This window comes from Humulus lupulus, chromosome 2 (genome assembly GCF_963169125.1).
Source record: "Humulus lupulus chromosome 2, drHumLupu1.1, whole genome shotgun sequence".
In the NCBI taxonomy this organism is placed as follows: Eukaryota; Viridiplantae; Streptophyta; class Magnoliopsida; order Rosales; family Cannabaceae; genus Humulus; species Humulus lupulus.
In genome coordinates, this window is record NC_084794.1 from 200,149,558 (window position 1) to 200,221,646 (window position 72,089).

The 72,089-nt window shown below is 36.8% G+C and overlaps 2 long non-coding RNA genes and 1 other non-coding gene across 5 annotated transcripts; 1 reads left to right on the forward strand and 2 right to left on the reverse strand.

Moving 5' to 3' along the window:
- The first annotated feature begins 25,140 nt into the window (after positions 1–25,140).
- On the forward strand, positions 25,141–25,248 carry LOC133820155 (small nucleolar RNA R71). Its single transcript, XR_009886584.1, has one exon. It is a non-coding gene; the product is annotated as a small nucleolar RNA R71 (small nucleolar RNA).
- A 3,881-nt stretch (positions 25,249–29,129) lies between these two features.
- Positions 29,130–32,141, reverse strand: LOC133818872 (uncharacterized). Of its 3 annotated transcripts, XR_009886141.1 has the most exons (3): positions 31,912–32,141; positions 31,635–31,685; positions 29,130–30,955 (listed from the first exon to the last, which is right to left on the reverse strand). It is a non-coding gene; the product is annotated as an uncharacterized LOC133818872 (long non-coding RNA). The 3 variants fall into 3 exon arrangements; XR_009886140.1 differs by having other exon boundaries at positions 29,130–31,685; XR_009886142.1 differs by having other exon boundaries at positions 29,130–31,685; positions 31,781–32,141.
- Positions 32,142–44,616: 12,475 nt separating this feature from the next.
- LOC133818873 (uncharacterized) lies at positions 44,617–49,245 on the reverse strand. The gene is made up of 5 exons (XR_009886143.1): positions 48,816–49,245; positions 48,560–48,608; positions 46,364–46,425; positions 46,118–46,193; positions 44,617–45,120 (listed from the first exon to the last, which is right to left on the reverse strand). It is a non-coding gene; the product is annotated as an uncharacterized LOC133818873 (long non-coding RNA).
- Between the last annotated feature and the right edge of the window lie 22,844 nt (positions 49,246–72,089).

A 72,089-nucleotide genomic window follows, 5' to 3' on the forward strand; every position in this document is an offset into this window, starting at 1 on the left:
CTATGGCGACCAGCTAGGACATGTGGTGACTAGTTGGGACCTGTGTAGTGCGATTGGCTAGGGTCCTTTCCTACTTGCAATTGGAAACAGCCTAGTCATCTAGGGATCATTTGACTTCGCGCAATGGGAGAAGTAGACGGGTGCTAGCGAGGTTCGCCTTCACCTAAGTGTCGTGATTAGTTAAATACATGCTAAAATTGGTTAGGCTTGAAGAGGTGCAAAAACCATAATGATTTAACTAAAGTCAACATATGAGAGTTGACTTTCAATATAGGCATTTATAAATTATATTTTGGGGTCCAAAGTGTTTCTTTGGAGTATATGAGAGTACCCAAGAGAATTGGGAGCATTTGGGGATGTTTTAAGACAAATTTTGGAGCGCCAAGTCAGAGCCTTCGGCGAAAGGCAATGCATTGCTTGCCTTTAAAAATAGCAATCAGGTGACGCATTGCCTGCAACTAGGCGATGCATTTCACGGCAAGCACCGCATCACTTGGTACCAGGTGACGCGTTGCCTGGGCCGTCTATACGGGGTCGTACAGTGATCTATTTTTGGCTCCAAAATTCAAATTAAAATGCTTTAATCTCATTGGTTTAGCCTAAAGTGGATCCTAAAATATTTAAAGAGTTCGTCTGAGTTAATTGGTGAAATCACTCACCTTTACCTCTCTCTAAAAAGAACCTCGTTCTCTCTTTCTCTCTAGCTTTCAAGATTACTAGTTTTCTCCAAGAGCTTCATCAAGAAAACTTGACTTGTATGAAGGATCAAGGCTTGTGAATCCCAATCTCATTTCATTATTGTAGCTTCAAGCAATCTCAAGGAGAAGGCTAGGAATAGATATTTTTGGACAAAAAATCTTCATTTGTGTCTAGCCTTGTTACATTTTATGGTTCACATTAAATCATAGACTTATGATTTTATGTATCAAAGTTCTTCACCAACAAAGGTCTGCTCTATACTTTGTTTATTTGTGCTTATGTACATTGTAATCTTCTTCCATTGAGATTAGATTAATCTTGTTTATTGTTTTGAGTTGTAATATACAAATCAAAGGTTGTTGCCTCTAACCCCCAACAATAAATAATCTCTATCTCTAAACCTAAGTTTTATATTTCTATCTCTAAGGTTTATCTACTAACCAAAGCTATGGAAGAAAGCTCCTCAATCTCAGCCTTCAAGTTCATGTCTCATGATCTAATGAGAGTAGATGGACTCGATGGCTCAAATTTTGTAAGATGGCAAGATAATATCAAGTTCATCCTCACAAATTTGAAGGTGCACTACATCCTTGGCAAATATTTGATGTGTTGTAGTGTCCAACGGATGATGATACACAAGAAATGGTCAAGGAAAGGAAGAAAAGGGAAGAGGATGAGCTCATATGTAGATACCACATTCTCAATACTCTATTAGATCGTCTCTATGATCTCTACACAAACACTACATCGGCAAAGGAGATTTGGGAAGCTCTTGAGAAGAAGTACAAAGCCGAAGAAGAAGATACCAGAAAATTCCTCATAACTCAATACATGCAATTTAAATTCTTTGATGATAAACCCTTACTCCCCTAAGTACATGAGCTTCAAGTGATTGTGAATAAGTTATCTACTCCTAAGATAACAAGTCTGGAACCCTTCATTGTGGGAGGGATTATAGCTAAGTTACCTCCATCTTGGAGAAGCTATAGAAATAAGATCCTCCATAAAAATGAAGATATATCTTTGGAAGAGATCTTGAAGACCTAAGGATTGAAGAGGAGTCTCGTTCTAGAGACAAGTGTATGGAAGAGTCCAATGTTGGGACATCCAAGGCTAATGCAATAGAGAAACCATCTCAATCCAAAGGGAAAACTTACAAGAAACCCCAATCAATGAAGGATACTTACCTAGCCCCCAATAAGAATGAAGGGAAATTCAAGGGTGTGAGAGGCCCTCACTTTGTTTATGGCAAGAGTGGTCACATGGCTAGGGAGAGCAAGTATTGAAAATCCCACAACCATGGATCCAAGGTCAACACAACCAAAGAGGAGTTGGTTGTTACCTTGAGTGAGGTGAATTCCATCTAAGAAAAAGTGCAAGGATGGTGGTATGATACTTGTTCCACCATTTATGTAATTTATGGTAGAGAGGTATTCAAAACCTTTGAAGAATCAAGAGATGGCCATGAGATCCAAATGGATAATGAGCATAGATCCAAGGTGTTGGGCAAGGGGAATGTTGATCTTTACTTCATATCTGAAAAGAAGGTTTTATTGACCAATGTGTTGTATGTTCTCGATATGAGTAGGAATTTTGTGAGCGGGCACTTGTTGAGCAAACTGGGCATCAAAGCGATGTTTGAGACCGACAAGCTAATTCTATCCAATGGGAAATACCTTGTGGGGAAAGGGTATATTTGTGATGAAATGATCAAATTGTGTACCAAAGACAATTGTTTTGATAATAATGCATGCTCTTCTTCCTCTTATATGCTTGGCCTTGATTCTATTACTTTTTGGCATAATAGACTTGCTCATATAGGATATAGTACAATTAAAAAAGTTATCAAATATGGTTTAATTGTATGCAATGATGTTGAGCATGATAAATGTAAATTATGTGTTAAATCTAAGATGGTAAAAAACTTTTTCCAAGTGTTGAAAGGAAAACTAATTTGTTAGATTTAATACATAGTGATTTATGTGAATTGAATGAAAAAAAAAAAAGATTAGAACATATGTTGAAATGACAAATGCTATGTTATTACATGAAAATTTAAGTTTTGTGTTATGGGGAGAAGCCTTGCTTACCCCTTGTCATACTCTAAACCGGATTCCTCTAAAGAAGAATCAAATTTCACCATATAAGATATGGAAAGGAAAGAGGCCCAACCTAGGGTATCTCAAAGTGTGGGGGTCTCTTTCTTATTACAAGAGCACGAAGCCTAAAAGAATCAAGTTGGGTCCAAGGGCCATCAAATGTCTATGTGTAGGCTATGCCTCAAATAGCAAGGCCTATAGGCTATTAGACTTGGATTCTAATGTGATAATTGAATCAAGAGAAGTTAAGTTCTTTGAGAATTTGTTGGATAGCGACAATAAGCCTCAAGAATTGATATTATTAGAAGGAACTCAAGAGGAGTTACATTCAAGGGTTGTATAATTCCTAGAAGAAGCCAAAGGCTTAAAGACAGTGGATCACAAAATAAAACCTCTCAAGTGGAGACTCTTTACCTAGTAGAGGGAAACCACAAGAGAGATACTTGGAAGTATACAATGTTACATCAAGTGGAGAATGATCCTAAAACATTCCAAGAAGTTATGTCCTGTTTAACACCCAAATTGTGACAACCACTAAGCGTTAGTTGTAGTAAAAGTCGGGCGGTCGATCCACAAGGAAGTAACCTAAAACCAAAAGATTAGTAGAAAACTAACACAAAAAGTTAGTAACATGAAATAAATAGAAATGGAAATAGATTTGAGATTTTGATGTTGTCTTTTTGATGAAATGATAAAATGAGACAAGTAAAATAAAAATATGGTGTAATCAAGAGTTAAAGAGTAGACAGGTTTCAAGAATCATCCATATGCTTGTTTGGTTACTTAGTTACTTGATTTACAAAAATACACAAGTAAATAGTTCACATCCCAATATTTAATTGGAAAATCTAACATTAAAGTCCATATTCTTTTCTAACAAAAGTCTATTTAAGTTATAAAGATCTTTACTTTAGGAGCACAATGTTAATCTTATGAAAAATCTAAAAATGACAAAATACCCAAGGGCAATAATGCAATAGAAGAATAGACATAAAATTATGTATCAATATTACTTTTACTAATTAGAAGCACATAGAAAGAGCATGACTAATCATATATACTATTAGTACAAGTAAATAACGATATCAAAATAAAGATGAAGATGAAAGAACATAAACAACTCAAATGCATTATATTAAGAACATAGTAAATCGAAGTACCAAACTAACATCACTATTATATGGAATCATCCCTAACCTTCCTAGAAAGATTAGGCCATATGCTCATGATTCTCACAAAATTCTAAGAAGAAAGTATGAGAATAAAGTGAGTAGAAATTTTGTTATAGTTTCTTTACTCTAAAAATTACATACCAAATGTGAAAAAAGAGTCACTGTTTATAGAAGAAGAAAATGACTAAAAAGAAATTAAATTACAAATTGGGTTTACAAAATAAATTTGAAATATTAATAGTAAAATATGATTTTGAAAAATCAAATCTTATTATTAATATTAACCTAGCTATTTTAGTGAATGGTCATCTTACCTTTTTTCTAAAACACCACAAAATGTGAGTTTTAAAGCTCAAAATGGAAGGTTCAAGGCCCAAAGTGCACACAAAGTGTGCTAGAAACACTATGGTAGCTAGTGGGTTTTGACCAAATCATAGCCAATGCTAGGGAGCCACGTGTCGCAGCTGGAGCAAGGGAACCAGGCAGCTGGCAAGCGGGTCACATGGGGCTGCTCGAGAGTCAGGAGGCGGGTCAAGCGGGCAGGGTCGCAAGTCGGGTCACGCAGGTTGTTGGGCTGAAGCTGGGATGCAAGGCGTAACAAGGGAGTGCCACTTGGTGTTGGGAAGAGAGGGAGGAGGCAGCAGGCTTGGGCATGAAATGGGCCTGTTGGTTCCAAAAATGCCACTTTTCACTTCTTTTTTTTTCAATTTTACTTATTTATTTCTCTTCTTGCTTTTTATTAATGCTCAAATGAAATTAATTCCTAAAAATCAAACACAAATTAAATTAAAATTAATATTTTCAATTATAAAATATATTACAATAACTCCATGAAAATATTAATTAAAAACTTAATTTACTTTACACTTTAAAACTAATAATTTGGCATTTTTGAGCATTATTCACAACCTACAACTAGCTTATTGCTAGTCCCTAGCAATTCAAGTGAAAAAAAAAACTATCAAGTTGAATAATCAAGTCAAACAAAACAAAGTCATCTAAGCATTTTTAAAGTATCAGCAAGAAGTTAGAGATTACTATTGAAGCTACTTCAATTGCAATTTCATAGTTATGTGTGTGTGCACCAAACCACATTCATTTTTATCGCAAGTCATAACACAAATAGTATCAAAAAATCTCAAAAGTATAAAGGTCTCAACTATAAATTTCTCACGGGCATTGGAAATATTTTAATGGGAATGATAATACTCTTGAAGTTGGAAATGTAACAGTTTTCGCTCAAATGAGAAAAGATAAATTTTTTAGGACAAACAATTTGAACAAGTATTGACCACAAGATAAACATATCAACTTATTGGAATTCAAATGACAAACAACCTTTGGAATTTACATGAGAGAACTTCAAAGAGTGAAATGACAACTAACTAGAAATGATAAATAAGAAAATGAAACTATTGATAATCATTTTTTTAATATAATTACACAAAACATAAAATAATAATAGAAATATTTTTTTTAACAACTATAAAATAATAAAGGAAAGTGCTGCTCTTGATCTCTCTTTTTTTTTTCTTTTTTTTCATCATTTTTTTCTCTGTTTTTCTTTTTCCCTTTTTTTTGTATTTATTGTTTTTTCATTTATATTTTTCTTCTTTTTTTTTTTTTGACAAGAGGCAACACAAAAATAAAAGGGAATTACAAACAAAATAAAATAAATAGAACAAAAATTTATTACAAAGACTCATTCTTATAAGAAAATCATCTCTCTAGTAAATGTTTGTTTTAAATTCCAAAGATATGACTTTACCAACTCAAATGATCAATAAAAGTTCAAAAAGTTGTTTTCTCAACTCTCACAACTCACCAAGAAATGAAAAACTTTAAACTTGAAATTTCTCTCAACTATTTGTGTTAACAACCAATTTATCACATGTTTGGAAAGTGCACAAAAGAACTCTGAAAATCACTTCTTAATAGATAAACACAGTAAAAACTAACTCAAACCAACAAGTTGTACTCATGCTTGGATAATTTTGAAAAAAATTTGACTTAAAAATTCAACAAGACAATAAGATTCTCAAAATGAATTTTCACCACCCCCAACCAAAAACCACAGAGTGTCATCAACGTCAAAATGAATACTCAATGAAAAAGATAGGGATAGAGAACACCTAGATGATGACCATGTCCATGAGGAGAAAGCATAAATATCCTGATAACAATACCCCAAAACAAACAAAATACAAGAACGAAAAAAAAAACAAAAATAAAAATAAAAAAACAAACAAACCATTCAGAATTTCAGAGTGTATAAACTGGGTCCTTAAAAGGACCTCTTCAACGTGACTCACGCTCTCTATGTAATGCTTCAGTCTTTGGCCATTGACTCAAAAAATTCTCCCATCGGTTGGGTCCTCAACCTCAACAGAACTATTAGGAAAAACTTGCTTCACTACAAATGGACCAGTCTATCGTGATCTCAGTTTACCGGGGTGCAAGTGCAAGAGAGAATCATACATATGCACTTTCTGATTGGGCTCAAAGTATTTTCGCAGGATCTTTTTATCATGAGATATTTTCAACTTCGCTTTTTAGATCCTGGAATTGCCATATGCATCGTTTCTCAACTCCTCAATTTTGGACAATTGGAATTTGCGATTGATACCTGCAGCATTCAGATCAAAGTTGAGGGTTTTAATAGCCCAATAAGCTTTATGCTCGAGCTCAACAAGTAAGTAACAGGCTTTTCCAAAGACAAACCGATAGGGAGACATCCGAATAGGGGATTTAAAAGCAGTGTGGTATGCCAAAAGAGCATCTAGAAGACGTGTAAACCAATCTTTGCGGTCAGATTTACCATCTTTTCCAGAATGTGTTTTATCTCCCTATTGGCTAACTCAGCTTTCCCATTAGCCTATGGATGATAAGCATTTGTAACTTTATGAAGTACACCATACTTGCGCATAAGAGTCTCAAAAGATATGTTGCGAAAATGAGTGTCTTGATCACTGATGATAGCGCGAGGAGTATTGAACATTGATAACACATTTTCTTTCAAGAATTTGACAACCATAGTGTTATCATTGGTTCGACAGGGTACGACCTCGACCCATTTTGAAACATAATCCATAGCGAGAAGAATGTAGAGGTATCCAAAAGAAGGTGGAAATGGTCCCATAAAGTTTATCCCCCAACAATCAAATATTTCGATAATGAGAATTGGGTTCAAGGGCATCATGTGTCGACGAGACAAGGAACCTAACTTTTGGCACCTTATACAAGAACGACAAAAATCATTGGTGTCTTTAAACAAGGTGGGCCAGTAAAGACCGCATTGTAAGATTTTTGCAGCGGTTTTCTTCACTAAAAAGTGACCACCACAAGCATCATTGTAGCCAAAATTCAGCACACTAGACACCTCATCATTGTGGATGCATCTTCGCATGATTTGGTCGGGGCAATACTTGAATAAGTATGAGTCATACCAAAAGAAATTTTGCACCTCAACCAGAAATTTGCGTTTGTCTTGTGAACTCCATTCAGATGGGAGTTCACCTGTTACTAAGTAGTTCACAATGTGAGCATACCACGGTAACTTAGTAACGGAAAGCAACTTTTCATCAGGGAAATCATCATGAATAGGTGGACCATTAGCGGGATCGCTGAATTCAAGTCGGGACAAGTGGTTCGCGATGACATTTCAACACCTTTCTTGTCTTTGATCGTTATATCAAATTCTTGCAAGAGAAGGATCCACCATATTAATCGCGCCTTAGCATTCTTGGAAAGGAGATACTTAAGGGAGGAGTGATCTGTGAAGATTGTAATAGGTGATCCAATCAAATAAGATTGGAATTTGTCAAGGGCAAAGACGGCGAAAAGCACCTCTTTTTCAGTAGTGGAATAGTTCATTTGAGCACTATTGAGATTTCGACTTGCATAATAGACAACAAAGGGTTTCTCCTCCCTTCGTTGTCCTAACACAGCTCCCACAGCAAAGTTTTTGGCGTCACACATGATCTTGAAAGGAAGACTCCAATCGGTTGACTGAATGATGGGAGCAAAAGTGAGTGAATTTACAAGCGTTCAGAATGATTCCTCACACTTAGGTGTCCACTCAAAAGTAACATATTTGGCTAGGAGGTTGCTTAGAAGATGAGCAATCATTGCATTTCTTTATATGAACCTCCTATAGAAACCAGCATGACCAAGGAATGACCTAACATCTTTGACTGTCTTAGGAGTAGGTAGGTTGGAGATAGGTCGACTTTTGATTGATCAACCTCAATTCCTCTGTAACATCCTACTACCCAGGGACCGTTACGATGTGCATTTTAAACAGTGCTAAACTCGCTAACCGAGTCATTTGGCCATAATTGTGTAACTAAGTGTTATTAATGGAATAGGGTTAAAATTTTTGGTCAAAGATACAACGTTTCACTAAAACGTTTACTGTATACATTGGGATCCCAAAATATATTTTAAAGGTTAATTATAATAAAAGATTTACAACCAGCTGACCTAAGCGATAAAATAGGGTTTAACCCTAGTTCCTCTTTAAACCCTCGATCATGGTAGTCGAGCAGGCGTATATGTACACATTGTCGCCTAAGCTCTCCAACTCAAGGATGGTCCAGCGTTCTTTTGCCTTTACATGCACCACATAGCACCCGTGAACCGAGGCTCAGCAAGAAAACTTAAACATGCTCATAAGCAGATGATAACATGTCACCAAATCATAATAGGCATGCCTAGCAGTAATAACCCTATTCATGCATGCAAGCAAGTACAAATAAATGATTATGGGGTCCTGTGTCTTGAGTAAATGACTAATGAGTCTATCTTTGGGGACTTGCTTCCTGAATAGATGACTAATGAGTCAATCTCTAGGTAGGTGACTAATGAGTCACTCCATGGGTAGATAACTAATAAGTTTATCTTTGAATAGATGACTAATAAGTCTATCTCTATATAGATGACTAATAAGTCACTCTCTGGGTAAGTGACTAATGAGTCACACTCTGGATAGGTGACTAATGAGTCACACTCTAGATAGATGTTTAATGAGTCACTCTCTGGGGTTCTGCACCCTAAGCCATGTGACGTTTCAGTCACTTGAGCCTTTTGGCCCTGGCTCTAAGTAATTAGCCTTTAGACTAGACAAGCGCTTTAGTTTTCTTCGACCATGGAGTCGGTCAAGCATTTAATGCTCATGTTGAATAGATCTAATCATTTCAGCTTACGTTAAACACGCTAATACCGTTCTTGACTCATAAGCCAATACCATACAACCAGTGCTCAGTACTACTGCTAATCTTGACTGATAAGTCACAGCTTCACAATCAATACTGACACCAATGTTGATCCTTGACTAATAAGTCAGTGTTTCCTCAATGAGGTAATGCAAACTAACATATATCATACGTCAAATATGCAGATATAAGGCATTCAGCATGCTTAATCAGTAAGCGCAAGCATAATTATAATCATGCACAATTACAGAGACTCAAGCTCTGGCAAATTCCATATTTCACATTCATGCCATGCCATAATCACATGCATCACATACTGGGTGCAGTTTTCTTACCTTTGGTCCAAGCACAGGTTACCAATAAACGACCCTCAAGCACGATCCTATTTGCAATCCCCTAGCGATAACCTAGTCACAACCATAATATAGCATCCTGTCAAAAACGAGTAAACAAATACTTTTGGACCAAGTCCTAGCCTCTGGGACATCGAATCCTACCAAACCGGGTAGTAAGATCGATCTCGAGCCCTTAGGTTTAAGTTTCCATGACTAAAAACCCATTTTGGCCATTTCTACCCTTTTGGGTCGCGGCCCCAAAAACCCAGGTCGCGGCCTAATCAAGAACAGGGGTTAAACCCCTCTCTATCTGCATCGTGGGCCGCAGCCTGACAAAAAGGGGCAGCGGCCCAAAGTGCCCCCAACAGCCAAAAACCTCTTTTTTTTAAAGCTTGGGCCGCGACACACAATAAAAGTGTCGCAACCCAACCACGAACACAACCATGAAACTCCGTTTTTCCCATTTTAAATCCTTCCAAAAACCTATCCAAACATACCCAAATCTCATAAACAAAGTTCCCAATCATCTCAATGGCCCAAAACCATCAAAACCTAATTTTCAATTCATCTAAAAACTCCTCAAAACGAAAAATCCAATTTCAAAACTTAAGAAATTCCAGGAAACGAAAACTCATAAATTCAAAGCTTAAATTACCTCTTATTATGTCGTTTCTCGCTGAATCCTCCAGCTAATAAGCTTCTAATCTTTCCTAGAATCGCTATGCCTCGATCCTTGCTTGAATCCGAGTTCTAAAACTTGAGTTTCCTTCGAAAATGCGAACGGGTGTCAAAAATGGAACGGGAGGGAGAGACAACGTTTTGAACGTTCTTTTATAATTCTGACAAGTTACTTCAAGCTTAAGTAACCTCAAGCAAATCCTAATGCTCGGGATCCCAAAAACTCCCCTCAGAGTAAAATAGTCAAAATTCCCAGAATTTCCCCATGATCTCACTAACTCTCAATTTATCATCAAATATCTATTCTCATTACCCAATATCCCGGTAATGTGCTAAGTACCCATTAACTCACTCCGAGTCAAGTATGGATCCTGTTGTGACTTTCCCACTGACTTGCCTCCTAGGATCGTCTCGTGCTGAGTAACCCAAGCATAACCAAATAATAATGAATTACCACACACATACCACATATATGCCAAATATACCCATAACGGGCCAAATTATAAAAAATGCCCAATTAAACAGAAATGGGCCCACATGCATATTTAATACACCTAAACATGCATATCAAGTCATATTATAATATAACTCACGTAATCACATAATGATACACATATATATCATATAATCACATAATTCCACAATTTTCCATCCTGGCCCCCTAATCAAGGCCCTTAGTCTTATTAGGAAATTTGGGACGTTACATCCTCTTTCAGAAACAATGTGGCCTAAGACTATGCCAGAAGATACCATGAAGTGGCATTTCTCCCTATTGAGCATAATCCTTTCTCAATACATCATTTTAAAATAGCTTCATGATGAAGAAGACATGTGTCAAAGGAATTACCAAAAATGGTTAGGTCAACCATGAATACTTCCATTGAGTTTTCAATCATGTCACTATAGATACTCATCATGCATATTTGGAATGTAGCTGGTGCATTACACAAGCCAAATGGCATATGCCAGAAAGCAAAAGTTTCAAAGGGACAAGTGAAAGTGGTCTTATCTTGATCCTCTAATGCAATCTCAATTTAATAATAGCCAAAATAGCCATCAAGAAAGCAACAGAATGGATGACCAGCTACACGTTCAAGGATTTGATTAATGGATGAGAGTGGAAAGTGATCTTTGCGGGAGGTGGCATTTAATTTTTGATAATCAATGCACATGCGTCAGCCTATCATAGTTTTTGTTGGGACAAGGACCCCTTTTTCGTTTTGAACCACAGTGACACCAGATTTCATGGGCATGACTTGGGTTGGACTGACCCATTTTCTATTAGCTACTGGGTAAATAATACTAGTGTCTAGAAATTTCAAAACTTCATTTTTTACAACTTCTTTCATTGTGGGGTTTAGTCACCTTTGAGGATCTCTTCGAGGGATAGCCTTGTCCTCCAAATTGATTCGATGGGAGAAAATTAAAGGGTTAATATCTTTGATATCAGCAAGCGACCAACCTATCATAGATTTATGCATTCGTAGTAGCTCAAGTAACTACAATTCTTGAGAATTTTGAAGGTTGGACGAGATGATAACTGGAAAGGTTTCATCATCTCCCAAGAAGACATATTTCAGACCCTCGGGTAGTTGGCTCAATTGAGCAATTGGAACCTCTTCTTCTGAAGTTTTTGGTTGTGCTCTCTCACGAGGTAGCTCTTCAAGGTGAGGTTTCCAAAACTTAGTCTTTCTATTGCATGAGTTTATGTGATCTGATATTGCAAGAGTAACTCAATAGAATCAGGACTTTCATTGTCAGACAGGAGGAGGATCTCATCAAGATTATCAAAGTTTCTTCGCAATTGAACCTCCTCGGGAATTAAAGTGTCAATAATGAATGTTTGATAACATTCAGCATCTTCTCGGGGTTGTTTCCCGATGTGGAAGATATTGACTTCAAGAGTCATATTTCCAAACGATATCTTCATTAGGTCATTCCGATAATTCATTAAAACATTTTCAATAGCAAGGAATAGTCTTCCAAGGATAATAGGAATTTTTTACTCCATGTTTACCATGGATTGGGTATCAAAAATAAGAAAGTCCACGGGGTAATAGAATATTTCAATTTGAACTAAAACGTCCTCAACAATACCCCTAGGTTTTTTGGTGGAGCGATCAACAAGCTGTAGCACAACAGATGTTGGCTTCATTTCTCCAAGATCATGTTGCGAGTACATAGAGTAAGGCATGAGATTTACACTTGCGCCAAGATCAAGTAAAGCTTGGCTGACTTCGTGAGTCCCAATTTGGCAAGAAATGGTGGGACAACCGGTATCTTTGTATTTCAGTGGTGTCTTTTGTTCAATCACCGCACTCGCTTCCTCAGTCAAGAAAGAAATCTTCTTGACATGGTGCTCCTTTTTGCAGTGCATAGATCCTTGATGATTTTGGCATAAGCCGACACTTGCTTTATGATGTGAAGAAAAGGAAGATTAATCTGCACTTGTGTCAAGTGCTCAAGGATTTCAGCTTGGTTATCAGGAAGTTTCCCAACAGGTTTCAAAGCCTGAGGAAATGGTACTTTTGGAGAAGCATTGAGTGGTGAATTCTCGGGATTAACTTTTGGAATGTTGGGAGAAGTGCCTTTTATGGATGGGTCTTGCAAACTTGTACCACTTCTAGTTGTGGTGGCATTTACTTCCTTAACATTTTGATCATTTGAATTTGAGGATTGGGCCGTGTGTTGGCCTTGCACGTTGAATTTAGGTTGGGAAGGAAGTTTGCCTTTTTCTGGAATGGCCAAGGATTCAGTCAATTTTGAGACTTGACATTTCATTTCCTTGAATTCTTCCATCATTTGGCGATTAGTTTGGATTGTTCCTCTATGAATGCATAAAGGGTATTCTCGAGAGAATTTTTTTGTGGATGAGCATTGTATTGAGATCCAAAATACGCCTTTGATGGTTGAACTTGTTGCTCGTTTATCCATTGGCCTCTAGACGATTGGGCTTGGTTGGAATCTCTCCAAATAAAATTTGGGTGGTTTCTCCAACCAGGCTTGTACGTATGAGAGTGTTGACCCTGATTTTGGTCAACTGACACAGAGTCAGAATATGCTTGACGTGGATGAATGCGTTGAAAAGAACGTGATGACAAAAATAATAAGAACACGATATTTTATAGTGGTTCGGCCCCAGGATCTGGTAATAACCTACGTCCACTTAGATTGTTATTGATGTGAGAATCAAAGGAGTGATCAAAGAGCTAGGGTTCAATGAGTTTCACTAACCTCTGAAGAACAATACAATATCTCAAATAGAATTACTCTAGTCTCAAATAATTCGAAAGCCAAAAGTCCCTTCCTTGAGCTATCTTTCTCTATTTATAGGCTCAAGGGGGATTACATGAATCTGTTACAGATATTCTCTCCTAAATAATTGGATACTCAGGAGATTTTGGGAGTCAATTTCGGGATTTACAAAGATCTTTATAGAAACGTCATGAAGCATGCGGAACCTGTGACCAAGCTGGTCGCAAGTAAACTTCGGCTGCTTACTGCTTATAATTTATCTTCTGGTCGATACCCTAGCAGAGTTCCTTCAAGTGTCAGCCACGTGTCCGAGAATCACTTGCCACGTCATCTACGCCAGTTTTTTGGATAACATTTTCCCCCCAAGTTTATTTATTAAGAGCAATATATAAACTTTTGAGGAGACGACCCTTCGGTGACCCCGCCATACGTGTCTGAACCCTTCATGTGTTCTTGGAAAAAGCAACCTACTCTTATCTAATCATGACTTTTCGCTTCCCCAGTAATAACTAGACGGCTATCTCGCTTCCCCATGCTTCGAAAAAGGGGAAAATGATGATTAATCCCTTTTAATGCCACAGACCAAACTTATATATAACATCTCCGAAGTTCCCTTTTTCTTTTTACACACGCCATTACTCTTTCAAGAAACCCTAAAACCAGAGCTTCCATTTTCTTCTGGAGACCGTCCCTTCGCGTTCTCAAGACTCAGTCCGAGAGTTCCCCGACCTCCAAAAACTCTCACCAATCTTCATGACCGTCTTTCTGGTAAGTCGTTGAATCTTTATGTTTCATATTTTCGTAATGCATGTTTCTGTATGTTGACTGTTGAGTTTATCTACTTCTGGGTTGAGATGCTTGTCAGTAGAATCTCTTGTGGGTGAAAAAAATTACGAGTTAGTTTGATAGTAGAGATCATACTTTTTAGGACGTAAAACTGAAGTAAAAGTTTGATTTTTAGGCCAGCCGAGAAAAAGGTTTTTCCCGCCCTAAGGGGAGTTGAAAAAGCTTTTATGAAAAACTTTTTGCTTTCACCCTTTGATCTGTTTTTCAAACTGTTCGTGTGGAAAATTTTAGCTTTTTGTTAGAATGTTGTTGTATAAAAGCTTAACTTTTATACTCGACCAGCGTTATTCTAAAAAGCCTTAAACGATTTATTTGCAGACTTTAATGCCAGATTTGTGGGGAGGTGAACGGCCCATCGACGACGATCTTCTTGCCCAGCTGCTCGAAGGCGAAGAACAACCGACCGATAGAGTTCACGAGATCCCTTTTTCACGATCTTCACCTAGACCCCATCTATCTCCTCCTCAAATGGCCCGTTCTAAATCTTTAGGCAAGAAAAGACCTGACTCAGAAGATAGCCCAAACTCTCCTGCCCAGCCTGATTCACAGGCTAGGGCTCCTTCGACTAGTGGTTGAGAAAATCCCGCTCCCGACCCTAATATCTAAACTAGAGCCCGCTCTCGTCATCAGAATCTGCCTGATGTCGAGTGGTATCTCTCCCCGACCAGCCAAGTAACTCCTCGGATGCTTGCCAACTACCTCAGGAAGTATCCTCTCACAGGGGTCAATCTCAAAATTCCTACTGCAGACCAAAGGGCTAACCTTCCTGGAGGTGTATATAGTGCTTGGTCTAGGTATCACATAGAGGCGGGGGCTACCCTCCCTCTACATCCTTTTTATCAGGGGGTGGCCAACTATTTTGGTGTCACCCCCTTCCAAATCACTCCAAATGGATATAGAATGCTGGTCGCACTCTATATCCTGTACAAACTCAAAAAAATGGCCAGAACCTACCCCCCATGAGGTCAACTATCTCTTCGACCTCAAGTCCAACCCTCAATAGTATGGGACGGGCTTTTTCCATCTTTGTCACCAGGAGACAAACCGAACGTTCCTGAGTGACACTACACACATATCCAACGTGGGGCAGTACAGTAAGGAGTACTTCCTCACTACGGACATGACCAGCAACAACCTGGCCTTCGCTCGAGGAGGTAAGTGTGGTTTTTACTGGTCGATACTTTTCATCAGCGATTTTCCCTTCATTTTTCTTAAATTACACTTTGTTTTTCAGGCCCATGGTTACGTCCGACCCCAACACCAGACATGGTGTTGAGGTCCACCGCATTGGCCAGGATGACAGATGCAGAAAAAAGCGTCAAGTCCCTGGTCACTGATGAAAATCTGAGGCTGTCTGGCCTCCTGGCTCCTCGCCACGAAACAAGAGGACCTGTGGTAGCCGATGCCACTGCCGAGGGGGATCCCGAGCAGCAACCCCCTGCATCCCCTCCTCGAAGGAGGCCGATGGGGGTTACAATCAGGGAACCCACGGGCAATCCTTCCTCAGAAAGGCCTTCTGCACCCCAAGGAAAGGGGAAACAAAAGGCAAAAGAGCCTATTGTGGACTTGGGGGAATCCTCTGATGAAAACGGTACAGTTATTTCACTTTTAAATAGCTTGCCAATTCCCTGTCACTTGTTTGACGGGGAGGGCAACTTTACGTATACTCCAAATCTAGGGCCAGACTTCTTCGTGCCAGATAGTGAGTGTGTGACTAATAGAGTCAATAGTATAGCGACCAGTAGTTGTAGCTCGGGTATTTAACTTTGTGACCTCTTTCCTGTTTTATCAAGAGTTTTTATCTGCCTTTATCTTATCATTTGCATATGTGTTACTTGTATGCAGATATGGCCACTCCCAACGTCTTCGATTTATATCAGACTGAGGAGGAAGTAGAAGTCCCTCTGGTCCGGCGAAAGACATCCAGGAGGCATAACGGTGAATCGAGCCAAGGACCTCCTACCAAGAAGAGTCGAACAAAAGATCCTCCCAAGGACGTGCCAACTGGGCAAACTTCTGCCCCGCCTTCAGTTCCTGGTGAGAAGGAAACTCTGCCTGCTACGACGAACCCTCCCTCTGCAACCGCTAAAGAACAAACCCAGCGGATGAGGCTCTTGGGGCTAAACTTTCGAGCCGCGCCTTGCGAGCAGCCAAGGATCGCCTTGCACACATCGTGAAGTACGACCGTTGCAAGGATGCGATGGCTGAGGCAGAGAGAATGGGGGTTGACCAAATTCTGAACATGGCCCTAAACGAAATGGCTAGCGTAAGCATATCTTATCTCTTTGGCTTCCGTCTTTTATTCTTTGCAACAGACTCTAACTTTATCCTTTGTCCACAGGCTTTGCTGACTGCAACTGCTGCTCGTACCCGTGCCCAAGCTACCATCGACCAGGCTCGGTCAAAGGCCATCGAGAGGTACCAGGCGAAAGCTGCTGAGGAGCTTCAAGCTGCAGAAGCCAGGCATGCTGGGGAGTTGGAGGCGGTCACCCAGCAGAAGGATGCTGCGGTGGCAAAGCTGGCGGAGATCGAAGCCTCCAAAGCATCCTTGAGGAAGCAGAGGGAGGAGTACCAGGAGGCCAGCCGAGTCCAATATCGCGAATGCAAGAGACTCAATGAGGAGCTTCTTGCCAAGAACAAGGCCATGGCTGATCTTGAGAGCCAAATAAAGCAGCTGAAGCTTGCCAACGCCAAAGATTAGGAAAGGTACAAGAATGCGACGCTTCGGTGTTTCTACGACTTCTGGAAACACAACCAGGGTGCCAACTTTGATTACCTTTCAGAAGATATCAGGAATGCTGAGCTGGCCCGCTGCACTGCTCGATTGGCCAAAGAAGAGGAAAGAGCAAGGATCCCTGCTTCCCCAAGCATCCAGCCGGCCGCTAGCGCAAAGGGAGGAGTTGTTGAGGATGTGGCCAACCAGACTGCTGAGCAAGACCCTTCTGCTCCTACTGCTCCTTAAACTTATTCTCTTTTTATTTTTCTTCAATTACACGACCCACGGGTCGTGATGTAAAGACTATATCTTTTTTGAATTTGCTGCATGGGCAGCAAACTTTTCTTTTATTTGAACAGTTACATCCAAGCAGTGATGCTTGCGGTGTAAAAGACTGCATTATAATGTTATAATATTTTCATTTACTATAACATCTGTCCGTATGACCGAACTTAGCATAGTACTTTGGTTTGATTTAACAAAATTTAAATTTTGAAAAATACTCTAAGTACCTTAGCATGCTTTCACTTATTTTGTTCATGTGTTTACATACCTTTTGATATGCTTTGCTATCGGTGTGCCTTATATGCCCCCCAAGTGATCGAGGAGCTTTAGGTCATGGGTCACTTGCCTTGACCACGACCTGTTCGAACATTTCTGCTCGGTAGGAAACGTAATACTTGTAATACAGCAAAACAACACACGTTATGAACAAATACTTATAAACATAAATTTACAAAGGTTGGCAAGAATGACTGGCTGCGCACAGTCCCTTATAATCTCGTATTAAAAATGGACTAAACATGTCTTTATGAGTGATCCTAAAAAAGGATCTTACATATATAAGCGATTAGCCATACAACATGGCTAACCCGTTTTGTAAAACTTGTAAAAAGTAAAATTAAATACAAGCCAGTCCTTTAAAAAGGACTGTTCACTGATAATACTTGTGCAGGTGTTCTCCATTCCAATAGTGTGGAACGAGATCTCTGTTTAGGCGTGCAAGTTTGTAGATGCCCGGGTGAAGGACTTCTTCAATCTGGTAAGGTCCTTCCCAATTGGGTCCGAGTACTCCAGCAGTGGGGTCGCGGGTGTTCAAGAAAACTCGTCGTAGCACTAAATCACCGACGTTGAATTTCCTTTCTTTTACTTTTGTGTTAAAGTACCGGGCGACCTTTTGCTGGTATGCAGCAACTCGGAGTTGGGCTTTCTCCCGTATCTCATCAATTGAGTCTAGGGACTCCATCATCAGTTGGTTGTTATGTTCCTGGTCGTATGTTATGCGTCGATGTGAGGGGGGATCTAACTCGACAGGTAACATAGCCTCATATCCGTAGGCTAAGGAAAATGGGGCATGACCTGTCGTTGTTCGGTGAGACGTTCTATACAACCAGAGGACTTCAGGCAGCTGCTCTGGCCATGCTCCTTTAGCATCTTCAAGCCTCTTCTTCAGGGTGTCTTTAAGAGTTTTATTCACGGCCTCTACTTGCCCGTTTGCTTGTGGATGCGCAACTGAAGAAAAGCTTTTGATAATCCCGTTCCTTCCGCAGAAGTCGGTGAATAAGTCGCTGTCAAATTGGGTTCCATTGTCTGAAACGATCTTTCGGGGCAAACCATACCGGCAAACAATGTTCTTGATGACAAAGTCAAGAACTTTTTTGGTCGTTATGGTAGCGAGTGGTTCAACTTCGGCCCATTTGGTGAAGTAGTCGACTGCCACAACTACGTACTTCACTCCGCCTTTTCTCGTGGGCAGGGATCCAATCAAATATATCCCCCATACCGCAAAAGGCCACGGACTCTGCAACTGTTTCAACTCGTTTGGAGCTGCTCGTGGAATTTTGGAGAACCTTTGACATTTATCGCATCTTCGTACAAACTCCATTGAATCTTCATTCATAGTCGGCCAGAAGTAGCCTTGCCTTAGAATCTTTTTTGCCAAACTCTGCCCCCCAGCGTGATCTCCACAGAAGCCTTCATGCACCTCTTTCATTAGCTCCTTAGCTTTTTCTGGTGTAACGCATCTGAGTAGTGGCATTGAATACCCTCTCCTGTACATAACACCATCGACCAGTATGTATCTAGCAGCCTGTCTTTGTAGAGTTCTGGCTTTGTTTCTATCTGTTGGTAGTATACCTTTTGTCAGATACTCCAAGTAAGGCGCCATCCATGTATCTTCCATTTGGATTTCCATACTGGCTTCTATTGCTCGTATGCTTGGCTCGCTTAATCTTTCTACCGGCACAATGTTCAAAGTGTCAGCATCTTTCGCGCTCGCGAGTTTGGCTAAGGCATCTGCATTCGAATTCTGATCCCGCGGAATTTGCTGGAGGGTATACATTGTGAACTGGGCTAGCAGGTCTTTAGTTTTATTCAAGTAGGCCACCATTTTTAGGCCTCACGCTTGATATTCCCCTAGAACTTGATTTACTACCAGCTGTGAATCACTGTAAATATCAAGCGCCTTTATACCCATGTCTTTGGCCATTCTCAATCCAGCAAGGAGTGCTTCGTATTCGGCTTCATTATTTGATGCGGTGAAGTCGAACCTAATGGCGCAGTGAAATCGATGCCCTTCTGGCGTTATCAATATCACACCCGCTCCTGCATGGGATTCGTTTGACGACCCATCCGTGAATAACTTCCACGAAGGAGCTTTCTCTTGAGGCTCAGGCACGCTAGGCTTTTCACACTGCTTGCTGTCTGGGAGTTCGGTGAACTCTGCAATAAGATCAGCCAAGACTTGTCCTTTTACTGCTGCTCACGGTGAATATGTGATATCGAACTGCCCTAGTTCGACTGCCCACTTTAATAAGCGCCCAGCCGCCTCTGGTTTCTGGAGGACTTGCCGAAGGGGCTGGTCGGTTAAGACTGTAATAGGATGGGCTTGGAAGTAAGGGTGTAGCTTCCTTGAGGCCAGGATTAAACAGTATGCTAACCTTTCGATGCGTGGATATCTCAGTTCTGCTCCGATCAGCCTCTTGCTTACAAAGTAAATCGCTTTTTGTACGCCTTCTTCCTCTTGCACTAGTACCGCACTCGCAACAACTTCCGTGATCGCCAGGTAAATAAACAAAGTTTCCCCTTCTATCGGCTTTGATAAAATGGGAGGCTGTGCCATGTGGGCTTTCAAGGCCTGGAAAGCTTGCTCGCAGTCTCCTGTCCATTCGAACTTCTTATTTCCCCTAAGCAAATTGAAAAAAGGGATGCATTTGTCTGTTGATTTTGAAATAAATCTACTTAGGGCTGCAATCCTCCCAGTTAAACTTTGTACATCTTTGATCTTTTCTGGCGATTTCATGTCGATCAGGGCTTTTATCTTGTCGGGGTTGGCCTCGATTCCTCTTGAATTTACAATGAAACCCAAAAACTTCCCTGACCCAACTCCGAAGGAACATTTGAGAGGATTTAATTTCATCTCGTACTTGTTCAATACATCAAAACATTCTTGTAAATCCTTCACATGTCCTTCTGCCTTCTTAGACTTTACCAGCATGTCGTCCACGTACACCTCAATGTTTGTCCCGATCAGTTCTTTAAACATGTGGTTAACTAACCACTGGTAAGTCGCACCTTCGTTTTTCAGTCCAAAGGGAATTACTTTATAGCAGTATAAGCCTGTATCGGTCCGAAAGCTGGTGTGATCCTCGTCAGGGGGATGCATGCTAATCTGGTTGTAGCCCAAATATGCATCCATGAAGGAGAGGATCTCGTGTCCTGCAGTGGCATCGACCAACTAGTCGATTCTTGGGAATGGGAAGCAATCTTTTGGGCAGGCTTTATTGAGGTTTGTAAAATCTACGCAGGTTCGCCATTTGCCGTTAGGCTTGGGAACTAGCACTGGCTTGGAGACCCATGATGGATAAAACGCTACCCTGATGAACCCATTCTCCTTTAATCTTTCAACTTCTTCTTTTAAGCCTCTTGATCGATCTTTGTCGAGCAGCCTTCTTTTTTGTTGCACGGTGGAAAAGTTTTGTCTATATTCAGGACATGGCTAATAACTGCAGGATCTATCCCAGCCATGTCTTTGTGCGACCAGGCAAAGACCTCCTGGTTTTTTCGCAAAAATTCCACCAGTGCATGCTTCGTGGTTGGTTCTAGGTTTTTCCCGACCTTTACGACTCTGGTCGGGTCTTTTTCGTCGAGTTGGACCTCTTCCGGGTCCTCGACGGGTCCAACATTCTCTTCAAAATTCCCAAAGCGAGGATCTAGATCATTATCCTTACTTTGGGCAACACCCTATTTGGTGACTTCATCACCGGATTGGGCTTGCGCATCAGTTGCCATCTGCAACCTTTCTGAGGTAGTGCTCTTTGACATTCCCTTTTTCGCCTTCATGACTGAGGCGTTGTAGCACTCTCTGGCTTCCCTTTGGTTTCCCAATACGCGCCCTACTCCTGCGTCTGTCGGGAATTTCATGGCTAAGTGCCACATAGAGGTGACGGCCCGTAGATCAACCAGTATAGCTCTCCCAATGACGGCATTGTACGCCGAAGGACAATCAACTACTATAAAAGTAGCGAGTAATGTCCTGGTGGCAGGCATTGTACCTGTCATCACTGGTAGTCTGATTGATCTCGCGGGGGCAAGTCCCTCACCAGAGAAGCCATATATTGTCTGGTTGCAGGGCTCCAGGTCCTTAATGGACAACTTCATGCGTTCCAGCGAAGACTTATACATGATATTCACCGAACTTCCTGTATCGACCAGCACTCTCTTCACCATCATGTTGGCCATTTGGATATCTACGACCAGCGGATCGGAATGTGGGAACCAGACATGTTGGGCATCTCCATCAGAGAAGGTTATCTCACCCTCTTCTGATCGAGCCTTTTTTGGCGTGCGGTCCTCCACAGTCATCATCTTGATATCCTGGTCGTGGCGCAGAGTCTGAGCGTATCGTTCTCTGGCCTTTCTGCTATTTCCCGCGAGGTGCGGGCCTCCACAAATGGCTAACAGTGTGCCAGTCACGGGGGCAGGCTGCAAAGGTGGCGAGTGTTGACGCGTGGGCGCCTGCTCGTTGCCACCCGGAGCTTCTCGTTGGGAATTTCCCGAGGCCCGTACGTATCTTCTCAAGTGTCCTTGTCTAATAAGGAACTCGATTTCATCCTTCAGCTAGTTGCATTCGTTGGTGTCATGTCCGTAGTCGTTATGATAACAACAGAACTTGGTAGTGTCTCTTTTTGAAATATCCTTTCAAATGGGGGCAGGCTTCTTATAAGGCACACTGGAACTCGTGGCCTGATAAACCTCTCCCCGAGACTCAACAAGGGCAGTGTAGTTAGTGAACCGAGGTTCATAACGGTTACCCTTGGCTCGTTTATTGTCGAAGGTGGAAGGCTCATTGTGTGGCCGTTTTCCACCATTCTTGCCATTGTCATTACCGTTCCCGTTGCCTTTGCCGTTGCCGTTAGGTTTGGACCCATTGGCGGCTTTGGCGGGCTCGGCTGCTTTCTTATCCTTGCCTGAAGGCTTTCCATCGTCGACAATGGCATCTTTGAGCTTGATGTAATGATCAGCCCGGTCCAAGAATTCCTAGGTAGTTCTAACCCCATCTTTGCGGAGGCTCTTCCAGAGGGGGGAGCGACGCCTAACCCCTGCGGTTATGGCCATCATTTTGCCTTCGTCCCCCACTGTTTTCGCTCCAGCTGCTGCTCGCATAAAGCGCTGGATGTAGTCCTTCAGCGATTCTCCATCCTGCTGGCGAATTTCAACCAGCTGGTTTGCCTCGGTCGGATGCACACGACCTGCGTAGAACTGTCCATAAAAATTCCTTACAAACATCTCCCAGGAAACTATGCTTGCAGGAGGGAACTTAAAAAACCACTCCTGTACGGCATCAGAAAGTGTTGCAGGGAAGATCCTGCACCAAGCATCTTCGGACACTTTCTGAATGTCCATCTGTATCTCAAACTTATTGACGTGAGATATCGGGTCACCGTACCCATCAAAGTTCGGAAGCGTAGGCATTTTAAACTTGCTAGGAGTCTCTACCATAGCTATCCTCTGGACGAAAGGAGTGCCTTTTCTCCTGTCGTGGTCGATGTAAGATGTTCTTCCCCCGACCAGCTGTTGCACCGCCTGGTTGAGGGCATCTATCTGGGCCTGCACAGCGATAGGAATTGTTGTGGCCTCTGTTTCTAGGGGGATGTTCTCGCCATGTTGCTCACGGCGGTCATTGAGCACGTCTCTTAAATGCTCGTCTCTTCTTCGCTGCTCGCTACCTCCGAGCCGGTTGAAGACGTTATTTTGCCTGGATTTCCCCCCAGCGTCCCGCCTGCCGGGTTGGTCATCTTGAGGTGGCTGATTCCTGTTTCCACCTCTTTCGTCATTCCCCCGACCGGCGTTTCCTCTGCCGGAATCGGCTTCATCATAACCATTGCCATCTCTGAATCGCGATTGGCTATGACGGGATCGACTGTTCCCTCGATTTCCTTCCCAGGCTGAAACGTCCCGAGCGTTAGAGGGTGGCCTGCGTTGGTCGTTAGGTACCCGTGCATTATCATGCCGTGGGGGACCTCAGACCGCAGAGCCCAACTCTGAGTTCCTCCTGTTACCAGGAGGATGCTGTCCTCTGTTCAGAAGGTTCAACTCATCGCCCCTATGGCGTCTAGGACTATGAGGCTGCTGCCTGGTCCTATTCTGCCTCTGCCGCGGAGGATTGCCACGACCAGCTTGGGAAGGAGGCTGCGCTTCAGCGTCCCCTAGAGGGACATCTTCCTGAGGTGCTGGTGGCTGCTCGGGCCTTTGTGGGCTCGAGGGTTGGATAGGCGGACTAGGATTAGGACCCCTGTGGGGTGGTCCATTCGCGAGTTAATCAGGCTGCGAGGCAAGTGCAGCCTGATTTCTAGCCAATTGCAAGGCTGCCTCAAGGGCTGCCATGGCTTCGCTCTGGCGACGGTCCATCTCCGCCTGCCTCTCACTTAACTCCACGCGCTGCCGTTCAATCTCTTGCTGCTGCCGCGCCATGATTTCGGCAGCACTTTCCTGACTGGCCCTCAGATTGGCCAGCTCTTCATGCAACGCCCCCAGAGTACTCTTTAGCGTCGCGTCATCCATTTCTTCCTTTTCAAAGTCCAAATGTGGCTCATCCTCAGCCACGCTTGCAGGAGGAGGAGGAGGCAGGTTTGATGGTGCAGCGGCGGCCGCCTGTCCAGTTTTCCTTGCACTTTTCACCATTGGTTTTCTCAACGGTGATATATCAAGCTCTCAATGAAAGCACCAGAATGTTGACCCTGATTTTGGTCAACTGACACGGAGTCAGAATACGATTGACGTGGATGAATGCGTTGAAAAGAACGTGATGACGAAAATAATAAGAACACGATATTTTATAGTGGTTCGGCCCCAGGATCTAGTAATAACCTACGTCCACTTAGATTGTTATTGATGTGAGAATCATAGGAGTGATCAAAGAACTAGGGTTCAATGAGTTTCACTAACCTCTGAAGAACAATACAATATCTCAAATAGAATTACTCTAGTCTCAAATAATTTGAAAGCCAAAAGTCCCTTCCTTGAGCTATCTTTCTCTATTTATTGGCTCAAGGGGGATTACATGAATCTGTTACAGATATTCTCTCCTAAATAATTGGATACTCAGGAGATTTTGGGAGTCAATTTCGGGATTTACAAAGATCTTTATAGAAACGTCATGAAGCATGCGGAACCTGCAACCAAGCTGGTCGCAGGTAAACTTCGGCTGCTTACTGCTTATAATTTATCTTCTGGTCGATACCTTAGCAGAGTTCCTTCAAGTGTCAGCCACGTGTCCAAGAATCACTTGCCACGTCATCGTTCTTGTGGTTCTGCTTGGGTAATCATGTGTGGTTTTTGGCCATTTTTCGTCATTAAGACCTCAAACTGCTTTTTCAAAGTTTTTAGTTGGGCCTTAACACTATCATCTTCTCAAAGTTGATAGATCACAGATGTTTTATGTCGGTTGGTGCTATCAGTAGCTCTTGGACCAGTCCAGGTGTGAGATTTTTTGTGGTTTCTTCTAAATATTCAAGAGCATCATCTGGCTCTTTTTCGAAGATTTCACTATTGCATAGCATTTCTACAAATTGGCGCTCACAAATCGTGAAGCCTTCATAGAAGTAACTGACCAAACGCCAGTTCTCATAGCCATGGTGCGGGTACTGATTCAACAGATCCTTAAATCCTTCCCAGACTTGACAGAACGTTTCATTGTCCTTTTGGGAAAATGTGGAAATCTGTTGTTTTAAACTGTTGGTCTTATGGATAGGGTAGTGTTTGAGAAAGAAAGATTTGGTCATTTCCCCCCATGTTCCAATAGACCTAGGTCTCAAAGAGTATAACCATCTTTTGTCTTTGTCCTTCAAGGAGAAAGGGAAGAACTTCAATCGCACAGAATTGACATTTTCGGCTCGGTTATAGAATGTGGCTACTACCTCCTCGAATTCTCTAATATGCATGTATGGGCTTTCTTTTTCTATTCCATGAAACATGGGTAAGATTTGAATCATGCCAGGTTCAAAGTCTAATGCGGGCATATTAGGAAGGAAGATAATGCATGAAGGCGTGGAAGTGCAAGTAGGATGGAGGTAATCCTTGAGAGTTCTTGGTTGTATTTCATCATTGTGAGCCATTGCGAATGGATTATTATCAACTAAAGTTTGTGGAGAATCAGGAGTGGTGGAAGGAGTTCTGGAATGAGTGGTGGATGAATTGGAAGAGGTTTCACTAGAAGTTTCATGATGATTCATCCACTTTCGAAAATGAAAATTTGTTTTTAATTTGTTTTTATTTTTTTTATTTTTTTGTTAAACTTGTTCCCATATAGATTTGGAGATTTTAGGGTGATCTCCAACGCCTTACTAGAACTCCCTGAGGTTACTGAGTAAGTATGGTGGATTTCAAGTTAAACACTTTCGACCAAACAACCTTTAAGCAGAGTGAAATTACTTATTTTGACAGATCAAGCTTGATTTTCTTATAGTCAAAAGTTCAAAAATGTAATAGTGCAAATGTATATGCTCGAAATGTTCCCAGGTCGATTAGGAAGGTTTCTAAGGTACCGCTTGAGACCCACACTTGCCTAGACTGAACACCCTGGGGCTCCCAGGTAAGTGTAGGGATAACGCTATCACAAACCTTATTTAACAACCAATCTTTCTAGACAGAACAATATCAGATTTTACCATTTGTAATATTACACAATTGTTCTCAATACTAAATGTTTTATGATTGAAATTTTATGAACAATTTTATGCATTTTTATGTTTTTTTTTTCAAGGAAGAACTAAATTCTAAGGAAGACTAAGGGAAAAAAAAAAGAATGAAAGATCTAAACTAAGAACCTAAAGCAACAAAATAGTCAACACAAAAAAATAAAGAAAAGAGAATTAAAGTGAAGATAAAATAGCAAGCTTAATCTTTTTTTTTTAAAATATTTATTAAACTAAAAAAATAAAAATAAATTAAGGAAAAAAAGGAAAGAGAAATGAAATTAGAGTTAACTAAAAAGAAAAATATAAATTTTTTAAAATTTATTTATATAATGTTTTTTTTATGTAATCGAAAAGTAGAAGAAAAAAAATTAAGAAATAAATAAATATATATGTCTTTTTTTTATTTTTTTTTGTATATATATGTATATTTATATATTTATATATAATTTTCCTTTTTTTTGTTTTACTGAAAAAGAAAAGAAAGAAGAAAAAATATATATATAACTATTTTTTATTCTGTTTTTTTAATAATATGCAAATTAACTAAAATTAGAAAATAAAAAGAATACAACACACAAATGAAAAAAAAAACACTATACTAACACAATATTCATACCAACAAAAACGCAAATAATGTTACTAACATTTTGGTAAAAATTTCACTAACACTTTTGAAAACTACCTCCCCGGCAACGATGCTAAAATTTGTTTAACACCCAAATTGTGACAACCACCAAGCGGTAGTTGTAGTAAAATTCGGACGGTCGATCCACAAGGAGGTAACCTAAAACCAAAATATTAGTAGAAAACTAACACAAAAAAATAGTAACATGAAATAAATAGAAATGGAAATGAAAATAGATTTGAGATTTTGATGTTGTCTTTTTGATGAAATGATAAAATGAGACAAGTGAAATAAAAATAAGGTGTAATCAAGAGTTGAGAAGTATAAATGTTTCAAGAATCATCCAAATGGTTGTTTGGTTACTTAGTTACATGATTTACAAAAATACACAAGTAAATAGTTCACATCCCAACATTTACTTGGAAAATCTAACATTAAAGATCATATTCTTTTCTAACAAAAGTCCATTTGAATTATAAAGTTCTTTACTTTAGGAGCACAATGTTAATCTTATGAAAAATCTAAAAATGACAAAATACCCAAGGGCAATAATGCAATAGAAGATTAGGCATAAAATTATGTATCAATATTACTTTTACTAATTAGAAGCACGTAGAAAGAACATGACTAATCCTATATACTATTAGTACAAGTAAATAAAGATAACAAAATAAATATGAAGATGAAATAACATAAACAACTCAAATGCATTATATTAAGAACATAGTAAATCAAAGTCGCAAAATAACATCACTAGCATATGGAATCATCCCTAACCTTCCTAGGAAGATTAGGCCATTATGCTCATGATTCTCACAAAATTCTAAGAAGAAAGTGAGTATAAATTTTACTATAGTTTTTTTACTCTAAAAATTACATACAAAATGTGAAAGAAGAGTCAATATTTATAGAAGAAGAAAATGACTAAAAAGAAATTAAATTACAAATGAGGTTTACAAAATAAATCTGAATTATTAATAATAAAATATGATTTTGAAAAATTAAATCTTATTATTAATACTAACCTAGCTATTTTAGTGAATGGTCATTTTATCCTTTTTCTAAACACTACAAAATGTGAGCTTTAAAGCTCAAAATGGAAGGTTAAAAGCCCAAAGTGCACACAAAGTGGGCTGGAAACACTATGGCAGCTGGTGGGTTTTGACCAAATCACAGCCAATGCAAGGGAGCCATGTGTCGCGGCTGGAGCAAGGGAAGGTAGTTGGCAAGCGGGTCACGTGGGGCTGCTCGCGGGTCAGGGGGCGGGTCCCGCTGGCAGGGTCGCGAGTTTGCGGATCGGGTCACGCGGGTTGCTGGGCTGAAGCTGGGACACATGGCGCAACAAGGGTGCACCACTTAGCACTGGGAAGGGAGGGAGGAGGCAGCGGGCTTGGGCTTGAAATGGGCCTTTTGGTTCCAAAAATGTTACTTTTCACTTATATTATTCAACTTTACTTCTTTGTTTCTCTTCTTGTATTTTATTGATGCCCAAATAAAATTAATTCCTGAAAATTAAACACAAATTAAATTAAAATTAATATTTTCAATTATAAAATATATTACAATAACTCCATGAAAATATTAATTAAAACTTAATTTATTTTACACTTTAAAACTAATAATTTGGCATTTTTGAGCATCAATCATGTCCTCAAGGGACTCTACCAGATTGATTCAATTATGTCTAACATGTAACGCCCTGCATTTCGGGCACCTACTAGTAACCGGTTCACACCAATGAAAACTTTTATGGATATTATTTTGATTAATAATATAGGCTTTAGAAGCCAAAACCATGTTGTTCATGATAGACACACTACTACAAAAGCGGAATTTCCTGATAGTTTTTAACTGTCGCTATTGAGCAACGACGACAGTCAACTAACTTTCGTATTTGCCTATACAGGCATAGGGGTAGCTACGCCGACAGTTATTAGGTGTCGTCGTTGCGGGCTACGCCGACAGTTATTAGGTGTCGTCGTTACTGGCAACGCCGACAGTTATTAGGTGTCGTTGTTGCTGGCTACGCCGACAGTTATTAGGTGTCACCATTGCTGGCTATGCTAACAGTTATTAGGTGTCATTGTTGCTGGCTACACCGATAGTTATTAGGTGTCGCTGTTGCTGGCAATACCGACAGTTATTAGGTGTCGTCGTTGGTTGCAAAAAAATTATTTATTTTTATTTTAAATTAAAAATTATGATTTAAATGAAACATTTATCTTCAAATCTAAAAAATTATAGATTAAAATAACAAAACTTATACAAAGTATTTACAAATCTAATAAAACAAATTTAGGATAAATATAACACTACTACTTGACTCAAAAATCATATAGTCTTGTCTATAAACATAATCGTCTTGACCTTAAAAAATATATAACTAAATTTACAAAGTAAATAATTAACCACTCAAAAAAGAATAATTTACTCTAATAAAAATTACAAATAAAATAAAACACTAAATTCATTGTCAAACAACATATCTTTCTTCTTCTTGTCCTTGTACTCACCCTCGTCACCAATAGTCTTTCCAAAGTAAGAATTGGCTGCCATGAATTTCTTTCTAAAATCATCTCTAAAACATGAAAAGTCATATTATAATACACAAAACATGAAAAATTATAACTATATTTTTATTGTAGTGTAGATTTTTTTCAAAACAAATTGTTAGTTTTAACAGAACCTGTCAAATACTAACAACACTCTTGAAGAGATGCAATACTAACTAATTAGTGAAGCATTGTCTATTTTGGTTCACAATTTCTCACTGATGAAGAGATGAAATGGTAACTAATCAGTGAAGCTTTGTCTATTTTGGTTCACAACTTGGTAACTATTCAGTGAAGCATTGCCTATCTTGCTTGTCCTGTTAAAATGCCAAATACCATTTGACAAAACTACAAAACATCACTCCAATCTTCATCTAAACAGATACAACACAAAATTGTTCCAAATTGCATGCAAAGGTACGATATTTGCATGAGTAAAAAATATGGTTAAAGGTACAAAGGTACATTGCCTTGATGATCAAAATAAGCAAAACTTTATGAGCGCAAACTAAGATTCAACTTAAACCCACATCGAAATATATTTCAAGCAATAGTGTAATTGGTAACAACTTAAAAATCTGATTTCAACTATTTTCTTTTCCATTCCATCATAGGAGCAACACTACAAACTGAATAGCAAACAACCCAAACATGAAATGTAATTTAGCTTAGTAACTTTTCATTGATTAAATTCAAAATATGCAAAATTAATTTGATGTTCCCCTTTCACATCACTTATGCTCAATGCAAGGCACATATAAGAGTTAGTTTTAACTTTAACTTGAAATATGATAATAAAATACATACGTGAGTAGCTAGGATGCCGAGAGAGAGGGACCTAACGGGAGCACATAACAAACCCAAAAAATTTCCACTTTCATACAAAAAAAATAGAATAGAATGAATACAACAAAAAAAACATATATATATATATACAACCAGATTCATAGAGAGAGAAAACTAAAAGAGTGAGCTAACTAGCCTAACAAGATTTCTGTGTTGAAGTTTGGATATCAATATCATCTCATTCCTACATTCTTCATCGTCTTGTGATGAGTTGCAAGACAATATTTCTACTGCTACTTCTCATGTAATTGTCTGTGCAAATTTCCAAAGCATTATTTATTAACAAATAAGTTCACTCACATCTATCTCATTTTAATGCATATATTGGATTCTATTTTCTCTTGAAAACCAAATGACCTTATAAACAGGACTAAATATCCTCAAAGTCGTATTTTAATGCATATTAGTATATAAAACACTCAAAGTATCCTTACTTTATACATAAATAAGAATATAACTCTCAAAAACACCAATAATGTCTAAAAAGAAAAAATCAAAATCCAATTTCTTTTAACAAAAAGTCTTCAAAACTTTAAACTAAAGCAAATTATGATATAACAGAGCAGTACAAGCAAAGAATTGAGCATCAAACATAAAGACATTCCAGAAAATATATTTCATTATAGCCAAAGCCCAAACTTACAAGGTTAATCAATCTCCTTAAATAATGAAGGCACAATTTATGAAAACAATAAAGAATCATTCTTCAAAGTGATGAATTCCTGCACAAGCACAAATTATCATTTTGAACCAAAACTGTTAAAAGCAATATTCAAGGCAATTGTCCATAAGAGTAAACCAAAATATCATACATCAAGCATCAAACAAATTGAAATCATCAAACTTTACAAATAAAAAAATAAAATTAATAACTTATATCCATAATTTAGTTAAACTTTGAGAACTATTTGAAGCTATAAATACAATTGATGAAAACAAACACGAAACATGGTAAGACTAATTTATTCACACAAAAAAATTAAACAAAACATCCTGATTAGTAAAAAAAAGTATAGAACAATTATTATAAGCACAAACATTGTAAAAGATTATGTTGTCAAAATTAAGAGAAAGTGTCTAAAGTATCTAATGGCATCTTCTAAATACAAATTTTATACTTTAAATATTATATCTTATAAATACAAATAACCTAACATTATTTATATATATATATAAACAAAGATAAAAGGAAAAAATTGACTTGTTTCTATCAGAGAGAATCAGACATAGTACAATAGAGAGCACATGAAAACTGATAGCAAAACAGAAAAAAGAAACAATAATTGATGATTAAAAAAAACTCAAATACAAGCACGCATTTATGAATTTTTATTGTAACGTATATAACATAAAAATTGAATAGACTACACATTACCATAAATTATATAAATATAAACATACCTTAACTAGAGTAAGGGAGCTCTGGGGAGCTGAGTGAGAGTGAGACAGAAACTGAGAGATCCATATTCACCAAAACAAAAACAAAAAAGAATTAAAAAAAACAGAATAGCAATTATAAAAAAATAAAAAATAAAGAGTCTCCATACTTGAGAGAGTGAGACCGGAGTGAGAGAGGGAGGGCAGTGAGATTGAGAGATCCCCTTTCACCAAAACAAAAGAAAGAAAGAAAACAACAGAAAAGAAATTAAAATATAAAATAAAAAAGCAATCTCCATACCTGACTGACTGAGAGAGGGAATGGACTGAGAAAATGCCCAGCTCATGCGCCATCGAGCCCAGACCTGAGACCCCCCCACCCGCCGTCGAGCCCAGCCACCAATCGTTGCCGTCGAGCCCAACCCCGAGCCCCCTACCGCCGTACAACCCAACCCCGACCCCCTGCCGTCGTCGACCACCATCCCCCGACCCCCTGCCGTCGTACAACCTTCTCCTTTTCTTCTTCTTGTGGTTTTGTGCTGCTGAGAAAAAATAATGAAACCTAGGATTTTGTCTATTATAAAATTGGTTTTGGGGTCAAGGCAAAAAATAAAATTGGGACACCTATATAAATATTTTTATATTCATTAGTTGTTCAATAAAATTTGTTGGTGTAGTGTTAAAGAGTACTTAACTTGATTTGGAGGGTAGGGGTTCGAAACTGACTAACTCTCCATTATATATTGTTTTTTAAAAAATCAAAATTGTAAATATTATATGTGTACTATTTAATATCATTAAATAGTTTGACAAATTATTCAAATAAATTTTTTTAACTAAGACTTTAGTATTACAAATTAGTAATTAATATTTTTTTATAAAATTAAATTAAAGTATTGTTACTCTTACTATCATAATTAATTTAAAATTTTATATAAAAATTATTATAAATACAAAAGTTAATAAAATGAAAAATTTAGAAACTAAAAAAATCTAGTTTTAAAAGTTTTTAATAAATACATAATTTTAAAAAATACATATTTACATAATTCAGCTTATTTTTAAAATTTTATTATTCATTAATTATAATTTTTTATTTGAATTTTGGCGACATTTTAGGACTGTCGGCATTAGACTTTTATTAATTGTCGGCGTTGGGGTCAATAGCGATAACGTTTAACTGTCGGTATTGGTCTTGAATTAACTGCAGGCGTTGGGGTCAATAGCGATACCTTTTAACTTTCGGCATTGGTCTCAAATTAACTGTCGGAGTTAGGGTCAATAGCAATACATTTTAATTGTTGACATTGGTCTCGAATTAATTGTCAGCGTTGGGTTCAATAACGACACATTTTAACTATCAGCATTGGTCTCGAATTAACTATCGGCGTTGGGGTCAATAGCGACAGTCAAAAGCAACGGTGATAGTTATTAGTTGTCGGCGTTGGTCTCTATGCCTACAGGTTTTAACTATCGGCGTAAAGTCCCACTAAGCAATTACGACAGTCAATGGAGTTGACTGTCATGGTTGGGTGTCAGGAAAGCCCAGTTTTGTAGCAGTGCCATTAAGTGTGATGTGTGATTGCAGCCAAATTAGAAATTTCGATCTCGAACCGACAGAAAAACCTTAACCGGATAAAATATTGAATAAAATTATGTGGAATGATTATGGAAAAAAATAATACGGGCATAAAATTTATTGGAAATTTATATTAAAGTCAAATAGTTAGACTTTGTAAGAAAAAATCTCTAGATATGCATTTTTGTGAGAAATGCACATTTTAGGAAAAAATGAGATTTTGGTTAGTTGAATTATTTTTAGTGTGATGTCCCCTATTTTGAACACACATTAGTAGCCGGTTGGAGTCGGTGAAGAATTATGTGGAATATTATTTTGATAATTGTTATTATACGAATTTGTGAAAATTCGTGAATTTTTATAGTTGTTGTGATGATCCGGGAAATGATCTAGTTTTATGCAAAGAAAGATTAGTCTCAAACCAAGGAGTAAACTCTAATGGGAGAAAAATCTCTGATTAAATAAAATAGGAAATGCTATGGCATAAAATTTTTTTTTTTTTTTTTTTTTTGCAACTGGGAATTTATTGTTAAGCCAATAAATTTTAAGAGAATTGATTGAGGTTTGAATTCACATCAACCAGGTCTAAGAATGAAAATTTCTTGCTCGGGACTTTAAAGGCATTTTGGTCAATATGTGATAAATTGACAAAATTATTTGATATTGTGACAAATTTTATTTTTGGTCACAAATTAATTTATTTAATTATGCTTGGAGATTTAAAAACTATAGGTTAAAAATTAAGGGAAAATTTAGAGCACAAAATTCTCAAAGGGCCCTTGGGTTCCTTATATGTGAGGTAGAATAAGCAATGACATAAAAGTAATTTCAAAGGGAAGAGAGAAAGAGAGAGATAGAGGTGGGCGGCAAGGCTAGGGGTAGACCCTAGGGCTCTCATAAGCTAGGTTACATACCCCAAAAGCTAAGAAATGAGAAAAGTCTCTTACCTTTTTATACAAGCCAAAACCAATCATTTCTCAAAATGAAAAACACTCTCTCTTAAGCTCTCTCTCTCTCCAAAACCGAATACACTCTATTTTCTCCTCCATTGCTGCAAAAAAATTTAAATCCTAGAGAGAACTAGTACTCCTCTTCCCCATTGGAGAAGAAAAGGCTTCAAGAAGAGATTTCATTGTCTATTGTAAGTATAATGTTCCCTTGTACATTTTTTCTTCTCTTCTCCTTCAAACTTGAAACCTAGGGTTCTTTGTGCATGCATGTGATCTAAAAGTCATGCATGGCCTTGTTCTTGTGTTCTAGGGTTCAAAAGAAGCATTTACTAGTTGGATCTCAAAGTTGAACACTATTGTGATCAAATAAAACAAGGTAAAAGTTTTCTTGTAAGTTTGCATGTTCTTGTTGTCCCCCATCTAAGTTCTTCCTACCCTAATCCTTTCTTAAAAATCTGCATATGGGAATTGGGGCTTAGTTTTGAGAGTTTAGAGCACCAAGGAAAGCTTTTGAAGAGCTAAGGAATACATCTCCAAGCTAGGGCTTCAAAGGTAGAATCTATGGTTGCTTTCCTTAAGTTTTATGGTGATTCTTGTAGATGTGGTTGTATAGGGTATTTCAATGGTTTTGGAGCTTATTTTTATGCTTATGATTGAGGTTGTGTGATATGATGAATTGCATGCATGCATGTGGCTAGGGTTTATGCTAGAAATTCTTGTTGTGGTTAAGTGTGAGTAAAAATGCATGCTGCCAAAATTAGTGGTTTGGCTTCCAACAGGTAAGATTGCACCTTACTGCCCATATTTCTTTATCTTTTGAATGGGTTTTACTATTCTAAAAGCTATGAAATTTTGTAAGATGTTAGTTGATACATGTATAAGGGTCCTTGTAAAATTGTACAGGAAAATTTGTTATGGTTTAAAAGAAACAAATTTTTAAAGTTTGCCCTAAAATCTGAAAAAATAAAAATTAAAAAACAACTTTTGGGCAGCAAGCACTGCACATATTTCTTTAGTTATTTTAATGGGTTTTAATATCCCAAAAATTATGAAATTTTGAAGCAAGTTAGTTAATATATTTATCAGGACCCTGTAAAATTTAAGAGAAAAATGTGTCACAATTTAAGAGAAACAAATTTTCTAAGTTTGCCTTAAAATCTGAAAAGTAGTAATTTCGAACCATAACAAAAAATGGTTTTTGGGAGGTTAGTTCTCCTAGCCTAAGATGAGTTTTGACGCAAGGTTTTCACCAAGTTCTCTTCCTTATGACATAGAATAAGTGGACAAAATTTTAAGGGTTTTGGCTAAAAACTCAACATATGGCAAAGGTTTAAAAATAGACTTTTATCACTTTAAATAAAGAAGTAAAAGTAAAATGGTGGAAATTGGAAAATGATTCTTTTTATAAAAGTTTCTAAGGATTTGGATGTTAAACCAATCTAAAATCAGTTTGAGATAAATAAAATATGATTTTTTCCATTTTAATAAATTAAGAGTCCAATTACCCTTCTTTTTCAAAAATACCACAAAGAGGTTTTAGATTATCATTAAACTTGGTAAAAATAGAAATTTAGGTTAAAAATGATCTTTATAAACAAAGGGTGACTTTTCAAAAATAATAATAATTAAAGAGTCTAAAAGGAGTATTTTGTTATTATGAAAGGAAATGGTGAATTTCATAAAATGAAGAAAAATTATTGTATTTTTCTAAAGATGCGATTTTGTTAACTCTTTTTTCTAAACTGAAGTACCAAATGATCAAATAAGGTAATTCCTTCTTGAATATAACGTGAATATACTAGTGTGTGCTTGTAGAAGTAGATTACACTAGTTTTGTTTGGTTCGTTAAGACTAGGGTATGCTTAATACCTACTCTTGCAATGCGTTTGCATTCTGTGACTAAATGGTAAGTGTTATATTATTTTATAATATAATGTAATATTATATTATTTTATAATATAATATTTTAGATTAAATAAATGTGACATAGAGTGTCACATATTGTAACATATAATAGAGAGTTACATTATTTGGATATATGTGAAATATCCAAACATGAAACATATTTGGTGTTACAAATTCATCACAAATTTGTAACTCCTAAATATCACCCATTATTGTGTAGATTTGTTGTTACACAAAATTGAGATGAATTTCTTAAAGCCATATGAGAAATGGCTGATAGAGATGTGATTTTAACTCCCATATTGTGTATGGAAGTTACAAAATCAAGTGGGAATAAATTGGAACGTTTTGGAAAAAACTGAAAAATTTGTTGCTGAACTTGACTGAGGGTCGCGGCGCCTGGAACAAGCGTCGCGGCCCTAGTGGATGACAGCTTCATACAATTTCGGTTTGTATCCAATTTTGAACGATTCCAACAGCCAAGTAACTCCCAAATCTCTATTTTAATTCCATAAAACACCCAATTAATCATTGGTAACAGCCATGGGGTCGGTGGAATTTGAAATTCAAAGGGTGTCTCTAAACTCTATAAATAGGCGCCTAATGCTCACTTGTAAGACACAACTTTTCTATCCACTAGAGCACTTGGCTAGAAACACCTTGAGGCTTGATTATTCCATAAAGCATTTCCTATAATCTGTGAGAGATCCCTTAGTGCTTGAGTTAGGGGGAAATAAGCTTTTGGACAAAGGTTTCAAACCTTGTTCAAGTTGGTGATCCCCAACACTCTTCACTTTGGTTGTGTGAGTGAGAGTTTATTGTTTTGGCTCTTGTTCTTATTGCTCTTTCCTCTTTTCTTCTTATTCTATTTACTTGTTCTTTTGTTTAAAAGTTGTAATCCTTTTATTTCCTTTGTTCAAACACTTCTAGTTTACTTGTATCTTTTTGTAATAGAGTTTTACTTTCTATTTCTATCATCTTACATCTCCTTCTCCTTTTATTTGTATTTTTCAGTTATATAGTTGTAACACTTTATTTAATCAATCCTTGTCTATTGTAATATTTTTCATAGAGTTGTAATATTTTCTTACCATTTCCATTGAGGCAATACATATTTTCCTAACAGTAAGTAGGTTTGGGTTGGAGCCAGAACCTTAGCGTAATATAGTCCGGGTTGGAGCGAGGACACAGTAAGCTAAAGTCTAGGCCGGAGCCAAGACATGGTAAAAATATAGTCTGGGTTGAAGCTAGGACATGGTAAAATATAGTCCGGGTTGGAGCTAGGACATGGTAAAAATATAGTCTAGGTTGGAGCCAGGACAATGGTAATATAGTCCGGGTTGGAGCCAGGACATTAATGTTGGAACCGGTTTGAGGCCCGGATCCCTTGCTGTTAATCTATTGATTAGTTATGATATGTGTTATCTATCTTGAATATTTTGGGAATTTTCTGAGTGTAGGTTATTGTGATATGTGTGAACTTGGTTGTTAGAAACAACCAAAGTACTTATTTCAGATATGGCTATATATCATGAATTTCTAGAATTTTCTGAGTGTAGGTTGTAATGATATGTATGAAAATTGGTTGTTGGGTGCAACCAAAGTGCTTGATTTTCTGTTATGGCTATTATTGAGAACTTTATGATAGGGTTGGAACTTATCCAATACCCTAATGACCGGTAGCGATATCTACCTTAGGTGGACCCGTTACTAAGTTTTAGTATACTTGTGTGTAAGGTTATTCTTAGTAAGCGTTGTCGCTTACCTAGTTGTTCATGTTGTAGGTAAGTGCAAAGACAAAGTAGATCAATGAGCACCAAAGTCTACTTGTGGATATGTACATGTGGCCTGGCCTGGGGAGGTTTTTTTTTATGGATCACCATTTTGAAAAGAAAAAGCTGGAAGTTTGTTATTTCAATGGGATAATTGTTTTGTTATAACTATGTGGAAGAGTAGTTGTATTTCCATTTGCTAAACTAAAAGTATGCGCACATGGTCTTTTTAAAAGTTTTTTATTTATAGATTTTCGGTACAATGAGTTAAAAGTAAAAAGTTTAAATTTTCATATGATTTTGGTCTTGCATGTTTTGGGTTGTTACATTGAGTAACAAACATTGGAGTGTGACCATTTAAATTAAATAGCAAGGTCTATTTAATTTAATTACCTAGATTGAAATTTCAATTAGATTAAGTAAAAAAAAATTACCACAATAGTAATTTTTTAGAAAATTACCATTATACTGATTAATTAACTTAAGTTAGATTAATTAGGAAATGAATCAGAGGGTAATTAGGCTATGATGGGTGGCAGCTTGGAGGGGTAAAAGGGTAATTTTATGTCCAAATCTTACCACCTATAAGTAGTAAAAATTCAACTAAGTCTTCATTTTTCACACGAGTTTGTCCCTCAAGAATTCATTTTCTCTCAAAATTCTCTTCCTTCTCTCTAGCTTGGCCGAGTATCCCACGTGTTGTTCTCTAAATTTCTTTCATCAATTTCTCACTTAAACACTCACATCACACCTCTTTCTTCTATACACATAGTTTTAGGGTATTGAATGATGAGTTTGAAGATAGAGAAATGCTAGAAAAAGCTGGAACAAATCAAAGGTAACACTCTTAACTCTACTTGTCAAAGTTGAGCTTCTTATCTTAGATGAGTTTGCATGTGAGTATATACTGATTTGTGGTATTACTGGGGAATGAATAAATATAGAGGAAAGGCTATTCAAGGGTTTTAAGTCACTTAGAACACCATCAAAGCCATCAAGAGGTATATGGTCACCTCCCATGAATTTTATTCAAATTTTCTTGTTGAAACTGCTATGATTAATTTATTTGATGTGTTTAAATTATATTTTGGGACTGTAATAATGTTTATCCACTGTTTGATCATGCATGCCAAAATGTTTGGATGATTGTTAGGGTTGGAATCCAACATTCCATAGGCAAAACTAAGACTTTGTAAGAAAAATATTTAAGCCTTGACTTCCAAAGGCTCAAGCGAGTTGTATACTTATTCGATTCTGGATTTTCTTATTTTCATGTTTAATTTGAGATGTCTAGATGTTAATAGGGCTTATAAATGTACAAAAATATTTTATAATGATCAAGATATGAGTTTTACAAAATTTATGTGTAATCTAGAAAATTATTTTTTAAAATTTGGGTAAACAGTCGACTTTGAGTGATATTTTCTATGGAAAAATAATTGAGTTTTTTGGCTGATTTTTGCTTATTTTGTTATTGGTACATCAACTTGTAAAATTTCAAATAAAAATAACAAATAGGCTTAGAATTATGGGTTTTCAAAGTTAGACAACATTTCTAGATAGCTCAAAATAACTTCTAGACAGCCATGTTTGAAAATTTGTTTTGTTAAGTAAAAAGTTCAAATAACTTAAGTTTTGGTATAGCTATTGTTTACATATCTTAGTATATGCATAATAATTTTTAGACCTAAATAAAAAAACCAAAGGGATTTTATGAACTTCCAAAGTTCACTAAAATGATGGGTTTTTCTCTAGGCAGATTTATATTGAGGTTTTTTAAAATAGTTTTCACCAAGTAAAAAGGTTTAATTTTTTATGAAATTTGGCGAAAAAATTCTTGAAATAGCCAAGTTTAAATCTGAAAAGTTTGAAGATCATTGGAGTTATATTTTTTAAAATATAAATTTTTAAACTAGGATACCTACAACTAAAATTTATAAAGTTTATACTAAAGAAAAATAATGGAAAATAATTTTTTAAGTGTTTGACTAAGTATTAATGTTTTGTTATGGTAAACAGTATTATAGGTTTAACTCATTAAAAAGATCTGAATATTAGGATAACTAATATATTATTAAGCTTTTTTTAACTGGTTTAAGAAAATTTAAAAAGGATCCAATACCCAAATTTTTGAAAGATTTACACTCACATACCTTATAATATAAATAACTACTAATTTGAAACTAATATTTTAATATACCCATATTATAATATTAATTAACTGAAACAACAAACATTCAAATTTTATTTACCTATTTATTATACCAACTTTTTTTTATCATAATATATCACATTCAATATATTTCTTTATATTATATATTTCCTTATATAATATTATATACCTACTAGTATCAAACGACATTGCTAATTTAAACAAGCATATCATTATAATTATTCAACTATCGAGTATCAAACGATATTGATGTATAAACATATTCTAATTAAAGATGATACCAAATAAGTTTGATGGTTTAGCCACTATAACAAATAGCCACTATTCATATAACAAATGTTATCCTTTAAACCAATTTCAAGAAATATAAAAAATGGGTAAGGTCTGTAATTTTCGTATTAGATTGGATGAAAAATAAAAAATAAAAGTAATAGAAACATTAAAAAGCTACCAAATGGTACCCAAATTAATTGCTTTGCTCAATATTGGACTACTTGGTGGCAGCTTATGATCTTCAGTCAATATATTACTCTTCAAGTTGGCTACTAGTACAACAAAGGAGTTGTATTGCTAATAGCCAAACTATATGTAATAGCAACAATAAAAACTACCTATTAGTATCCAACATTTAAATACATTGCAGTATAAATCCAACATAAATTTATATTTATATACTCAGTGATATATATTACATAAAAAAACTACCTATTAGTATCCAACATTTAAACATTACAAACTACCATTTGTTATCATACTTACAAGAGCTATTGTTTGGTATCCAACTAGAGTCTCAAAAACTACTTTTTTTGTATCAAAAGATAATAATTGTAGAAATATATTCTTAATAAAAATGAGACCAAATAAGTTATATGTTATATCCATTATAACAAATAGGATATGCTTAGAATAAACAATAAACAACTACCAAACAGTATCCAAAATGCTTGTTCTTCATCTCCTTGGATTATGCAGTCGATGACTACTTATTTTTTAATTTTCCACTAACCTTGTAGTATAACCATGGTGTTTCTTTATTAATAATAAAACCAAATAAAGTAAATAATTAGTTATATGAATTAATAATAAGTTGGTTAATTATGTTATTTTAAGAAAGTTTGTATGTTAGTGAGTATTTAAGGAAATAACAAAGTTGGTTTGTTAGTGAGTATTTTAAGAAAGTTGGTATGTTAGTGAGTATTTTAAGGAATTAACCATGGTATGTTAGTCGGTTATATATAAAAATAATTAATACGTTTTGGGTATATATTTTTATCTCTAACAAAGTTGTAATTATTTAATTCAATGTGTATAGATATGTAAAGTCCCCCAAATTTTAATTAAAATATACTTTTTAAATGAAAATCAACTTTTTATTCCAAATTCTCTTAATTAATCTAAAACTAATCAAAATTTATTATAATTGTTTCTTAATTTTTTTATTTCAAATTTAATTATCGAAGTTTTTAAATAAAGTGATTTTATTAGAAAATATGTGATTTTATTGGTAAAAATCAAAGAAATGATAAAATTGGTTAAGCTAGGAGGCTTCTAAAACTAGTTTCTTCGACTAGGCTCGATAGTGAGAACGGAGTGGGAAATGCCGACTATCAAATAACTAGACTTGTTAAGAGAAGTTTTGTCGAAAGTTTTAAATGCCGCTTAGAATACTAAATTAAGTAAGGGTGATAATGCCCTTACTTAATAAACAGTAACAAATAAATGTCCTGATGGTTTATTTATAACTTAATTGCCATAATTAATCTAAGTATATTGTATAAATTACAGTATTGGCTAAAAAGAGCGTATAGCTGTGGTTTAAGGATATGCGCTTGGAGCAAAGGAATCTAAGTAAGTCAACATTTGACTTCTCTAACTACAACATGAAACATACTAGAGTATTGAATGCTAGAAATAGGATATTACACTAGTTTTGGGAAGGGGCTTGATTAGAGACAATGACTAGGGGGTGCTTAGACCCTTTCTTGGATTGTGTGGTAAGTACTCCGCCCATGATAGCAAAGTGCAGATGGTTTCTAGCTTTGACATTCTTTTGGTCCGGTTCAAGTCTGTAACAATTATTATCAGTCTGGTTCTATTACGTGACATTTATTATCGATCCGGTTCAAGTCCGTGACAATTATTATCAGTCTAATTCAAGTCTGTGACAATTATTATCGGTCTGGTTTGAGTGCGTGACAATTACTATTAGGTCCAATTCAAGTTCGTGACCTCTAGTCTAGTTCAAGTTCGTGACATCTAGCTAAGGGTTAAGAATATTGGTAAAACCTAGAAGTTTTGACGAGTTGGTGTAACTTTAGTTACACTCTTGATAGTACTTATGCCCTGGCAATGCGAAGGTTACCTTGGTTGGGGATTTAGGGCAGGGTTATTAGTGTTGAGAGCTGGGTCTCCACTATTGTTTTTTTAAAAGGGGCGCCCAAACGCCCTGACTTTATTGACAACCCCCAATTTTGCTTCTAGGATCTTTGTTATGAATATTGTTCGTATATATCTGCTTGTTTTGGGATTTTCTACGTGCAGGGTTTATTTGAATATTTCTTATTATCAGGCATAACCATAAGTTGCCAGGATGCTTTGGCGTTCTTGAATTGTCTGTTTAGGGTCCGGATTTATCTAGAACCCTAATTCTGTAAGTGGTTTGATTTTCGATCAATAACTTGGTCATTGATCCCTATATGCTTTTATGATTTAATGCTGTAAGGTTGAACTTACTCAGCATTTTCCCTTGCCTAGTTGTTTCATATTGTAGGTAAGTGCAAAGGAAAAGCGGAGAAAATTTACATGTGGCCCGACCTTTGGGGAATGTTTTGAGAAAATGTCCTTTGGAGCTAATACTATTTTATTCGTTATGCTTAAACCATTTATCTTTACTTTAAATGTTTAAGAACAAAAGTAACTGATTAAGTGTGCGCACACAACTTTATCTTCTTTTTTTTTTTAAATATGTGAATTTTTGGGACATGTTTATAATGAAAATGTTATTTTCCACATTATTTTTTGTCTTGTATTTTCAGGTCTTTACATAACCACACTTGGAAGATTAAGGATTTACCACAAGGATTAAAGTCAATATGTTGCAAGTTGGTATTTCGAATAAAATACAACACTAATGAGACTATTCAAGCCTATAAAGCAAGATTGGTGGCCAAAGGGTATACATAAAAGGAGGGCATAGATTATTTTGATACCTATGCACCAATCGTAAGGACAACATCTATAAGATTGTTGTTTGCCTTATTATCAATACACAACCTATATGTTCATCAAATAGATGTCAAAACAAAATTCCTAAATGGTAACATTGATAAGGAGGTGTACATGGAGCAACCAGAAGGGTTTGTTCTAAGGGGAAATGAACATAAGGTGTGTACGCTTGTTAAATCATAAAATGGTTTAAAACAAGCACCAAAACAATGACATGAGAAGTTTGATGAAGCCATTGTTTCAAATGGGTTTAGACACAATAGTTTGGACAAGTGCTTATACTCTAAGACTTGTGATGACAATATCATTATAGTGTGTCTGTATGTTGATATTATGTAATGACATGAAAGGCATAATAGAAACAAATAGATTTTCATCTTCTAACTTCAAGATGAAGGACCTTGGAGAAGTTGATATCATTCTAAGTATAAAAGTTAGAAGAAATGTGGATGGGTATGCCTTAGGTCAAGCTCGTTATGTTGAGAAAATGTTTGACAAGTTTAGTCATCTTAATATCAAAGAGGCAAACACATCCTTCGACTCAAGTCTAAAGCTTGAAAAGAATGAAGGGAGAGGGATGGCTCAACTAGAGTATGCAAATGCAATTGGGAGTTTGATGTATGTTGCTCATCTACTAGAGCGAACATTGCATTTGCGGGTAGTAAACTAAGTAGGTTTCCTAGCAACCCAAGTATCTTACATTGGAAGGTCATAGAAAGAATATTTGGATACCTTAAAAGGACCAAAGAGTTATGCCTCCAATATTCTAAGTTTCCCAAGATACTTGAGGGATATTCTGACACAAGTTGAATATCTGTTGTAGAAGATAATCTCTCCACAACCGGCAAATAGGGCGAGTGGCTAAGATATCTCATGTTGGAGATACCAGAAACCACAGTTGATGTATTAACGATTTCAATACATTATGATAATCAAATCACTTTGATTAGAGCGTATAACAAGATCTATAATGAGAAGTCTAGACATATAAGTCTATGACATGACTATGTAAAGAAATTGATTGATAAAAGTGTGACATTAATTTCATATGTCAAATCTTGTGAGAACTTAGCGGATCTGTTTACCAAACTTTTTGGGAGAGATTTGGTGAGTTCTACAAATAGAGAGATGGGACTAAAACTTCTTAATTAATAGATTCCCCAATGATGAAAATTCAACTCAAAACTTGTATACAACAAATGTAAAGTTAAATGAGTAAGAACAAATCATTGATAAAGGAAATAGTTAAAACATTAACAACTTAAAGGTCCCATGAAGGATGAGTTAATGTTACTATTACAAAATTGACGTGCGACGACAGTTTAAAACTATCGTAAAAATACTCGTACATCAGTTATGATACTGTTGTGTTATGCAATTATGCACTAACATGAGACGACAATTCAAATAAAAGAGTCGTCCCCAGTATTACATGAGACAATAGTTTTTTAGCAAGGGTCGTTACATAAGACAACAATTTTTTAGCAAGGGTCGTTACATGAGACCACAGTTTTTAGACAAACATCGTGCCATGTTTTACATGAGAAAACTACTTTGTAGGAACTGTTGTCTTATAGATAAAAATATATATATAAAAAAAATCCCACATAATTTCAAAAAGTAAAATTACATGATCAAAAGTACTTGTTTTTACTGAGTAAAACTAAAAACTATAAATTCACACTAAGTTTCATTTTTGATAAAACAACTAACCCTATAGTTACCCTAGTTGTGACTCATCCGCTCAAAATAGCTTGGCAGCCCATTAACTTCGAGTCCCATTATTTTTCTCAAGTGTATGTCTTCATCCCAAGATACATGTGTTGCGACTCTGCCAATAGGTTCAGTCACAGTCATAACCTTCCACTAATCCTTCCAATCACAACAAAAATATTTCAGCAAGGTACTGCAGAAAAATAAAAGTTCATAGATAAGAAACATAAAACAAAACAGAATTATACTAATAAAAAACAGGAAAGTGAAATGATTAAAATGATGTGATTGTGATTTCCTTGACTAGTTGATAACTAATAACAGCACTACATTTATGATACTTCAAAGTTGTTGTGAAGTGTGTAAAAGAACCAAGAACTGTTGAATGATCTGTTTTTCTTGTGAAGATTTAGTCCTCTGCTTATATATACAAAGACAAAGTTATAGCTAAACAATAGAATCATTGTTATTGGCTCATTAATAATATTAAACTCAAAAAGCCTTATTGAATTTTATTGAATTCTATACAGTCAAAAATAGTCTATAGCAGAGTCCTAAACTGGTATATGTATTTAACAACATATTCAAAGCAACATAACTAGCATAATCTAGTTTGAGCTTACAACAGTATCTCAAAACTGCACATGGCAGAATTTAAGTAGCATGAGAATATGTTAAAACTACAACCTGTTCAAATGCAGAATTTATTACCAAGTATTGCAAATAGCACAGAACATGGACAATCAATAATCATGAACTAAAACAAAACACCAAAGTAATACTTGGATACACAACCCTGCAATGTCCTTGCTACTCATAGACTTTATTAAAGGCAATTAGTAGCTACAGAGAAGAAGCATATGCTATGTGTGCCTTTATGTTATTTAATTATTAATATTATTAATAGTGGCTTTTCTTTGATATTACACTATTACATGAGTAAAATATATAAATCAATCATAAATATTCAATCAAAAAACATAGTACAATGTTGTTTCACCATTTTGCATCCCACGAATAATAATTAGTAATCAAATAATAGAAAGAAAGAAAGAAACAGAGCACTTAATATATATTAATAACAAAGATAAACTTGAAGAATGTGAGAATTAATCTTGAGATTGTTTAATGGTTCCACTGCAATTTTAGTGAACAAATGAGTATAGCACGAAATCTACATTTTAACGTACCATAGATGGAAAACAGAGCAGTTTTCTTTGAAGAGTGGCTATCCTCTGTATTTATACAGTTTGCAAACAAGAGCTCCTTAAAAAGAAAAACAAACAAATTTGAGCAAAATTCTAGGCCTCGTAAAGAGCTAAACAAAAAGAAAATTTGTGAATATACTTATTGTTGCTATCACTTCTTTTGGCTCAAACATAAAATATATATATATATATATATATTCAAAAAAACATAGAACATCTGAGATGTACCTGCCATAAATCAAGAGTTTTTCATGTGTCTATTCCTTTCAATAAAGCTTTTGTAATTGTACCTGTCATGAATCAAGAGTTTTCGCTGCCATTACATTATAATCTATACTATAGTACTCCAAAAGATATCTGTTAATTATAAATATAGATTACACACTCTATGAAGTATACATCATATAGTGTTCTAAATAATGATGATCTTAATATGACAGAAGCAAAATACAAGACAGGTTTTTCATGACACTGAAATATTGCTTGGATAAATTTAACAAATGCTGCAAAGTAGAGACAGATGATTTTGTCATTTTTAATTAATTGTTGTAACTTAATGAACTATAACATTGATGCAGCCATTGATAGTCACAAACCACTAACACTCAAAAACATCTTCGGTAATGTTATAATACAATCCAACTACACTAAAGAAAGGTCACTCTTACTTAATCACCAAACACATTGACCAAACTAGATATAATACAGGATGTCATCATGGCCCGAAATGTTCAGATTACATATAGAGAAATGAACCAATTTATTATATAACCTGAAGCAATTCAAATGCAGCTGGAGACTCTTTGACAATTGACTCTTTTTATTACTATACGTATAATGATCACTTTATATAAGCGGAGACTCTTTTTATACTTATATATATTTATATAAAAAGGTTGTTTTAAGGATTATAATAAATGGCATATTCATGACTTTCTCTGATATTTAAGATATCATAAGGAACTGGAGCTGGAGCTAAGGGCTTCTGATCAAGAGCTGATAAGAAGCTCAAAAGATATGAGGTATAAAATGTGGAATTTCATCTAAATCATTATGATATTGACACACGTAACTGGGAGCTCAAAGAGACACGGAGGGATATGTAGTGGTGCCAAGAATAGACAGAGGCATAGCCATGACAAAAAAGGATTGTTGTTGAACACTAAATCATAATTGTGTTTGTCTACTAGAGTCTTTTGCCTAAATGTATGTCTATATGTACATAAACTACCAATTCACAACCAGACAACTTACATTTAGACCATACTCGTTTGATGTGCATCATTAGATGTCAATACACATTCTATATTCTTTTTGAATGAAGTACCCTAACATATATAGGCATTTCACATAAGACAAATAAAATTGAAACTATATATATATATATATATTTGCGCAATTGAAAGTTGAGGAAAATTAAAAACAACCAACAATATAAAAAGAGCTTGCAAACTCGAAAAACAACACCCTCACAAATCAGGGAAACTAATAAACACAAACTTATTAACCATTCTAAAAAATACAGAACTTTAACCATATGCATATAAATATATGAGCTTTTGAAATCACCACGTACAAATTGATAACAGAGAAAATCCAATTTTTTTATTACTCTCGTGATAACTTATATATATATATATAATATGCCAAAGTTATCAATGAATCCTTGAAATGCCTCTGAATATATATATGATTATTACAAAAACATTGTAAGGAATGCAGAATTGAAGGTAAACCCAGTTAAAAGAAAATCATTTTTAATTTAATTACAAACTCAGCAATTAAAACTTGTAATTAATATACTGAATTACATTCATAATATTGGGTAATTCTCATAAGATCTTTTTTTTTTTTAAGTAAACCATATCCAACAATTATGAGAAGAAAAAAAAATCTAAAATGAAGAGAAAGTAATAGATACAACATTTTTATAAGGGCAAAACGATTATAGATGGAAAATACATTATATAATAAATAAACAATAATAAAACTTACAATATGAATTGAGATACAACATGTGGAATAGAGGTGTTATATAGTCTCTAAACCTCTCCAAAGACAGGGGAACACAATATATTAGACAGCAAAACAGTGGAACAAAGATGACCATAGTAAATTTTTGTAACTGTTTCTCCTTAATTTGCATAAATGTAGAGAAATTCTTATTCACAAACTCAATCTATATATATGCCGATAATTTGTATATATCTGAATTGTTTTTCAAACATTGAGTTGCAGAGCATACACTTTACTATGGTGGAGGTGATGGTGTTATTTCTTCGTTTATAAAGTTAAATGTCTAGAAAAAATAAAATAGCAAGAAATCTTTAATAAGATATTTGAACACAGAAACTATTAACATGAAGATTCTGAATATTAAAAACGCATTTAATTCTCATATATCTCACTCAACAATACCCATACCTTAATAGCTGAAATCAAACTTGAAGACACACGCCATTATTGCACAGAGCTAATAGCATTTACAGTGAAAGAGAATCAATATTAGGAGACTAGAATTTTTTTTAATTAATTTAATATTAAATTAAAAAAGAAGAAGAAGCTAAATTAGCAAACACACTTTGTCAATTTGTTTTCAGAATTTTAATTAAGTAGACAGAAACTATGTAAAAAATGGTTGATGAACAGAGAAATATTATATATATATACCTAATCTTACCATGTCATCATAAGAAGATAGAGAGAGCAAGGATACACAGAGAGGGAGAAGGACGAGAGACTCAACAAGTTCAACAGTTATATAGATTAGGTTTGGGGTCTGGTCACGTCAGGGAGAAGGCTCGACCGAAGTTTTGGGGTCTGGTTCACGTAGATCCCCGTCGCAGTCTCCGTCGAGCCTCCCGCGCCAGCCACCTGCAAGAGAAAAGGGTGAGACAAAGAGAGAGAGAGCTGAGAGGTTAGATGTGAGGGAGATTTACACTATGATTGGCAGGGAGGAGAGATGGGTGGATGGAGAAGATTGGTGGGAGAGTAATGGAATGAGAGGTAGAATCTTTTGTTTGGCAAGAGGAAGAGAAAAGAGAGGAGAGAAGGAGGGTCCATAGCTTCAAAATTCATTCTCTCCGAAAAGGGATCCAACAAATCTATAAAAAAAAATACTATATAAATGACATATATATGTTTTTTTTTTAAATAATAAATATTTATGTTAAAAATATAAGATAATAATTTTAATAATTAATTTCCACTTCTTTCTTTCGAATTCACTCCTAATACTAAACAATTATCATCTCTATCCATGGTAATATTTGTCTTTCCTAAACTCTCCAATCAACCTTCTTTCCCTTCTTCCTACTAAATATAGTTTTAGAGTTGAGAATAAGAGGGAGATAGGTTGGATAGAAATGAGCATTGTTAGAGTGTGAAAGGGAAATAGATAAATTATGATTTTTAATTTAGGATAATATTTTTACATAGTAAATTAAAAGTCAGGCCTTAATTTTTTTTTACAAATTTTGAATGTTGAATTTATATAAAAATACTACTACAAAAAATATATATTATATTACTTAAAAATATATACAATACACTAAACATATTTATTACATTATATTAAAAAATATGTATTTAAAATAGTAATATTAAAAAATATGTATTTAAAATAGTAATATTAAAAAATATGACATCGTACAACAGTCTAAATAGAAATTGTGTCACGTGTTAAAAGAAGACATGTGATGACAGTCTCATTAGAATTGTTGTATTATATAAGTTTTTAAGTACATGAGACGATTGTAGTGTCATGTCTATTTTTGACATGAAATGACAGTTCTACGAAAATGGTTGTTTGATGAATGTTGTCTAAGTACAGGTTAAGCCATTGACTTTTAATGAAATTTAGTTGAAGAACAATAAGCATCTCTAAAGGTAGCAAAGATGTTGTAAGAATTTCACATATGTGAACCTAGAAGTGTTGCCGCCTCTCAAGAAAGTATGAGTTTTCTCTCCGAATGGTTTATGAATGGATCAAGCACAAGGCCATAAAAAGTGTTAAGCACGAAAAGTGGAAAATACATGAGTAATCAGATAGAGGTATGCGAGACATTACCGATTTTGATCACTAGGAATGTTGGGTTCAATTTTTTAAGAGTACCTTAACATTACGATAGAAGCTTTGTACTGTTTTCACTTAGATAAAGTTCAAACCCAAAAGGTACTTTATTTTATGCACTAATATCATTTGGCTAGAAGAATGAGGATGTATGTATTTAACCAAGTGGGGGATTGTTGAGATTGGTTAAATACATGGTAAAATTGGTTAGGCACGAAGATGTGCAAAAACCATAACGATTTCACTAAAGTCAACATGTAAGAGTTGACTTTCTATATAGGCATTTATAAATTATCTTTTTGGGACCAAAGTGTAATATGTACTTCCGTTAGTAAGAGGTATTTTGGTAATCTGGCTTGTGTTAGGGTACTATGGTAATTTGTATATTTTTATGTGTTTAATTATTTGAGCTATGATATGTATGATTAATTATATATGTTTTATTTTATGAAAATGTTAGTCAGTCCACACATATATTTCTTCAAGTTTTAGTGGCTAATAAGTAATAGTAGTTTAAATAAGGGGTTGTGCATGCCAAAAATCTACCAAGGAAAAAAGGTCTAGTCCCTTATTGAAATAAATGGTGAAGGGTCACCGAAGGCATCAAGTACATGTTGGAAGCAAAAGGCTACTATGTACTACCAAGAGGTTGTTGATGCAGAAGTCCCACACCAAGTATGAATATAGGAAATTGCCAAAAGCACATAGCCTATAGTCCCAAGGTGACACACTCCAAAGGTGGTCCCGAACATGCCCGCGTCTCACACCTAGTGAGACCCTCATCTCACGCTTGGGTAGCACCTTGAGTCTTGATGGCGCCTCACATCCAGTCGAAGGGCCTCGTACCCAATATGCGCCTCGCGCCCATCACAGCCTCGCACCAGGAAGGCGCTTCTCACCAAGAGGGACTCGCGTCAGGAAGGCCTAACGCCAGGAAGGTCTCACGCTAGGAGGGTCTCGCGCCAAGAGGATGCCTCGCGTCTGGAGGGTGCCTCGCATTAAGAAGGTACCTCGTGCCTAGAAGGGTGTCTCGCGCCTGGAGGGTGCCTCGCACTAGGAAGGCACCTCGTGCCTGGAAGGGTTTCTCACGCCAGGAGGACGCCTCGCACCAAGAAGGCAGCTCGTGCCTGGAAGGGTGTCTCTCGCCTGGAGGGTGCCTCGCACCAGGAAGGCGCCTCGCGCCTAGAAGGGTGTCTCGCACTAGGAGCGTCTCGCGCATGGAGACCGCAGGGCAATGGTCTCGCGAAGTGAGACCTCGTCTCACACATGGGCATCATGTCTCATCGCATGCATAGCAGGCCTCGTTGAAAAGAGGCCTTATCTCTTTCCCTGAGATAAGCACCACCAACGGGGCACCTCTTTCCCTATGGGTCTCACGAAATGTAGAGTCAAGGACCTCTTGAACATGCGTTCGAGGAAGGTTAGGGAAGACCTCATAATGATTCGATATGAAGTCAAAAGAGGTACGAAAAGCACTTAAGAGTTTTATCTGCGGGTTTTTCAAATAAACTGTTGAGAAAAGTCATTTTCTCCACTAACCTCGCCCCCAACCCCCAACCCTTCACTCACCTCATTTAGACATTTTAGAACAGCGTTAAAGAACATACTTTTCCTTCTTCCCCAGCCATGGTAATCACTATTTTCACCATTTTTATGTGTTTTTTATAATTTTCTTCCACTATTAATGCTTTATATAATGTATATATTTGTAAAGCGCCCTAATCTACTACTTTATAAAAACGTCACTCAAACTCATATTTAATAGAAAAATAACAATTTAAGGAAAAACTCAGTGGGGCCTTGGTAAAACATGCATATTGGGCCCAATAGTAAAAAATAAAATAATGTATCTTTATTCAATATTTTAAAAAAAAAGTTTAAGTCTCACTGGTGTAATTAAAAATAAAATTCATAACTTAGTGTTCTTTTATTCTTGGCGCTCATATTGATCATTGTACGTTCATAGAACACCCCACGCCATACATACTCAGACGTCGGAACCCCCCACATCACAACACGTGCCAAAGAGATTCCCTATTGTTTACCTGAAAGGGGGAAAGTAAGGGGGGTGAGGTAAAAGCTCAGTAAGGAAGTAAAACAACAATATCAAGAATACACAAGAAGAACATGTATTGTAAATCAGGGCAAAACATTCACGTCTTCATACTCATAGTTTATAATCATAAACGTAATCATAGTCATACATCATAACATACTCTTTGTGATCATGACACCTCTATTGTCCATGTCACATCTTGAGGCAACCAGTATAACAAAGTTGGTAAAACCGCCTCTATGAGGTAAACAGGATCTTAGGTCCTTAAATAACCTCGACGCGCCCTTTGAGTTACGTCATATCCTTAGAAACTCCTTTGTTGCATCATGTTCAACACGCTGACAACCTTTTCTTGTTATTCATCATACAAGCACATGTAATACAGTTCACATCAAAATCATAGAAATTACATGTTTCAAAACACTTGTCTTATCATGGCATATCAAACATATAATTTCACCTTTCATAACACTTGGCTCATCATGACATATTAAAAACATACAACTTCCATAGCATTATATTTCTTGCAACATAACAAGTCATACCTTTCGTAGCATAAAAACATTGGAAATTATAACTTCCTTACCTCAGGTTTGAGCAAAGTAAAGTGTGAAAACGTCATAATAAGCCTATAATCATAATCAAACGTTCGTTCTTAATTTCACATAAGAATACTCGTGCCCAACATACATACTCCACGCGTGCATGGGCCATGCACATGTGACACAAATTGCACTATGTTAACCGAGATTTTCGGTAACTATATTAATAAATATTATTTAAGGGTAATTGTAATGACAGTAGAAGATTAACACGGGGTTTTTACGTGGTTGGGGCGTTAACTAGCCTTAGTCCACGAGTCTGTAGTATTAGAGCTTGAAAAACCTTTTACAATGGAGTTTCTCTTTGTATTTTGACAGAGTTAATGTATCTTAGTTGAAGAGAGATCCCTTTTGCAGTGTTCTATGGCCTATATTTATAGGCTTATGAGAACACTGGGTTTGGGCCGGGTATGACCCGGGCCCATAAGAGACACGAGTATTCTTGGCCTTTCTAGTGGAAGCCCAATACAAAAGATACAACATACATGAATTCTTGATCAGCTAAGGCCCAATACATTGGCTCAAGAGCTATATCTCACCCGACAAAACGGCGCTTTTGGTCTGGACACTTCGAGTTACGAGGCAGATTCAGGAGACAAGACCAGTCAGAGTACTTGGCAGCGCAGACCTGAAACAACGGCGTGCAATCCCGAGGTGGCCTTTTCCGCAGGTGAAAAGTGGGGACAATGCCCACGCGGAGTAGGGCGGCTTCAGGTTCCTGGACGCTTGGCCCCTCCAACGGGGGACGATGTGATCCGGGTCTGTTTACCTTTGTCCCTCTTCATTTACCGCAGGCCCGGACCATACCAAGGTCCGGGACCAGGACACGTATGTCGTGGGGGTTCGAACGATCTGCACGTCTCCCGGATGACTGTCTCGGAGGACGGAACCCGGAGGACCATGCCAGACCCCCCTAATGGGCCCAAACATGCACCCTCGGCCCATACCCCTCCTCTCGGACATTTCCGTACCAAGAGGCTTTGGGCCGGGCCCGCATGCTTAACAGCCCCTGACAATGGGTCTTGACGAAGGTCCCGAGTCCATGCAAGAAATGGGGATAACACACTACAATTTCAAACATGCGATAATTCCACATAAAATCATAAAAGAATAATGTTAATTCTTCCAATCATCTTTCATGGTTACAACATAAAAATCACATGTTTGAATAATAGGCGTATATTTGAGCGTAAAAATGCACTTGCATGTAACATGCATATGTGGGATGTTTCTTAAATCTCGCTTTGAAGTTGGTAATATTTATTCCTTTATTTTCTTGTCAATTTCACAAAAATTCAGTAAGCATAAAATAAATTATCAGCTTGGTTAATACTACTTTATTATTTTAAATCATACAATTGTCATTCATAAATTTTATTACAAAATTTTAATTTACTAAAATAACATTGTTGCTTTAATTGTACAAATTGATAACCTCATTTATTATTTAATAACAATGAAATGTGATAACATTTATAATTACTTGTAAAATAATTAATGGCAAAATTAATCAATTTCATAAACGTACCTTTTTAATTTGGCAAAATTAATCAAGTAATACCAATAAAATATGACATAATTTAATCTTCTTTTTTTAACAAATAAATAAATAAAAAATATAATTTCTAGACAAAAAAATTACAATAATTATAATTAGTTAAAAATTTGGTAAAGGGACTAATAATACTCACATTTTAAACACTAAAAAAATCTGCATATATCTTGTTCAAGAAAAATACATTATTCGTGCATGATATTCACCTCTTACTTAACTTAGTTTTAAAACATAAAATTTTAAGACATAATTGTTCTCCTTTTAAATTATTCTTAAGTTACCATAGTCATTCTTAACAATTTTAACAAATTAACCTAACATGCTTCTATACCTTTATGCATTTCAATATGAAAATTAACATGCAAATCAAATCATTAACAAAATCAAGCCACTTCAATCATACTATACCCACATAGCTGAAACCCACATAACCCAATACCCAAGAACATTACAATTAGGCATATCATAGAAAATAGTTTCTAAAATCAACAACGAAGAGCAACAAATTTTCATACTCACTTTTTAAACACACCTAGGCTGACTATATGTGCATGTTTCTAACCTCAAATTATTGCATTTTAATTATCAAGGCATCAAGATTTATTGAAGCAACAACAACCCAATATTAATCTTTCAAAGCAATAGAAATCAAAACTCTTAGCTATTTTCATAAAACCCTAACATGCTCCTATTATAACAATATTTCCACAACTCCTTCATGCTCAAAATAAAATAAAGAGACCCTAAGCCTAAAGCATTCCACAGTCAAATATACATAGAATCATATAGCAAGTTTTAACATTCAAATCATCATGCTTTCATATAAAAATATAACCATTCATTCAAACAATAGACATGATTATTCAAATCCAACATAAATGGCACAACCCTAAAGCATGTATTTAACATAGCCACTTGATTAAAAAAAAATTAGAGCTCCTACACATGCCTTGGCTGAAACCTACATGGAATTTATACCCTTGAATCCCAAAAATAATCAACCAGCTAACATGTTTCTCATCAAGTCATTATAACAACTCTTGCATTCATTATATCAATAGTGCAAAACATACACCAAAAAAATTATCCATCAAGACCAAAATAATCAAAATATAAGCTTTCATTCTAATCATAATTTTCAAAAACAACAATCAATACTTCAAGTTCATAAGCAAGAACATTTCACCATCAAGTAAACAAAGAGGTTAGGGAATCCCACTACCTCATTTGATTATGTTCAAGAACACAAAAGCTATGGCTAAGCCATTGATACATATATCCAACAAATATCAGTTACAAAAGAAAACTCTTAGAATTTTAAGAAGATTAGAAGATGAACTTAAGAGGATTAAAAAATACCAGAACTAAAACACATACCCTAGGATTTTCTAAATCTTCTTCTCCTCCTCCTCCTCCTCCTCCTCCTTTCTCTTCTTTCTTTCTTTCTCTCTATCTCACACACTCTCTCTCTCTAGCCGTCGGTCACACGCCCAAAATGACGTTCTCAAGAGCACTCAATTCCTTATAAAAAGAAACCCTAGAGACTATCCATCAACAATGGGAAAAAGGTAATAGTTCCCCCCCCCCCCCCCCCCCCCCCCTTTTTTTTAATTCTCCTTTATTCTTGATTTCTCTTTAATTAAAAGATAATAAGGCAATTAATCAGAAATATGTCAACAATTCCCCTTACCCATAATAGTTCAATAGCCTCTAATTAAATTTATTTAAATTTTAAACTTAATGGACAGAAAATCTTTCCCTTTCCCACTCTCTTCCACACCCCTCTCTTAATTTCCTTTTTTTTTCTTTTTAATTTCTTAAACAAATAAAATAAAAAGGGAATTATGTATAGGAAAAACTATTGCATGCTCACTATGCAACCATGCACATGCACACACACAATTGCTCAAGTGCATCTCTACTAACCATGCACCTTGGTGCATACAACCAAAACTCATTTACTTACAAATTAAAATACTTAAATAAAACAATTAAAAAATTAAATTTACATAATTTCTACCAAAAAATTCAAACAATTATAAATAATTTCTTAACACTTAACAATTATAAATTATATAAAGCACAAACTTAATTAAAGTAAAATAAAAATTGTTGTGCTACATATTTTAATCCGCATGGATAATTTTAGTTTGATGTATACCTATAGTTTAATCTACTATTCATTTATTATTTCATTATTAGAGAATTCAGTAAATGTCTCCTTATTTGTTCTTGTAAGTGGGCACTAAGTATTAGTCTGCACACTTATGAGAAATGTGGGGAGGTGTTGTCAATTTTTTTTACATAAATGAAACAATATTATGAGGGTAGATCACACTATATGTATGCAGCTGTAACAACCCAAAATTCCTAATAAGGCTTAAGGGCCTTGATTAGGGTGCCGGGAGGGCATAATTGGTTTATATGTGATTTAAATGATTTAACGGATGATTATCTGATAAGCATGCTTACATGATTATATGGATATATGAGATGCATGATTATGAGTATTAGTATGCATGTAGGCCATGTTTAGATTATAAGGGCATATTTGTAATTTTGGCTCGTTGAGGGCATAAATGTAATTATTTGCGATAAATTGTTGAGACCACATTATTATGTGGATATATTTGCAGCTTGTGACTCAAGGCGATCATAGTGAGTGGTTTAGCGAAATAGTCATAGCGGGGGTTTATACCGGGCTTGGGGGAGCCTGGGGGTATTTCTGGGAATTTGGGAAATATATTGGAGACTGTTGGACAATGAGGAAAATAATTGGTGATTAGTTAGGTGACAGGATTTAAGCGGTAATTATTAGGGACACTTGAGGAATTAGTGGGAATGAGGAGCAAATGACCAAAATGCCCTTAGAATGTTTAAATGCTTAGGTTTAAATGGGAGGGCAAAATGGTCATTTGATGGTTAAAAAGGGATAAGGGTCATTCTGCCTTTTTAGACTTAGTGGGATTTGTAGAAAATAGTAGAAGCTGAAGGAAAGAAAGAAATAAGGAAAAAAAAACAGAGTACTTGACCTATCTCTCTCTCTCTCACAAATTGTAGTCTATCTCTCATTCTTTTGTGAATTTGAAGATGTAAACTTAGAGGAGGCTTAGGCTAGAGATGGGACCTTGGTTCTTGAGGTAAATCAAGAGGGTTAGTTGGAGTTAATTCTCAAATTAAGGTAAGGTTTAAGGTTGTTTTGAGATTTCTCAGTTTTGGTGAGTTTGAATTCTGAATTTGGATTTTTTAAATGGAAGTTAAGGGGTTTGAGCTTGAGGAATTGAGGAGCTATAGGCTGGAAGGGCACTAAGGGGAACCTAGGGTCTGATTCCCCATTAAAGGTAAGGATTTATGAGCATGATCATTTGAGTTTCTGGGTTGTTTCTGGTTTTTCTGATGAAATTCTTGAGCTTCAAGCTCAATTCTTGTTTTCTGTGTTTGATGGTGCATGTGACCAAGTTTGATGTTGTTGGGCCATGTTAGATGAGATGTAGTGGTTGGTAGGCTTAATTTGAAGTTTGGTTGAGGTTTGGAGGGGATTTATGGGGTTTTTGTTCGGGGAAAATTCGAAGGAAAAACATAGGGGTTTGCTGGTGCTTCTAGTAGCGCTGTAGCGCTAGCATTAGAGGGCTACAGCGCTATGCCTGGTTATTCTGCAGGATTTTGTCTCTACTTGTAGCACTGTAGCGCCTACCTTGTGGCGCTTTATCGCTACCCTGCCTCTAGAAATGAGTTTTGGGTATTTTTCTTAGGATTTTTTCTTGGGGGCTCAAGGGTCGATTCCACCACCCCGTTTGGTGGAATTGGGACTTCCCGAGGGCTCAAGATTGGTCCCGAGGTTAGGTTATAGAATTGAATGATAATGAGGATTCTATGTTATGTTTGTGACTAGGTGTATGCTAGGGCTCGGACGAGATCGTGCTTAAGGGTCACTTTCATTAATCAAAGCAATCGGAATCAAAGGTAAGAAACTGCACCTGGTTATGTGGTTATGTTGGGACTAAGAGTTCCCTATACTTGTATGTGATGTCATATGATGGTATTATGCCATTGGGACATGAGATATACGGCCTAAGAGTGCCAGAATCTATATTTGCGCACAGGACGCGGCTCGACCACTGGTAGCTGAGGTTAAATATATAATCATTGAGCTCGGCCTAAGCTAGCCGGGGTCAGTGGGACAATCAGAGGGTACGACCTAAGGGCGCTGACCCTGGATGTTGTGTGATATGTTTACTGTTATTAATATGATTGATTATTAGTTTGTAGATTGATATCATTGATTATGTGAACAATGTGACCTGCTGAGTAACTGATTGATAATTTGTGGATTATCTGTCTGTTGGTTATCGTTTATGCTTTGTATTATGGTTATCTTGCTAGGCCTCGGTTCACAGGTGCTAGGTGGTGCAGGTAAAGGCAAGGGCAAAGTAGACCAGTCCTGAGTTGGGAAGCTCTGGGGCAGAATGTACATAGTCAGTTGATCGGCCGCCACGGCCGAGGATCGGTACAGGGATAGGAGAACCTGAAGTGCCTATTTTGCCATTAGAGTGGCTTTTGGTTGTACATAAACTTTGAAATTTTGTAAATTGCCCTTTAAAACCTATATTGGGATCCCATGTATTAAACGTTTATTTCAATGAGAAATTTTCTGTTTATGACCAAAATGTTTTAACCCTAACCTAATTATGACTTTAGGATCGCGTTTCCAACTATATGACTTGATTAGCATGTCTTACACCTTTATAATCACACAGTGTAACGACCTTGGTTATCCAGGGTGTTACAACTTGGTATCAGAGCGTCCTAGGTTTAAGGATTCCAAAAGACTGGCTGGACATGTACATTCGCCCCTAAAGACAAGCTAAGCTCAGGGTTTGGTAATTATGTATACATGTTTATATGTTTAAATGATTAAAAATAGATATGAATGTTGATATCTGTTTGATTAATAGGGAGCATGAGATACTGGTAGGGTCTGGCCCTTGACTATTGTGTGATGATATTGAGGCATGCTTATTAGTATTGTTATGCATGTAAATGAATATTTGGATGAACTGTTATATCTTGATTGCTTGTGATTGATTGAGTTTCAATAGGGGATTATGGAAGGACTATTACATTGTCATCATTGTCTATCGTCGAGTCGTTGATTGCAGATTAACTTGGATAGCTATGCGTCCAAGACGATCTACACGACTAGTTGGCAATAGATCTGAGACTAGAGATGATGACTAGGGCCAGAACCCTCTGCCAGTCCTTGAGAACTGGCAGTAGGTTATGGCAGATATACAAGCCCGGCTTCAGAGCCAAGATGAGCAAATCCGACTTATAAGACAGCAGGCTTCGTCAGGGAGTGATGCATCCGTTATGCCACCTATAGTGGTACCAGTAGTACAACCAGTGGAGGTTGGGAATAGGTGGGAACCGTTGTATGAGCAGTTCAGGAGACAACATCCTCCAACTTTTGAAGGGGGACCAGATCCACTGAAAGCTGAACAGTGGATGAGTATGATCACCGCTATCTTGGATTTTATGAAGGTAGAGGGTCATGACAGAGTGTCTTGTGCCACATATATGCTGAGAGAGGATGCCCGGATCTGGTGGGAAGTGGCTGCACAGACCAGAGATGTTACTACCTTGAGTTGGGATGGATTCAAGGATTTGTTCATCCAGAAGTATTACAATGTTGCCATCAGGGTAGCGAAGGTTAATGAATTTGTGGGATTGGTTCCGGGCAGCATGACAGTTACATAATATGCCCTGAAATTTGACAGACTTGCAAAGTTTGCACCGGATCTTGTGCCTACAGATGCAGCTAGGCAGGACAGATTTATTAGGGGGCTTAATGCTGTGATAGCCCGAGATGTGAGGATTACAATAGTTCCAGGGTGGACAACTTATGTCCAGGCAGTTGAGAAGGCTCTTACCACTGAGGAAGCGGAGAACAAGATTTGGAGGGAGAGTGCGGCAAGACGGGAGGGCCGCAGATCGGTGCCTCCATACTCTGGGTCTAGTAGGGGCAGAAGCCCAGTGATCTGAAGAGGAAGACCCTGATATGTCGACCGCTCTTGGTCCTGATAGGAGAGGTCAGGGTACTCAGGGTGGTCGTCAGGGAGGCGGTGATACATGGAGGAGCTATCCAGAGTGCACAAGGTGCACAAGATGCCATCCGGGCGAATATCGGGCTAAGGCCTGTTATGTGTGCGGGGGTGGTAGGACACCTCAAGAAGGACTGCCCAACAGTGAAGAAAGGAGAAACAGGGAAGGTGGACAACTTGACTCCAGCTCGAGTGTTCACCCTGACGCAGCAGATGTCGAGGCTAGTCCCTCGGTGGTGACATGTCAGCTTTCTAGCGCTGGCTCTCATTTTACTATATTGATTGACTCTGGTGCTACACATTCATTTGTTTCTAATAAGGTGATTGATAGACTGTGTAGACCTAGTAAGTATTATACTGCGGGGTTTGGGACTATATTGCCTACAAGAGAACTGGTAGTTTCTAGGAGGTGGATTAGAGCACTGCCAGTGATGGTTGATGGTAGGAAGTTATCAGTAGACTTGATTGAGTTGGGTATGGAAGACTTTGACATGATTCTAGGAATGGATTGGCTGGTCAGATATGGGGCTACCATTGACTGCAGGAAGAAGATGGTGACTTTTGAGCCGAAGGGAGAGGATCCCTTTGAGTTCGTGGGAACGATATGTGGACCCCGCATACCTATGATTTCAGCGCTGAGAGCTAGAGACCTATTACAGGGAGGATTTATAGGTTTCTTGGCTAGTGTGGTAGATACCACCAGAGTACTTCCAGCAGGGCCGGGATAGACTAGATTGGTTTGTGAATTCTTAGATGTATTCCCTGAGGATTTACCAAGATTGCCACTGCACAGGGAGATTCAGTTTGTCATTGAGTGGGCACCGGGAACAGAGCTAGTGTCGAGAGCACCATATAGAATGGCACCAGTAGAATTGAAGGAACTGAAGATACGGTTACAGGAGCTTCTAGATTTGGGGTTCATCAGGCCTAGTTTTTCGCCATGGGGTGCTCCAGTTTTGTTTGTGAAGAAGAAGGACGGGAGTTTGAGGATGTGTATAGACTACAGGGAATTGAACAAGTTGACCATCAAGAACAAGTACCCTCTTCCAAGGATTGACGACTTGTTTGATCAGCTGCAGGAAAAGACAATATTCTCAAAGATTGATCTTCGATCTAGTTATCACCAGTTGAGGATCAAGGATGAGGATATACCGAAGACGGCCTTCCGAACAAGGTATGGGCACTATGAGTTTCTGGTCATGTCGTTTGGTTCCCAGCAGCCTTCATGGACTTAATGAACAGGGTGTTCAAGGACTTCTTGGATCAGTTTGTCATTGTCTTCATCGACGACGTCTTAGTGTATTCTAGTTCAGAGGCAGAGCACGAGCAACATCTTCGACAGGTTCTGCAAAGGTTGAGAGAGCATCAGTTGTATGCCAAGTTTAAGAAGTGCGAGTTTTGGCTACCAGAAGTGGCATTCCTGGGACATATTGTTAGTGCGGATGGGATTAAGGTGGATCCATCTAAGGTGGAGGCAGTGAGAGATTGGCCGAGGCCAAGGAACGCCTCAGAGGTTCAGAGTTTTCTCGGTTTAGCGGGTTACTACAGATGGTTTGTAGAAGGCTTCTCGAAGATCACTGCACCGATTACAAAATTAACACGGAAGAATCTGAAGTTCGTCTGGTCAAACAAGTATGAGAACAGTTTTCAAGAATTGAAGCGGCGACTTATTACTACACCTGTGTTGAGTCTTCCTTTGGAGGAAGGAAAGTTTGTGGTCTATTGTGATGCGTCAAGGTTGGGTTTGGGCTGTGTGTTGATGCAGAATGAGAAAGTCATAGCTTATGCATCAGGACAGCTGAAGGAGTATGAGCAGTGGTATCCTACCCATGATCTAGGATTAGCAGTGGTGGTATTCGCACTGAAGGTGTGGCAACATTATCTGTATGGAGAGAATGCGAGATATACACCGACCACAAGAGTTTGAAGTACTTTTTCACCCAGAAGGATCTGAACAAGAGGCAGAGACGTTGGTTGGAATTGGTAAAGGACTATGACTGTGACATTCTTACCACCCAGGAAAAGCCAACGTAGTGGCGGATGCATTGAGCCGAAGAGGCTCGGGGCAGTTATTAGTTCTACTCAGATTTCCAAAGAGTTGGCTGATGAGATGACCAGGGCGAGGATAGAATTGGTAGTGGGCCGGATGGCCAACATTACTTTGCAGTCGACCCTACTAGAGAGGATTAAGAAGGGTCAACTGGTAGATCCACAGTTACAGGAGGTTAGACAGAATGTCTTAGCGGGGGTAGCTAAGGACTATTCTATTTTTGAGGTTGGTGTTCTACGGTATCAGGGGCAGATTTGTGTTCCAGTTGATGTGGGGATCAGACGAGGTATATTAGATAAGTCGCATACTATGTCGTACTCACTTCATCCGGGTACCACGAAGATGTATCAAGATCTACAGACATTGTATTGGTGGCCCGGAATGAAGAAGGACATAGTGGAGTACGTGGCCAGGTGTTTGACCTGTCAGTAAGTGAAGGCTGAGCATCAGCGACCAGCAGGGTTGCTTCAACCTTTGGGTATTCCCGAGTGGAAATGAGAGGATATTACGATGGACTTTTTGGGAGTTTTACCCAGCACAGTAGGGCTTCATGACTCGGTGTGGGTGATAGTGGACAGATACACCAAGTCAGCTCATTTTCTTCTAGTGAAGACGACATATACAGTAGATCAGTATGCAAAGTTATATGTGAGGGAGATCGTACGTCTCCATGGGGTTCCTAAGTCTATAGTGTCGGACCGGGATCCTATCTTTACCTCTAAGTTTTGGGGTATTTTGCAAAAGGCTGTGGGGACTCAGGTTAAGTTTAGCACAACCTTCCATCCTCGGACTGCTGGATAGTCTGAGAGGACGATTCAGGTGTTGGAGGATATGCTTAGAGCTTACGTGATCGATTTTGAGGGATCGTGGAGTAAGTATCTCCCGTTGATTGAGTTTTCATACAACAACAGTTACCAATCAACGATTGGAGTGGCTCCATATGAGATGTTATATGGGAGAATATGTATGTTGACTGCGTTTTTGGCCAACGACGTGAGAACGTCAAAAACGATGAAACCTTCAAGAGAAATAAAATGACACAGACGATTTTGAAAAGAAAGTAAATAACACACGCAATTTTTATAGTGGTTCAGCCCCAATATGTTGGTAATAGCCTAATCCACTTAGAGTTGTGATTATAGATATGCACTCAAGATCAGATGAAGCTGAGTCAACTGAGTTTCTTCAGTGCAGATTACAAAAATACAAGAATTCTCTCAAATGCAAATACTTTCTCTCTCTAGAAAAATCAGATCAAAAGTTCAAAAAAGAAGAGCCCCTTTCTAATCCCATAAGCCATATATTTATAGGCTTAGGATCATACATCTGCTATCCCCTAGAATCGGGATATTTTATTATATTTATTACATTTAAATTACAAAATTATTCAAAATGTAACAGAACACCAAATTTGTGGGAAGGATGAGAGATTCCCGTGTATGCCAAGACCAATTCTTGTTGAAGCCGTTTCTGGGAATCTTGACGTAGTCATGCTCTATCTAGTTGATCCATATCACCTACAATCTGGTCGAACACACCTTCACTGGGCAGATTGCCTATGTTGAAGTGCACGCCAGTATACCTTATGTGCACGCCAGTATACTGTTGAAGTGCACGCCAGTATACTCTATGACTGGGCAGTCATGCACTTAGCTGGTAGGACATGCACTTGGCTGGTAGGACCACTTAGCTGGTCTAACATGACACATCTCTGGTCTAACATGGCACATCTCTGGTCTAGCATGACATTTCTCTGGTCTAACATGGCATCTCTGGTCTAACATGACACATCTCAAGCCAGTCAAAATTCTTCAATGGCCTACTCGGCTACTCCTAAGCCAGATCACTTTATCACAACTCTGAGGAGCCAATATATTTATTGACTTATTTAATGTGTCTTTTACGGACCATGTACTGCTACTTGTCACCTCTATTGCCACGTAATCGATCTCCAATTTTTGGGGATAACAATGTAGATCACCCATTCATTGGGATGAGATGGGTGAGAGGAAGTATTTAGGGCCGGATATGGTTCAGAGGACAAATGAAGCTATTGAGAAGATCCGAGCTAGGATGCTCGCTTCACAGAGCAGACCAAAAATCTACGCTGATCCTAAGCATAGAGAAATGGAGTTCCAGGTTGGGGACCACGTGTTTTTGCGAGTTTCACCACTACGAGGGGTGAGGAGGTTTGGGAAGAAGGGCAAGCTGAGCCCTAGATTCATCGGACCTTTTGAGATCCTGGAAAGAATCAGACAAGTTGCTTACAGGTTAGCTTTGCCACCGTTGTTGTCGGGAGTTCGTGATGTATTCCATGTTTCTATGCTTCGAAAGTACGTTTCAGACACGACACATGTGCTAAAGTATGAAGACTTGGAATTTCAAACTGATTTATCTTATGAGGAACAACCGGTTCAGATCTTAGATAGGAAAGACAAGGTTCTACGGAACAAACGATTCCCCTAGTTAAGGTATTGTGGAGGAATAGCAGGGTCGAGGAGGCGATCTGGGAGCTTGAGTCAGTGATGCGGGATCAGTATCCCGAGTTATTCAGGTAAATTTCGAGGATGAAATTCTCAGTAGGAGGGGATAGTTGTAACGACCCAAAATTATTGGTTTATATGTGATTTAAATGATTTAATGCATGATTATGTGATAAGCATGCTTACATGATTATATGGATATATGAGATGCATGATTATGAGTATTAGTATGCATGTAGGCCCTATTTAGATTATAAGGGCATATTTGTGATTTTGGCCCGTTGAGGGCATAAATGTAATTATTTGTGATAAATTATTGAGACCACATTATTATGTGGATATATTTGCAGCTTGTGACTCAAGGCGATCCTAGTGAGCGGTTTAGCGAAATAGTCACAGCGGGGGTTTATACCCAACTCGGGGGTGCCTGGGGGTATTTCTGGGAATTTGGGAAATATATTGGAGATTGTTGGACAATGAGGAAAATAATTGGTGATTAGTTAGGTGACAGGATTTAAGCGGTAATTATTAGGGACACTTGAGGAATTAGTGGGAATGAGGAGCAAATGACCAAAATGCCTTAGAATGTTTAAAGGCTTAGGTTTAAATGGGAGGGCAAAATGGTCATTTGATGGTTAAAAAGGGATAAGGGTCATTCTGCCTTTTTAGACTTAGTGGGATTTGTAGAAAATAGTAGAAGATGAAGGAAAGAAAGAAATAAGGAAAAAAAAACAGAGTACTTGACCTATCTCTCTCTCTCTCACAAATTGTAGTCTATCTCTCATTCTTTTGTGAATTTGAAGATGTAAACTTAGAGGAGGCTTAGGCTAGAGATGGGACCTTGGTTCTTGAGGTAAATCAAGAGGGTTAGTTGGAGTTAATTCTCAAATTAAGGTAAGGTTTAAGGTTGTTTTGAGATTTCTCAGTTTTGGTGAGTTTGAATTCTGAATTTGGATTTTTTAAATGGAAGTTAAGGGGTTTGAGCTTGAGGAATTGAGGAGCTATAGGCTGGAAGGGCACTAAGGGGAACCTAGGGTCCGATTCCCCATTAAAGGTAAGGATTTATGAGCTTGATCATTTGAGTTTATGGGTTGTTTCTGGTTTTTCTGATGAAACTCTTGAGCTTCAAGCTCAATTCTTGTTTTCTGTGTTTGATGGTGCATGAGGCTAAGTTTGATGTTGTTGGGCCATGTTAGATGAGATGTAGTGGTTGGTAGGCTTAATTTGAAGTTTGGTTGAGGTTTGGAGGGGATTTATGGGGTTTTTGCTCGGGGAAAATTTGAAGGAAAAACATAGGGGTTTGCTGGTGCTGCTAGTAGCGTTGTAGCGCTAGCATTAGAGCGCTACAGCGCTATGCCTGGTTTTTCTGGGGGATTTTGTCTCTACTTGTAGCGCTGTAGCGCTACCCTGTCTCCAGAAATGGATTTTGAGTATTTTTCTTAGGATTTTCGCTTGGGGGCTTGGGGGTCGATTCCACCACCCCGTTTGGTGGAATTGGGACTTCCCGAGGGCTCGAGATTGGTCCCGATGTTAGGTTACGGAATTGAATGATACTAAGGATTCTATGTTATGTGTATGACTAGGTATACGCTAGGGCTCGGACGGGATCGTGCTTGAGGGTCACTTTCATTAGTCAAAGCATTCGAAATCAAAGGTAAGAAACTGCACCTGATTATGTGGTTATGTTGGGACTAAGAGTTCCCTATACTTGTATGTGATGTCATATGATGGTATTATGCCATGGGGACATGAGATAAACATCCTAAGAGTGCCAGAATCTATATTTGCGCACAGGACGCGGCTCGGCCACTGGTAGCTGAGGTTAAATATATAATCATTGAGCTCGGCCTAAGCGAGCCGAAGTTAGTGGGACAATCAGAGGGAGCGGCCTAAGGGCGCCGACCCTGGATGTTGTGTGATATGTTTACTGTTATTAATATGATTGATTATTGGTTTGTAGATTGATATCATTGATTATGTGAACAATGTGACTTGTTGAGTAACTGATTGATAATTTGTGGATTATCTGACTGTTGATTATCGTTTATGCTTTGTATTATGGTTTTCTTGCTGGGCCTCGGCTCACGGGTGCTAAGTGGTGCAGGTAAAGGCAAGGGCAAAGTAGACTAGTCGTGAGTTAGAGAGCTCTGGGGCAGAATGTGTTGGGGTTTTATGCCCTAATTAAAACCCGAATTCTTTGTAATCTCATTTTATTATCAATAAAAGAATAGAAATCATTTTTTGACATGGTTAATCACTTTGCTCACATGAATTATTTTCACGATTATTTGTTTAATATAAACTTCTATTAAATCCCAAGCATATAACTAATCTTATTTATAGTGACGTAATCACAGTGGAATATAAATATGATTATATGTTCAAAATAAGTTAGTCCTAAGATTAGTCAGTGCACAGGATTTACACTTACTTGCCAATCTACGATATGATCTACTTACACATTACAGTGTTATGTTCTTTCCAGAACATTAGCAAAGTAGATAAGATCGGATGTATTTGTTATATCGGACATGACCGATATTGAGAGTTGATAAGATAAGTAAACATACCGTTATTATCTATTCTAGTCATATCATATAGTTGACCATAGGTCAATTCAATCTCAATTCTGAGTGGTTAGTATTCTAACCGATTGTGTTATTTGAGTTCTTTGACTTGTTCGTTACCAGCTTACCCTACAGACTAGCCCATACTTACATCTTGGGAACTCGGTAGTATAATTGAGTGGGAGTGTTAATCATAGATATGAACATCTATAGCTTCTGAAGAAGAAGTGAAACGATGGTTTCCTTTTAGTTTCATTATAGGTGTTAAATGATAGTGATCTCATTTCCATAATTAAATTAGTTTACTGAAATATCATTTACAAGGAACTAAGTGTTTTAAGGATAAAATACAATGAGGGGTAAAACGGTATTTTAGTCATATCTCATTGTAGACTGTCTATAGAGAATTGAGTGACAATTATGGTTGTAACAATGGATAATTAATAGCGTATCTATATTTGTTATAGAGTGTTCTATGAATTCAAGAGTGCAATTCCGAGTTTATAGTGGAGTCATGAGGAATTAATAAGTTAGTAAATTTATTTGTTAGATTTATGATAACTTATTGGAGCTTGATTTCATAGGCCCATGGTCCCCATTGTACTTTGGATAAAATCATCTAGATAGTCTAAATTAATTGATTTAATCATCAATTAGAATTATCAAAGTTGACCAGGTCAATTTTGGATAGTTTCACAGAGTTGTGTAATTTTGATAAGAAAAGAGAAATTATGGCAGATTTATTAATTAAGATAAATAGGTATCTAAATTAATAAATAAGTTTAAATCAGGGTTCAAATTATAAATAATTAATTTGATTAATGATTTAAATAATTATTTAATTAATTAAATCGATAGAAAATAATACAGGCATTGATTTTAAGTCCAATGGGCTTATAATCAAATGGGAAATTTCACCGGCCTAAAGCCCATGATAATTTCGACCTAGGATTTTAAAATGGCTATTATTTTATTGATTTTTTAATTAAATTAAATGACCTAATTGAGTCTATAAAAGGAGTGCTTAAAGTGAAGTCATAGGTTCAGATCTGAGACGACAGATAAGTTTAATCACTGGTTTTCTTATAGTTTTAGATTCTCTCTAAACACAAGTCATTTTCTAAGCCTCTTTGTTATTTTTTATTCTTCTCTCTATATCTATCTCATGTGTTGAGAATTGCCCACACTAGTCTAGGTGGTTCTAAGGATACATTGGAAGATTGTGAAGAAAATAGAAGATCGGTTCAGTTTCTTGATAATACTCTACGACAGAGAGGATACAAGAGTTAGAGAAACGGAAGGAAGAGCTCTTTAATTACGCTGCATATAATGTAAGTATTATATTCATTGTTTCCCTTTGAATTAAATTTTAGAAACATGTTTTAGGCTATCTCGTATTAATTTGTTTAATATTAGATATACATGAAAATAAATAAATATCCTATATAAGTTCTTCCTAACAACTGGCCTCAGAGCCTTTGGTAATCTTTATTTTCATGCATGAACATGTTTAAAATTTGATTATTTGATATGTGTTGAATAATTGGATGGATTTTCATGTTTTTATGAAGCATATTGATTTTATGTGATTTTTAGCAATTTTTTAGGTTATTTTGTTGTGTTTTCTATGCTATTAATTTTATATATGATTTATTTTGTGTAAAACATGTTAAAAATTAATTAGAAAATGGCTTTTGTTTGAAAAATTGCACAAAAAAAAAAAATTCAAATTTTTTTTGCACTGGCTGCCATGCGCGTGTGCGCCACCCGCCTGCCCGCATGCGCAAGCCCAACAGCCCAGCCAGTGAGTGTTCATCATTTTTAAAAAATAAAAAATAAAAAAAATTAAGAATTGTGAAAATTTATTATTTATAATAAAAGCCAAAAATATCATATTTGTTTTGTATTTAAAATTGTTTTTTTTAAATAAGATATTTTTGTAAATTGAGATTTAAATAATTTGATATTTTCTACAATGATTCAAATTCAAATTTAAAAATAGACTAACAACTTAATTTTAAATATTTTAATATATTAAAATATTAGAATTAAGATATGAGATATTTAAGATATTTTCATTTAAATTCTTGATTTTTTTATTAAATCTTTATTTGAAAATATAAATATTTTTTTATTCTATAGTTTTTAATATTTAAATTATTTGAAATTTATATATTATTAGTTAGATATTTTTATGAATATTTGAATTTGTTTAACTATTTTAAGATATTTTAGGGTTGTTAAACTATTTATATATATTTTTTTTAAATGGTTAAAATATTAGCTAATAGTTGTAACAACACAAGATATTTTTGGAAAATAGTTTAGATATGGATTTTAAATTTTAAAATTGGTTAAATTTTGAAAAATATCATTTTTTTCAGCCAACTAATAAAATATTTTTTTAATAAATGAGATTTAAATTAACTTTGGTTAATTGTTGATAAATTTTATTTAAATTAAATTAATATTTTTTTTCAAATTAACCTAAACCCAAGTTAACTGTTGATAAGTGAAATTTAAATTAACTATTGTTAATTGTTGATAAATTTCATTTAAATTGACTTATTTTTTTGTAAAAATTTAATTAATTTGAATTTTTTGATAAATTCTAGATAATTAATTGTGGTATTTTTGCAAATGAAATAAATTGTGGTATTTTGCATAAATTCATAGAATTGCTTATATATTAACATGATTAGGCTCATCCAATTATAACATGTCTGTTTGCACTATATGTGACATTTTTGCAATTTGGCTTAGATGCATATAGTGGCCCATATGTTTGTTAGATATGTGGGATTTTTCCAAATAAAATATTAATAAAATGATAGGTTTTATTTGGGTCCATTAGAAAATGTAAAGTTTAAATTCCTCTCTTGTGGGTGATTCCACTTGTGAATGCCCATTTGCTTTGCATGACTATAGTGGGCCTAATCAATTAATAACAATTAATAAAACGAATGTTGAAATTCTTGTCTTTTGGACCTTGTATGGAAGACAGGGGGCATTTGTAGTGGGAACGACATACTGGACCCAACCCTCCTCCATACAAGCCCAATTGTTAAGGCTCATTTACCTGAGTTGGACTTAATTGTATAAGTTCATTATATTAGTTAAACCTAAATATTGATTAGCAATAAATTAATTCTAAATTAATTGAATTTGTTTCAATGTGACACTTTAGAATTAATAGGAAATTATAGGACTTTGGTTTTAAAAAATTTAATTTGTTTAATTTTTTTTTTTTTGGGAAAACCATAGTCATTAATTTTCTAAAAATAAATAATAAAAATACTAATTTTCATTTTATAATGAGCTTATTTTAAGGATTTTATTCGATCTCCACCGTTGGTTTAACATAGTTAATAGCTTAATGGGGCCTCGAGGCGCTTTGATTCGTCCCCCTACGGAAGGTGTTCATTAGTTATTTTGACAATGTTAGATTTCGAAAGATAAATAATTATAGGTCAAATTCTACTAGACTCACCCCTATGGTGACTACTAGGACTAAATCTATGATTATTGAAACCGTGGGTCTAGCTCATAAAATAAGAGATTTTGTTTTCTTATTTTGATCGAATAATAGGTTGTTAATAGTGGTGTCCATTATTAAATGAGTTTGCAACTCTATTTAACTAGTGGTAACTTTGACTCTCGCCAACCGGGACAAGGATATCATAGATTAGATAAAAACCTAAAGGAATAGAGATATGATTGTTTTTAGTATTTTTTTTCTCATATCTTACATATTTTTGGTATATGTGTTCTATTTCTTGAAATTTGTGTGAATAGAAGTTTTATTGAGCAAATGTGATTGATTTCTATTTTATTGGTAATTTGTAGTTTTGAGTTATGGCTGTGTGTACTCCCATCCTTTCTCAACTTTCGATGGAGAAACTCACTGGAGAAAACTTCCTTAAATGAAAGCAAAACATTAGCATTGTGTTGATAGGTGACAACTCGAAGTTCGTCATGACTGAGGAATCCCCGGAAGTTCCAGCTGAAGGAGCTACCAAGTCTGTGAGGGACAAGTATGAGCGTTGGCAGGCGGCTAACAACAAGGCGCGGTACTACATGTTGACTAGTATGGTCGACACTCTCAAGACAAAGATGGAGAATGTCGAGACAGCCTACGAAATCATGGATCGGCTCCAAGACATGTTTGGTGCCAAGTCAGCGCAAACTCGTTTTGAGGCCACCAAGAAATATGCCAATGCTCGAATGGCACCTTGTCAACATGTTCGTGATCACCTGATCAAGATGACAAACTACTTTTAGGAAGTTAAACTGCACGGAGCCATAATAGATGAGGAAACTCAAGTTGGCATAATCCTCAACAGTCTTTCTCCAACTTTCCTTCCATTCGCCACCAACTATGTGTTGAATAAACTCAACTATGGTCTGACGCAGCTCATGAATGAGCTTCAGACTTTTGAGTCTATCATGGGTGGACCTAGTAAGGGAG